At 37.8% G+C, this 72,089-nt stretch overlaps 2 protein-coding genes across 5 annotated transcripts; one reads left to right on the top strand and one right to left on the bottom strand.

The window, feature by feature from the left end:
* Positions 1 to 2,878: 2,878 nt before the first annotated feature.
* PNPLA8 (patatin like phospholipase domain containing 8) lies at positions 2,879 to 39,916 on the bottom strand. Of its 3 annotated transcripts, none has more exons than XM_071423633.1 (10): positions 39,777 to 39,916; positions 37,522 to 38,734; positions 36,473 to 36,622; positions 35,088 to 35,239; positions 34,262 to 34,356; positions 30,721 to 30,892; positions 25,990 to 26,047; positions 23,629 to 23,823; positions 5,580 to 5,775; positions 2,879 to 3,736 (listed from the first exon to the last, which is right to left on the bottom strand). In XM_071423633.1, exons 2-10 carry the CDS (start codon positions 38,641 to 38,643, stop codon positions 3,462 to 3,464), a joined length of 2,415 nt encoding a protein of 804 aa, XP_071279734.1. In that variant the 5' UTR covers positions 38,644 to 38,734; positions 39,777 to 39,916; the 3' UTR covers positions 2,879 to 3,461. The 3 variants fall into 3 exon arrangements, with proteins under 3 accessions (XP_071279734.1, XP_071279735.1, XP_071279736.1); XM_071423634.1 differs by lacking the exon at positions 39,777 to 39,916 and adding an exon at positions 39,424 to 39,559; XM_071423635.1 differs by lacking the exons at positions 2,879 to 3,736; positions 5,580 to 5,775 and adding an exon at positions 15,253 to 18,307.
* Positions 39,917 to 52,705: 12,789 nt separating this feature from the next.
* Positions 52,706 to 55,987, top strand: LOC139588368 (arg8-vasotocin receptor-like). Of its 2 annotated transcripts, XM_071423637.1 has the most exons (3): positions 52,706 to 53,405; positions 53,553 to 53,790; positions 54,851 to 55,987. In XM_071423637.1, the coding sequence occupies exons 1-3, from the start codon at positions 52,875 to 52,877 to the stop codon at positions 55,048 to 55,050; spliced, it is 969 nt and encodes a 322-aa protein (XP_071279738.1). In that variant the 5' UTR covers positions 52,706 to 52,874; the 3' UTR covers positions 55,051 to 55,987. The 2 variants fall into 2 exon arrangements, with proteins under 2 accessions (XP_071279738.1, XP_071279737.1); XM_071423636.1 differs by having other exon boundaries at positions 52,706 to 53,790.
* The last annotated feature ends 16,102 nt before the right edge of the window (positions 55,988 to 72,089 follow it).

Genomic DNA, 72,089 nt, shown 5'->3' on the forward strand with positions numbered 1-72,089 from the left:
CAATTAACATCTCCTTCTGCATAGATAATTAGAAACTAAGAGTTGACCTAAGAAGGCATCTAAGAAAAGCTAAGAGGCTTTTCTCTTTCTGACTTTGCAGAAAGGGAGATTATTTTATGCCTATTCCTTTTCATTTCCTAGTCTGGACTCTTTCTTTCTGCCTTTCAAAATCAGAGCAAAGACATTTTGTCAATTTTGCAAATATGATATTTTCACTTTCTCAACTAAAGCTTAAACTCATCACAGAACCATAGAAAGGCTTGGGTCAGAAGAGACCTTAAGGATCATCTTTAAGATCATCCCCATTGCTGTGGGCAGAGACACCAATAAAGTTCCTAATTTTATTTCCAGGATACAGGCACATTTTTAAATGGTAACACTCATCTGGTCAGACAAAGCTTGTAGTCATCTCTGAATGCACAAGTTACCTAGAATGCTTATCTACTTACTGTCTTCTTGTGATTGCTTATTCTAGATTCAAAACTCACCTTATTTTTCCAGGTTTGCTCAAATTTTCCTGTCGGGGGAATTCTCTGGTGCAGTGATACAGTTATTTTAGCAGCTGTGACTGCTGAGTCAATTTCAGTTTTTTAACTGGATAGCCCCACAGCATTCCCAGGGGTACTTTTTCAAAGCAGGATTCCTTTAACATGATGTTCTGCAGTAGAGTATTCCTTTTCCCATTGTTAATATTTTTATTCTTCAGAGGCACTTTTTTCATTCTAGTCTATTCTCTTCTCAAATCCATGTTACACTGAAATCATATTGTTAAAAGTACTCATGATCCCTCCTAGATTCATCTGTGAAGAGAATTATCATGTTCTTCAGTCCATCACAACGATCAGTTAAAACCTGCTTGTATTTGACCCAGTGCTAATTCCTCTGCTCCCTATCAATAAACTCCTTCGATTTAAAATCCTGTTTCTTAATTTACTGAGACCTCATTCCACTACAGTTCTTATTCCATTTTCTGCTGTTGAAGTATCATGCAGTGTTCCACAGCCAATGCCTCAAACTTCCTGAAAATAATTTTACTTTATATAGAGTGCTGCAGGAACACATCCATAGTAGTTGGGAATTCTGACAAATTGCTGATTTTTTTTTTTTGAAGTAACTAAAACCTAATTACAGCTCAAGTAAAATACCTATTGCATCTCTGCATTTTAAAATGGTTTACAGAGGAGAAAAAACTCATTAGTGCCTGATGACAGTGCAGCACTTGCAACACTGAGGATCAAGTTAATTTGAAGGCATTCAATACAAGCATCTTGTGAATTAATGTACCATAGAGGCCTAAAACAGTCTGAATTAATTACTCTACAGCTCAACTCATTTCCATATGTACTTTTAAAAGCCACGCTTAAGAAAAATACTGTTATGGCAATAGGAGGGAAAAAGGGGTGAATGAAGATACGACAGCAGCTTCCAGCAAAAACAGTATCATCCCAAATCCAGATCTTACCCTACTTGAAATAAAACCCTCAGAACATGAGGTTTTATTTATATAAAGAAATTAAATGGAAATGTTATCATTCTGTTAACTAAAGGTACATGTTTTCCTTAGATAATACTTGCCCCAAAAAACCATGACTGGAAACTTATGAATTCAGAATAATGCCTTTGATATCTCATGGATGATGCTGTGACTTTGCTCTCTGCTAGAGAAGTGCACAATGTGTGTTATTACATGAGACTACTGATAGTCTGTTTTGACTTATGGTGCAACAAGGTTTAGCTCTGTACAACATACCTCTATCAGAATAATGTTGACCTTTCTTTTTTATATGCTTAAATCATCTCAGGCCTATGGGAAAGGTTTGATCTCATTATTCTTCTATTTAGTTCTTAGTAATTGGAATGCAAAAGGGAGGCTGTATAAATGAAAGCTGGATTATGATCATAAATCTCTGCCTTGTGTGGCAAACTTAAAGAGAGAACTCAGGATGAAAAGGATGAACATCTGAATAAAATGACACAGGTAAAAATTAAAAATATATCAAATTAAAGAAAAAAAAGAACACCTCAATCAAATGTTTTCTTGCACAGTAAAGAATATGATGTAGCACCTCCAAGGATCTCTGCTGTCTGCCTCAGAGTTCCTTTCCAAACTGCAGCCTAATAACATTTTCAATGTTTTAAAACAAGTACAGAAGGTGACTATCATAATAAATGTTATTTTTAGTAGATAATGGCAGGTGATTAGTTCCAAACAGCAAAGTGACAAATGCGCTGATTTTGGTGAAACTGGATGCTTTAGCTACTGCATAGAACTTACATTTTATCCAGTCAATATTCTCATGCACTGTAGCTGTCTACTACAAGACAAACATTCCCCCAGGCACCTGGAAAACAATCTTATTAACAGGTACATGCCAACATGTGACAGCAGCTGTGTCTACCTCAAATTTCACTGCACTGTTTTGAAGAACTCCCATGTACCTTCCTGTTGTTGAAAATGCTGTTTGAGACACTGGGTTGTCAGAGCTCACAGCATTCCTCATGGCATATGCAGGAAGTATGCCCAAAGGAACGGGCAATAGGCCTGGACTAAGTTCTAAATGTTAACTTCACAGCCCTGGCATAATTTCAGGAGAATGCACATATGAAAGCTGGAAGACAAAAAGAAATTTATATAATTTGATGCTGCAACTTCTAATTTTCTTCTTGACTAGAGCTACACCTCAAGTCTGGACCCAAAACTTAAGTTTCCCTAAGAAACTTTCTCATTCATATGAACTATTTCAATATTTTATTTCCTTTATCCTGTAACTGGAATAGCTGCTTAAGTGAAGTTTTGGGGCTTGGGATTACTTTCAAATAAAGAGTTAATCAATCTGAAGTTATTCCCATAAAAACAATAAGCAGAAAGTTCTAAAAATACCAGTTAATGTTATAATTTAATAGGCCATTTATAGTCATCCAAACATTTTACTCAATACTGTTATGTACAAAATCCACTAAAATAAAAAAACAAATTTAAATGTTATCTTTCAGATGTAAAAGTGCAATTAACACAGGCAGAGTTTTTGCAAGAATATTACATTTCTATTAAATTCACTGCCTACATAAGAGCCTAACAGGTATATTGCCTACACTAAAGTGAATGAGGATTTTTTTAAAATTAACTTTGAATAAGCCTGGTAGTTGTTAAATAAAGGTTTTCTGCCACAATCATAGCACATACACCCAAAAATGCATTGCACAATTGTTTCCATAATTTTCAGTTTTACTGACTTTAGAAATTAAAGTAGAGCAACAGAAAGATTCATTAAGTTCCAAGAGTAATTGACACCTTAAAACCTTGTAATGAGTGTGCACAAAACAGCCATCCTGAATGGCTTTCCCTGGAATCCTGATAGCTTTCCAAAGATGTTATTTACCCCGAATCAACGTTCTGCCTTTACAGTACCAAATGGATTTACTGGAACAAGATTTACATTTATCTTTCATGCATTACTTATTCATAATTTGGAAAGAAACGGCAAGCCTTCATACATGTCAGCCTTTAATTTTAACCAGTCCTGAAACCTCTGCAAAGCTGATTTTTCTTGTGTTAATATTCTTGCAGCTTTTCTCAGTTTTTCTTCATTTCGTTCTAAATAACGAATTCCATCTGTCTGCAGCTGATTGAGTTTCTCTTTACGGCTTTCATCCAGAGGAATGTCTTCATTCATAAGAGGGTTAAATCTGAAATAACTATCTGGAGGTAACAGTGCATCCAGCATGGTGTGGACTTCTGTATGGAAAACAAATGAAGAAAAGAGTTCAATTCACATGAGAGAGTCAAACAGTCCTGCAAGTGATCTGAACAAAAACTGCTCTGGAATGACACAGTAAGAGTAAATATGTGCTGCTTTGCTGAGTAAACATTTTTCTACCACTGCCTCATCGAAACCCCTTTCTCATTAGAAGACTTGTAAATGACCTTGTAGCTCTGTTTACTCTGGAAAAGATTCATCGTTTATTCCAAGACAACTTCACTGGTATGACAACTAAGTAAGCTTTGTAGCTATCTAGATTTTTAATTACATTCCATTCCTTAACAAGTAAGAGCCTATCGTGAAGAGCAGGAATGTAACTTCCATATTCCCATTTCAGGATACCTGTGATTTGTTACACTTAGTACTAACAGAAGTAGGTATTATGAAAACAACAGGTATGTTCTTCTGCAATCTCAAAGTAAAAATATGTAGGACTAAAGCTTTATTTTGTTTACAACTATTAACAACTTTTTTAATATATTACTACATATTCAAGGCTTGAATTTAACATGCATTTAATTTAAAATATTCAAGTTAAATTATACTACTTCAGTTAAAAAGTAAAATAAAAAACTATGTAATGCATTTATATATTCTTTTTTTATAACCTGTTTCTTTCTCCCTTTAGATCTTTTTGTTGGCTCACTTAAAATTCCATTTCTATCACTTCCTTCAGCATTCATTCTATCTTCTTTGTATTCTTAACGTGTTCCTCCATTCTTTTAAACATTTATTGTCATATAAAAAGTTTGAAGTGAAAAAAATATCAGGTATACGATAAAAGCAAAAGATTCTTGTAAATCTGAAATAATCTTGTCTTGGCCTCTCCTCCTGCAAATTACTCAGCTATGTCTGTTCTTGTCTCACCACATCCAGTCTTTCTTGCCCTATTTAACTCTCCCTTTTTTCCTTTGTAATACAAGTTCCCATTTGCTCAAATCTACTCCCTTCTCTTTCAATTCCTTTTCCTTTGGTCTCCGCAATGAACTTTCCTTTCTTCCTTTTCCCTTCAAATTTCTTGCCTCATTTTTCAGCTGCAATGAAACTTCCTGATACAAAGTGGACAGCACATACTGCTTCCCACAATTCCCACTGCCTTTCCACAGCTCTGCAAAAGCGAAAAGGCAATCCAAGATCTAGTTTTCTCCTACTAGTGACGGTCAGCTGACAGAGACTATACAGCAAGGGATCTAGACCATAAGACCACTTCTTCTTCCCTGGCTTTTTGCAGTATCACTTTCCTTTGTAATGGGAGGGGGAAATTATCTGTGTATCAATATTTCCTGTTTACAAAAATAAAACAGATGTAAACTGCTAGAGACAGAGTTCCAGTGTACTTCTATTTAGGAACAGAATTTATTTTAGAAAACAGATGCTTGGCTCTTCCTGACAGCAATGGAAGTCATCAGCACTGGAAGATACAGTATAGTCCTTGGAAAAGTACAGGTATAAAAGCATATTTTCTGAAGGTGTTGAAAATAAATGCTCTATATTAACAACTAAGCATGTCTACATTATGGGAAAAACAAATAAAATATAAGAAATATTATTTTAAAATTAATTCCTGAATATGCCTTTTATCCTAAAGCTCAAGTAAAAATATTTATCCTAACAGTAATACTGGTACTAAATAGTAATACTGGTACTAAAACCATACATAGTAAGTTACAAAGAGACATGCTTCAATTCAGTTTCATGGGGCTGGTAGAGAAGAAGGACAAAAGTTTGCAGATTGTTCTCTGAATTGGAGCTATACTTCTAAGAACCATAAATAAAATTGAAGACAGTCACAGTACAAGTATATCTTAGGACACCAACCTTCTGTATCAGTTGCACTGTTGATAACATTTGTCAGTTTGGCTTTCAGACTGGTGTGTGTGACATTGGTCTTTACCTCACTTTCATACCGACCAGTGCCCAACGAAATCAGACACTGCAATGGAACATTGGGCCAGAGACACTTGCACTCATGAACTGCCAGCGCAGAAGGATTGTTTAGGAGCAGACCTCCATCCTGTAAATTAACAAGAAATACAAATATTGATACTATACATAACATATGGTCACAAAAGAAACTGCAACTGTAAATTAAACTAGCATAGCCCTAATATACAAAACCAATGAAAACCCGTAAGCATTAATTTCCAAGTTTTGTGAAATTGAACTGAAGCTGTTTGTATGATAAAGCAGCTTCCTAGCTTGGCCTCCCAGGTACTGTCAGAGCAGCTGTTGGGGCTGTGCTCGGTTCTGCTGCATTATATACAAGTGGTATACTGAAACAGCACTGTTCACTGGAATATCTAGAGAAGTTATGACTTCATTTTTGAAGACCTTTTCAGTAAGACAGATACACATATTAACAATTTCTTAATCAAAAATCTGCCTCGTGAAATGCTTATTAGTGATATGACATGGAAATTTTCTGTAACAAAACCCAAATCACTACCTGAAGATTCCAAAACAAATTAAAAAAGAAAAATCACAAGAGCTAAGCTTGGCCAAACCTTACTTTATAAACATAGTCATTACACAGGATGCTACAGCTTTGATTTAAGAGTTGCAAAGTCATTTAGGTTGGAAAGAACTTATTGAGCTCATCTGATCCAACCGCCCTTGCTCGCACAGGGTCAGGTACAGCATGCTGCCCAAGGCCATGTCCAGTTGGGCTTTAACTATCTCCACAAATGGAGACTCCAAAATCCCTATGGGTAACCTGTTCCAGTGTTTGACCACCCTCACAGTAAAATACTTTTCCTGTGTTCAGATGAAATTTCCTGTTTGCATTTACACCATTGTCTCTTCTCCTACCTGTGGGCACTACTGGGAAGACCACAGCTTCCTCATCTTCTTTCCCTCCCACTCTTGATTGGTATACATTTCCTGCCTGGAGTCTTCTCTTCTCTTGGCTGAATAGTCTCAGCTGACTCAGTCTCTCCTCACAGGAGAGTCCCTTAATCATCTCTGTGGCCCTGAACTGGACTACCTCCAATAGACTCATGTCTCTATTGTACTGGGAAACCAGAGACAGGACTGCAGATGTGGCCTCAGCAGTGCAGAGAGGAAGGGCTATCCCCCATGATCACTGGCAGCACTGTTGCTGATGCAGCCCAGGATGCTGTTGGCCCTTTTTATTGCAAGTGGGCATCACTCATGTTGAGCTTGCTGTCCACCAGCACCCCAAGGTCCTTCTCTGCCAAGCTGTTTTACAACTCAGTGTAATGAGGCTATTCCTCTGTATATGCAGGGCTCTGCCTTTCACATTTTTCAACTTCATGAGAATTCTTCAGCCTGTTGAGGTCCCTTTGAGTGGTGGCCCAACCATTCATGTAACAGTCATTCCTCCCATGTTTGTATCATCCACAGAATTCCTGCAGGTATACTCTGTCCAATCATCCAGATCATTAATGAAGACATTAAATAGAATTTGCCCCAGTATGGGTACACCTCTAGTGTCTTGTTTCTAACTTGACTTTGTGACACTGATCCCAGCTTGGGCCTAGTCATTCAGCTAGTTTGTATCCACTTCACTGTCTCTACCTAACCCAACTTTGTCAACTTGTCTCTGGTATTATGGGAGGTAAGTGTCAAAGGCTTCACGAAGTTGAAGCATCCAATGCCTTCTACTTGTCTACCAATTGCAGATGGCTGCCAGGGTTGCTCAATCACGAGTAAACTACTTTATAAATCCATGCTGAGTACTCATGAGCACCTTTTTGTTCATGACTTTAGAAGTCCTTTTCTGGAGGATTTCCTGGAGGATTTCCTCTATCATCTCCCAAGGGATTGGGACTGAAGTCAACAAGCCTGAAGTTCTCCAGAGCTTTCTTCTTACTATTCCTGAAGATATGAATGGTATCTGCTTTCCCAGTAGCCACTACCATTTCAAAATAATCACTTCACAATGGCATCAGCCAGCTCCATCAGCACTCACAGGTGCAGCACATCACACCTTATGAATTTACATATGACCAGGTCATTTAACTGCTCCCTAACATGGCTCTCCTCCCCCCAGTACAAGTCCTCCTTGCACCAGACTTTTACTCTAGCTGCAGGGGCCTGGTATTCCTGAAAGCCATTTTTACTGGTATAGACTGACACAAAGGCAGCATTAAGCATCTTGGACTTTTCCAAATCATTTCTCACAAGCTCTCTTGTCCCAGTCAGTAGCAGGCCCACTTTTTCCCTAGTCTTTTTGCTGTTCACGTACTTTTAGAATCCTTTGTTGTTGCCCTTTATATCCCTCTCCACGCCAGCTTTTGTTTTCCTAGGCCCACCTCTGCAAGACTGGACAGGACATCTATACTTCTGGGTCACTTGTCCCTCCTACACCTTTTGTACACTTCCTTTTTATGTTGAAGTTCAGTTAGGATATCCTTGCTCATCCCTGCCTGCCATCTTTGCTTGATTTCCTGCTTATTGGGGTGGTGGTCCTTTGCTGAATTTGAAGGGAGTGATTGCAGACTACCAGCCAGCTCTCCTAGCTCATCCCCTCTTCTCTTCAAGGTCATAGTCCATGTGATTCTTCCAAGCAGAGCTCTAAAGAGGATGAGGTCTACTTTCCTGAAATGCAGTGCACTAGTCCTGCTTTTTCCCCCTGCTTCCTCCCCTTACGATCCTGACCTCCATCATCTCACAGTCACTATAGCCAAGGCTTTCTTAAACTTTCATAGCCCTGACCAGTTCTTTACTCTTCATAATCACCAGGTCCAGCAAAGCACTTTTCCTTGTTGTCCACCATCAACTAGGACAGCTGCTGTCACCAATGCACTTGAAAGATCTCCTTGGTGGCTTGAGCTCTGCTGTACTGTCCTTTCATCAGGAATCAGGATGATTCAAGGTCCTCTGAGGACCAGCCCTGAGGATATGAGGCTTTTTTAAGTTATCTGAAGATCAGACTTCAGCCAGTACTGCTAGGAACAAATGCTACTCTGGAATTGAGGAGAGACATCTTTCGCTAGCAACATTTCAAAAGTGTAGGTGATGAGGCTGGGATAAAATACTTCAGGAGTAATAAGAATCAGTGTGAATGACAGTAAGCCTGAGAAGCATTCAGATAAAGAGATTTTGATCCACTGAGCCTCAAGAAGTACATTCAGCACTTCCTGGAAGTAAAATGATATTCACTCCAACCAAGAAGTAGATTAATTTGGAATTTGAATTAAACAGAAGTTTGGTTTTTTTTTGGTGGGAGTGCCTTAAAACCAGCAGTTACAAAGGCAAAACTTAAGCTTGAGAACATTACCAATAGCAGAGATGAGGATAGCTGTTTCCATTCAGAATCCATACAAATAAGTAAATATAAAAGAAAGAGAGTATTTACTATAATAGGTATAATGCAAGCACTCCCTATATTCTAAAATTCCCTTTTCTGACACCATATCTGACCATCACATTACTAAAACAATAAGGAAAAGCAACTCTACCCAGGAATAGCTTAGAATAAAAAAGGTTTTAGAGATGAAAAACATTTTATAGAAACTCCTTGTAACTACAGCTGTGCTAGATAAGTAAAACCAGGATTACTGAGCTTAGTTTTTTGAGTTTGCTTTCTTTTAATTAACCTTTCATTTCAACCTACAAAAAGCTCTTTGAACCCTCTCTGGATACCATCCGCCTTGCAGAAACACTAAATACACTGCTAATATGAATGATCTCTTCAGTGCCTATTATCCTTTGCTCATGTTTAGTCTAGAGAACTAAATACAAGGATGTTTTTGTCCTTTATATAATTCCCCATGAATCTTTATCTAAAATCTTAATTATTATTATAGTGCTGCTTAATTATTTCTTTAAATCCTAGATTTAAAACATGCTTACAAAATAATTTCCACTGATACTGTCAATATAATTAAACATGACTGCTACACCATGGGAAAATTAGTGTTATCAGAAGTTTGAGGGTATATTATACTAGAATACTACAATATTTTTGTAATACTGACAAATAAAAGATCAAAGGAACATAAAATATACGTACCAAATGTGTTTGTGATGATAACTAATGACTCTGTGTGATGATTTCCATATTAAAACATTCTCCAATTTAGGTTTATTGTAATGACAGTAAATTCCTAATGATTTGCAGTTTAGACACAACTTCTAGCATTTATACAGATAATAGACACATGTCCGTTTTTGAAAGTTAGAAGCAGCACTAAGAAAGGCAACTGACTTGTTTCTTCTCCTCCAAAGAGATTATGGGTGATAGTAACCACATCCTAATCAATACTTCAAATAATATTACTCTGTTAAAAAAGCAATCTTCATCATACTACTTTTGCTTACAATGATCAACTACTAAAGGAGCAAATAATGCTGTTAGTTAAACTGTACTATTAAGGACTTGGTGAAGGAAATATTGCAGTAATTTATTTACATCTGCAGCTCCAGAAACAATAGAGCTAATTATGCAAAAAAAGCCGAAATTCTTGTGAAAAAGTATTTTCACCATTTTAAAAATTAGTTACGATTTCATTTATGTGCAAAGAAAATATAAACAAGAAAGAATTTTCCATTCTGAAAAGTAAAGAACAGAAACTAATTCTTCTGTTTCTGAATAATTCCTCTAACTTCATAAAACTGGAAAAAAGCCCATCCCAAGATGTCTACTGAACTAGAAATACAGAAATATGAAAGTCAGATCTAAATATTTAAAAATTAATTTTAAGAAATCATGACATATCCTTCTCCATGCTTGCCCTTGAGACACACGAACAGAATTCCCAAATGATTGACTCCACAGTGTTGTACAAAAGATACTGAGATCACAAGAAACTTCACTGATCCTCGTTTTGGAGAACTGCTAAATCTGCTGTCTTAATTTTTTTCTCATTCTGTTGAACTTATTCTATACCTATAAAATACTATATAAATGCATCTAAATTATTTATAACTTACTAATTACAATATTTTATTGTAAGCATTGGGCTTCTAAAATATATTTATAAAAAAACATTAACCAAAATGCAACAAACATAAATACTGAGAGATGGCCAGTAGTATGGAATGTCTCGGTAACTAACAAAAGCTTCCTCATCCATGCTAGATTCCATGAGCTTTCTTGCCACTCTGAACTTCCATGCAATTAAACAACTGGAAGTAAACAAGGCAACTTTATCTGATCTATGGCTACAGAGATGCAACATCAATCCCTGTTTGTCTCAAAACAAAATAAGGATCTTTATACCACATATGATGGTGCAAAAAATCTTGTTGACATAAAGTGATATTTTCACTCATAGTATAAGCTTCAAGCTACAATTCAAATTCTACAAAGCATTGCTAACTTTATGCACAGCCCTAAACCTTTTTGGTTCCTATTAAGTTCAGCAGTTCCTCTTGGACAGATGGAATGTCTTCAACGCATCACTCCTTTCCTCTATACTGTTAGCTATGTCCCTATGGAATGGTACTGCCTGTGTGCACACAGAGTCCATACAAACAGAATATTCAATAAATTACACATTATTGACATGCACTGGGTCTAAAAGCAAAACCAATAGATCAAGGGAAGTGCTTATCCCCTTTTATTCAGTATGCACAAGGCCAGACTAGGGATAGATACTTTGGACACCCAGTTAAAAAACACTGAAGAACTGGAACACATACAGTTAATAAACACTAAGATGGTTTGGGGCCTGAAGCACATAACATACGAGACGAGATGCAGGGAAGTAGGTTTGCTTACCCCGTTGCAAAGAGAAAGCCAAGGAGGAAGCTAATCACAGTGTTCCATTATCTAAAGTAGAAATACCCAGATTCTTTCAAAAAGTACAGAATAAGAGCTGGAGCATCTGTGGAATCTCCATCCTTTGATATTTTCAAAACTAAGCTGAGCAAAGTCCTGAGCAACCCAACCCAGCTTTGAGGTTTAGCCTGTTTTGAACAGGAGGCTGGACAAGATAACCACCTGAGGTTCTCTCCTCCTCCTCTAGTTTTCCTAAGGCTCTACTCTATTTAAAGAAATACTGCATGAATCACAGATGTATGTAATTTTAGCTGTTAAACAAAATTACATCTCAAAATCTATTCTTATTAGAATTTGAATTTTGTCAGTCCAGTCTCAGTCTTGTGGAAAATGCAAAATTTGTAGTGCAAGGAGAGATTCTGGTTGGCCATTTAAGAAAAATGTCTTCACCAGAAAACATAAGAACACACTGAAGAGGGAAGTGGTGGAGTTACCTTCCCTGGAGGTGTTTAGAAGACATTCAGATGTGGTACAAAGGGATGTGATTTAGTGGTGGACTGGGCAGTATTAGGTTAATGGCTGGACTTTGTAGGTTTTTTCTAACATAAATGAGTCTATGATTCACACCTTGCAATCTTTAACAGAAAAGGTAACTTACAGGAACTCTACAAATGACTGAGCTGTTGACCTATATCCACAACAGGTGGAATTGGCCCAAGCTTTGACTTAGAACTCAGTGTTGGGCAAACAGCCAGGGCAGATCCCTTTTTTCTTTCTGTTCTCCTGTTCTTGGATTAACTGGCCTTCCCTACATTTCACCCTCTCCTCTCATTTAGCTAGATCTCAAACCAATTGCAAACTCTCTTTTTCACTTCCCAAACACACATTTGTCATCCCTTCCTTTCTCTGCTGCTACACTCAGTGCAGTGGCAAGTGCCAGACACTGCTTCATCTGCTGAACTTTGCAAAACCATCCTACACTTGAGTTGACTTAATTTGCTGGCAGCACACCAAACACAAAGTGCTGGAGTAGGAATGCTAATGCAAGGAGATACTAGAAAAGGGGGCATAACTCTCCCAATGTCATCAGGCAGGCAAGCAGCAAAAAAAAAGGTTTCTTAAAAATTTCTAAATAAAAAAATAGGTATTTCCAAATAAAAAATAATGGAAGTAATCAAGTAAGTTAATATTAAAATGGAACATAATAATAATACAACTGCAAAATTGCTAGTGATAGCAAAGCAGTGAACTCAGGGACTGGGACATTGTTTCAGTCTTTTGTCAAATGCTTTTCAGGTGGTAAATATGCAGTCATTCTGTTTTATTTAATGTCTTATTCCCAGATGAAGCCAATGAAATTTTTTCACACGGATTTTTTCACAAAAATTCCTTAATATAACAGTATTATTATTAATATAACCATACAAATATGGTTATTAATATAACCATATTTTTAGAGCTTCTGGTAGGTAACAAGGAGTCTAAAGCTGTAGCTAGTATTTTCTATCAGTGTTCTGATAGTTGCAAAATGGTCAGGCAAGACTCCCCCCTGTTACTTGACTTATAGATCTTCAATTATTTAAAGCAGGAAAATAGACCTTTTGTAAACAAATGTTCCAATAAAAACTCTGATGGAGATACCCTGCTTGCACAGTTCTAGAGGTAAAGAAAGGCCTGGTTAAACACTGTGAAACAGATGAGTGCAAATTCTACAATCAGAAGGAAAAGAGACTGGGAAGTCTGCAAGAAAGTATTCCAGAGCACATGGGAGCCTGGTAAGCAAAGGACTTTCTGAAAATCTTGTCCTATTTAAATAATTATGGTGAATGGGCCTGAAGTCACCAGTAATATACTTAAGTCAATACTTTGAAAATAATTATTTGAAATTAAAATACTAAAATTCAAAAATTGTACTTTACTATGGGAGAGCAGTTGTTTCTCACAAGAACATTCTCCACATTCATAGGCTCTCATTGCACTTCCTAATTCTGTCAGACTAAAGTTGAGCCTTGTAACTGTTCTGTATAACACCTTGTGTGTTGCAGTTTCATTTAAATTATCCTAAACTTTGTGAATAAAATAATCTAGCACTGAATGAAGGATATATAGTGTATGAAAGCCAAGTCTGAGATTTGGAAGCTGAGCTTGTTGGCTCCATAGTAACCACTTCACCTCACTGCCTATGCAGACATGCTTTGCATTTTAGTTCACTCTTACAGACTTGCTCTGTTGTTTACTTTCACTGTATTTGTGAAAAAGCAGGGATAGAATTAGTACAAAGCTATCACAGGACAAGACAGGCTAAGACTCTGAGTGGACTTCTGAAAAGTATTTTTTAAATTCTATGCCAAAAGTCAATATAAATATCATAAATATGCAGTTTAAGGATAAATCAGTTGCTGCAAATGAGTTTGAGAAATTGCTGCATAGTAATAAGGGGTTACTTCTTAGAAAAACTAAAATGGCTACTTTAAAAACATTTACTTTATTTCCCAGAAGTAATGGGCAAAATCATTCTGTAAAATCATCTCAATACATTTATGCATGTAGCAGCGAACATCCTCAGAGTAGAAGACAGGAATGAGAAAGGGGAGAATTCTTTCACTACCTAAGGTAGTAAGGTCTATCAATCCAGGTAACGTCAAGATTCACATCCCAGCCTAGTCCTCTCACTGCCCTGGGCACCCAGTGTCATTATGAAAATGTCAGTAATTGTACCCTAAGTTTTAAGGCTTGCTCAGTAAAGCATCACTGGGCTAAAAAGTTATAGTTTTTGACAAGTGCTTTGTGAAAAAGAAATCTATACATTCAGATTTAACTGTACAATAAACTAGCTCCCTATAGCTTCAGCACAAACATAACCTTTTCAATACAAAGATTACATGATTATGTTGTTCTCTTATATATATACAAATATGTTTGAAATATACACAAATTATGGCTTTCCTCTTGGCAGTAATCAGTCAGACTGATCACAGTATTACTGAGGATGAAACTGGTGAAGAGAAGCTCCTAGTAAGACAGGCAATCTTTATTTTCCTTAACAAACTATTTGGCAAGATATAAAAAGTTTTATAAACATGAAACAGGACAGAAGCAGAACTGTTTTCATCTTGCTGACAAGCAATGCATGGTGGCGTCAATATTTCTAACAAATCTCTGTCTAAAACGTACAGTGACCAAGAACAATTAGATTTTGCTTCATTCTAACAGTATGTTCCACTTTGCTGTTTGAGTGAGAAACTTATTTAAATAACTTCAGTCATTTTTTATAAAGCACACAATGACCTACCAGTTGTCTCCTTATACAAATATTTAATCCAATTTATTCGGGAAGATTCACCCTTGCTTTATAATCATGCTAAGTAGCAGACTCCTGGGGTCAACTACATACAATTACAATATATTCTGCACTATGCTGATTCCCAGCAGATGCCCTAATTGGTGACAGATATAAATGCCATCCTCTTACACACCAAATTTCTAACAATTACAGAAAGAACCAATTCCCTTATTTAGGGAGAGCCAGAGTGCTCCTTTAGATTCCTTAAATAAGCACCTTGTGCTCATTATTTTGAAATGCTATCTCAAAATCATGATATATGTTTAAATAAAAAAAATAAAAACTTAAGTTACTAGAAAAATAAACACTTAAGTTACTTGTCATAAAGACTGCAGTGAAAAAGGGATTTCCCTTGAACTGGCATTGGGAAAAATTCTAGAGAAAACATTTACCCAGAATATGAAAATTAAATGCATTGACATTTATATTATTGAATGACACCAATATAAAATTTCCATTACTGCATTATTTTACATAATTTATTTTTTAAAGAAAATATGAAGGTGCATTAGCTGTATCTGTGCTCCTGCCACAGCAGTTACAGAGAGACATTATACTAAGATCACATGACAAAATATAAAAAATAAATTCAATAACATTTAAAAATTTACTGAAAAGCTTCTTTTTCAGTTCAACTGTTTTCCCATACAGTATTTATAACTTTTCCCCTTAAAAACTAGCAACACCACAATACAATTGGCATACACCCAAATGTCATGATCAATGCTTCTGAGAACTGTCAATACTATTGCTCTTAAATGCAAAATATTTGATAATGTATTTTACATTCACTAGAATGAATGCCTGGCTGAGGTCGACTTCTAGGTGATTATCTTGAATTATTAACTCATCCTAGTGAGTCATTAATTCACAGAAAATGACCTGCTGCTCTGAAGACACCACTGAATTTATGGGTTTATGTCAGATACAGAAAATGTATCCTTACAGGGTACTGAGGAAGTTTGCTAAATATTAGTAGACATCATGAAAGGAAGAATGTTTGGCAATAAAATATATTGTCAGATATTTCATTAAAAGCATAAGTTGTGCATGACAGATCTAATTACATTAATTCTGCAGCTAACAACAGCACACATCACAAAAATAGTATGTATTTTAACCATGTTTCCCAAATGATGAATTGGCTGTGATATTACAAGCAAAGATCAGAGTGTGTAACCTAATAAAAACTGGGCCCATGGCTGAACCTACACTGACCCCAGACACAGGCCCAAAACTCAGGGTCTCTTATGATACCTTTGAAGCACAGCTAAGTTAACAGTACAGTTAAAAACCCCAAAACCAAAACAACCAACAAGATCCCCCAACCCATGGGTCTGAATAAAATCCTTCTATATTCAGATAACTCCAGGATACTCAAGTCTAGAAGTTTTGCCCTTGCTGACAACATTCAACTTAGGAAGCATGTAAACACTCTATTTGCTATGGCAGAATATAGTGGACTAAGGAGAAAGCTGCACCAATTACATTAACATGAAACCTCTACAACTGAGCAAGGAATCCCAGATATGGAGATAGCCAAATCTTTGTGAAATGGGACCATGTTAAATTTGCAAAATTTCTAAATTCTTTAAATTTTATTTCCCAAGATAACAATGGAAATATTTAGACTCAATACATTTTTACATCAGTAACTTGATCAATGTATTTGCTATTACATATTGATATTAGTTTTCTTAATTAATTGGTCTACATTTTTAGCTGCTAGCTTATTAAACAACAGTAAAATGTCAGGAACTTCAAAATGCATTGAGAAAAATACAGAAATAGTAGCAGTGACCCACAGGGAATGTAGGTGGCTCATTATTGGATATATCAATTAAAAATGCTATTTAAAACATGTTGGTCATTCATCTGTTCAAAACCATATAACAATCAATGCTGAAAGCTAACTCTACAGTCAACTGTCAAATCTAAATGTATTACAGACTCCACTAATTTCACATTGCAATTTCAAACTGAAATTGGATTTCCAATTATAGCCCTTTATTTATAGAATTATGCAAGCTACCTAAATTTCTTAAGACAATTTTATTCTTTACATGTTGACTCAAACACTACATTTCATTTCACTGCAACTGAAATGTATGTTTGCAGCTAAAGGATTTGATCTTAAAATGGACAAAATGTATGAGATAAAGTGAATTCACTGAAGATAACTGCTATGAAGGATTCAGGATTTGGACATGAACTACCTAGTACCTGTATCCACAGTGGAGGCAGGTGGATGGGGAGTAAGGACTGAAGGAAAAGTTCTGCACTTTCTCAAGTCCCCTAAATTAAGAAGTACATGGCTAAATGACAAAATACAGTTGGTATCAGAATCATCATGAAAAAGCTCTGAGTAGGGAACTATCACACAATGATTTAAACCACCAACATATAAATTGCAAGGCAACATATAAAGGCAAGTGTAATTCTAATCTGTATCTTTCTCTGAAAAAGGAAACACATCATACTGTTAAGGCAACACGGGTTCCAGCCTGACCAAATTAACGCCTCTGAATTTTGTTTCTGATTTAGAAGTGCTAATTTTGACTCCAATATATCATTTAATGTTGTGAAACGTGTCTTGGGTCATGCAAAAACCACACTGAATAGTCCAGTTGCAAGAAAGATTACTCAAAATGCAGCAGGTGCAGCAGAAGACCATTAGGATAAACAAGAGAACAGAGTCTTTCTGAAAAACTGAGACAGACTCACATATTTAGACTAAGAAAATTTAAAAAAAGATGAGTGTCTTTATATAAGCATCAGACACACTAAGCACCAGACCACTATATATATCAAAATCAAGCTTTCCTTGAGGGAAGAGGCAAAAGTTTATCAATAACCACACCACATCCTTGGGCTTTTATTTGCAATGAACATCACAAGGCTATTTTCTTTGGAAATATGGCCCCATTTAAGTCAGTGTTGACAAATACACAACCTAAGAAAATAAAAACTATAAAGAATGGAAAAAATTTTTCTTTGTGATCTAAGAAATAGTGGCTGCAACATCAGAACATGAGTGTAGAACCTAGATTGCCTGTACAGAGCTTACTGAATGGACTCTGTTCACAATCCTCCACTCTATGCAGCCTCCTCTGACCTTACAAGATTTGTTTTATAGCAAATACTAGCTGGTCAGCAGTGTTGCTGAAGATGGACTCAAAAGTCTAAGCAAAAAAATAGTTAAATGATTACAGCTTATAAGAGCAAGGTTTTGTTTCTTCTTTTAAATAAGCCCTCTGAAGACTACATTAGGAAAACAACTCTGAAACAATTGAGATAAAAATTAGAATGCTTCCAAGTTAAATGCCTAAACAACAGACACTCTCAATTTCATTATACTAAACAAATCTGCCAATAATATGTCACTTAGCAAGCCCCTTCAGGGAATCTTACAAGCAGTCTGCTCTGCAAAATACCACTGGTACAGTAACCACAGCAATTTCACAAAGGCTGGTAAACTGCACAGTGCACGTCCACCTTCAGAGCTGTTATCCAAACCTATGGAATCCATAAGGGAGAAAGAAACACAGATACCCATGTAACTTACATGTGCCAGTAAATTCCCTCTTCCTTAAACAGTAAGCAACACTGCCTTGATTGCTGTGGGCAAACGTGCATGGCAAAAAGTAGACAGAGAAACAAAGAAAGAGCTGATTCTATCATTGTGAGAACAAGATACACCTATTAAACTGCAGCCTGCATAAGCTCTGGTGCATACTGATCACCGTGGCATATCCTAAGAATGAAAAGAACTTCAATGTGACCTATATTCTGTGTCTTCTCAGAGCCTGGGAAGCACCCTTGAATCTAATTTTAAAAGCTACCATGTAAAACCAATTAGGGTAGGGTGCACTAAGTAAATCACTTTTGAAGGCCTCTCCTGTAACAAGCTATAAAGATGAATTGGCTTTACAGATTTGTTACCTAAAAAAATAAAAGTTTGAAAAAAACGTAGAAACCATGAATTATCTTTTTCCAATGAAGGTGTGACTTCAAATTTTAGTTATAACTATTGTACTTCATATATTTTTTTATTTTTAGGTTGTATTCTCATCACACATCCTGTTACACCTGCTTTATTAAAACTCCACTAACAGACTAGGTGCCAATTTAACTGCTTTACTATCTGATCTTGTTCAAAGAAAACACAGTTATTGGAGCAATATTATATATCAACATCAGCACTATAATAAATGGAATTCTAATACAACAATGGATTCATGGGAAGCCATCAAGAAAAAGGTGATCAAGTCCTTTGTATTAAATTTGGTGTATTTTATTTGAGAAAAATCTGTGGCTTTGTTGAATTTACCACAATCACACACACAATCCATGCTACCTTTTGAATTAATCCTGTGGGATGAATTAAGTTTGTACGGTAAAAGCTATTAAATGAAGTGTGCATAATGATTTTCTTAAATTCTAAATTGCTCTTTTAATGAATTTAATTAATAATTTCCTCAGCATACTTTATTGTCCACTGAAGTGACATTATTGAGTACCTCAAATGTTTTTCACAGTACAAGAAAAAAAAGGGAAAAAAGGAAAAGAATAGATAAGAAATAACACCCCTCTGATGGAAGTAGAGGGGGAAAAAAGTCACTGGATGTAGCAGGACTGGGGAGAGGTTAAGAGCCTTCAGTACTTCAAAAATACATTTTAAAATAAAGGAACTAACATGTGGCAATACAGCTTCTATAATGTAACATCATGATTTGGTCTCTCTTAACTTGCAGGGTTCCTGGAGAAGCATGTTACAGGGATTAAATCCCTTTGAATGTTAATGTGTTCCTCTTTTGAACCACAGAGAATATTAATCCTACTCCCCTCATCTACCAACAGCTGCACTGTTTTTTCTTACTTGACAGAGCAGAACCAGATAGCATGGCATGATTGACCCGAATGTAATTATTGCTGTTTGCAATAACTGATGGCTTTTTGCAGAAATTTAACAAACTAAGTCATCAGCTCACCTGCAGCACAAAAAAGGTGTTCAGGCACCTAGAAACCTCTTTCTAAAGAATGACATCAGAAAAACTGTAAAACTGATTTATTACCTTATTAAAAAAATAACACACTTTACACTGAGAGTGCCCAGTGCAGGAAATCAAAGTGAAATGTTTCAGTGAAAGGGCATGTGTGTGTACACAAATACACACTCACATGTAACTCTACAATTATGGAAAAGCAAGTCAAAGCCAACAGTTCAGTTCAGCCATGACTCCACCACAGACATCTGGAGTCATATCTAAGAACTTTAAGAATTCATCTCAACCCTATACATAACTCTCATTCAGCTACTTCATCCAGTTTGTGAAAGGACTCTGATTCTAACAGAAGCTAGATAACATAAGACATGAATATGCAGGATGACTATAAAAAATCCACTAAATTTCCATTATCAAAATAAGTATTTTCACATATTTGAAGAGTCTTCAGCCAGATGAACTGCTAGAATGTTTCTGATCCTCATTTAAATGCACAACTGAAAGCTAATATGGAACACGGTCTCTATATAATGCTTAAAGAGTCACAAACTTGAAAGCTAGGAAACAAATATTGTACTTAGCATTCTGAATTTTCACATACATTTTGGATAACTCTGTTCTTGGAATTGTTTAGAAATATCAACACTTCAGAGGGAGGCTAGTAAGAAACTAGCACAGTTAATGTTCAGAAAACAGATTATGATGATTAATGGAAGTTCCCAATCAATGAAAAAATTCTTAAAACACCATCTTTCTGACACTATACTGCAATTTTGAAGCCTTTGGCATAAATTATTATTTACACTTAATGCACACTGTGCTGATGCCCTTTTCAAAAATCACAGTACTATCAAAAACATCTAACAACGTTATGCTTCATTTATTCATGTAGTTCAAAAGCAGTTCAATCTGTTAGGCAGTGTATATACAGAAAAGGGCAAGAATTTCCAAATACACTACATATATACTACTGGCCAAGGAACTTAAAATTACACTTGCAGTGCATTTTCAGAATAAAGAAGCTTAACAAGAATCTACTATTCCCATATTTATTATATGAACTATAAGAACAAAGAGTTACCAATATTAACATATTGGTGAGAAAGCTATTTTAAGAAGGAATAGGGACTGCATTTGGGATTCTATTTATTTTAAAGTATATTAATTTAAAATATATTTATATTTATTTATGTATTTCTTTCAATTCATGTTGACTATTTCAGCAGAGGTAAAACACTTGAATATCTTGCTTTTTCCTATGAGCTACCATTAACTCCCAGGAAAATGAAAGTAGCAGTCTGCTACATGCACAGAGGCTCTTACCCCAGGGTTAAAACAAGGCAATTCAAGGTTGTTTCAGAGTGTGCAGTGGATTTATAATCTCTGCTAGAAAGCTGCATGACGACAGTTATGGAGCATTTGCCATGTAGTAACTTGGTACCTGGACATCCAGCTACCCCCCCACACAAATCAGATAATTATGGAAAAAGAGATGCAGTAAGAAAAGTGCTAAGAAAAATGTAATCTAGGGAAAGAAAAGCATGTCAGACATGAAAGGTGGTTTCTATAAGAACTCAAATATATTTAAATATTCCTGGCTGGGGAGAAGAGATTTTTCAGATTATATGAAAAAGTTTGAATCCAAAAATTTAGCATCTTGTTCTAATACAATAAACTGCTTCAGTACTGAGAACATATTTAGTTCTTTATGGCTGACAAAGGTGAATTACATCCTAAGCAGCAGCTTTCAATAATTATAATACATAAAATAGAGAAGAATGGTGAACTTGGGAAACAGGGTTTTGTAAGATCAGATGGAAGGGCTTTGTCCAAAGACTCTGGAGCAAGGAAAAAAATAAGTAGACTTTATTCCAGTCCTGTGTGTCTGAAAATACTGAATCTGATCTCTATTGACACCAATTATACATTCCCTAGTCCAGTAAACTGGACTTAAAAGTGAAATAGATGAAATAAGTACCAGCCTTACTGCATTTCACACAAGTCTGGTAATTCAGAAACTATTAAGATGAAGAATTGTGTAAAGCACTGTGTAGAAGTTATAAAATCATGTTGTTTATTCAGCTATCCTTCATGTAAAAGCACAGATCAATTTCCAAGTACTTTCAATTCAAGGAAAGAATGGGTGGAAAGGTGAAAGAGAAAGAAAACTTCTTTACATAGATTAACACTGACCCATCCAATCAGTTACAGAGCAGCTTGGAACAGCTCCCAAGGCTAAAGCAGCTCCCTTCCCAGTTTTGCTTGTCCAGATGGAAGATGAACACACTTCAAGATTTCAAGCAGTGCTTTGGCTTGGAATCTGATGTGTTATTCCACTTTTAGTTCTAAAAACCTGTCAAAACTTATTTGCTTATTTCAGATAGTAGTTGATTAAAATGTTTTGAGGCTAACAAGATGCACTGTACCAGGAAGGTTGTGGGGGGCAGTCAAGAGAGGGAGGGAGGGAGGAAGAGTGTCCTAAATGAAAAAGGGAAACAATAAAATGAAAGAAACTTCAGAGTCTCCCTTCCTGAGCCTGAACCTGAGCCCTTCCCCTTCACCTCTTAATTTCTATGCAGCTTTTAGATGGCTGAATTATTTCATCACCTTATAGATGTTGAATCAAAATATGGAAATATGCTGTCTTTATTCAGATAAAATTCTAGCTGTTTGTTTGCTTGTACACATCGTGTTTTTTTACCGCCTCTTAATCTAATGAATTTTTCTCTATTTCATCTTACACTCATTTATCTGTTAGCCTTTAAATTTCAGTACTACTCAAGCCCATTACATTGCTAAGGATATTACACAGTGTTCTAATGGACACCATCAGAAATTCTGTATGTGATCCAGGTACATCTTATTACTCAAAATATGCTACTTGTTTTCCAGCATTTGAGGCTACTGCCATCATATGAATTAATACAACAGAAATGCAACAGATGCTTCCATTAAACTTAAGTGTCAATCCTGTGCTCTCTTTGTTGAAGGTCTCTGGTTCAGTCACCCTTTGTAGTCTTTTCTGCCACAGATCTGCATCAGGTATTTATTAAAATAAATACTAATAGTTTTTAATTAGTATGCATTGCAAGAAGTATTCTTTGAAAACCTGAAGAACTGCAGAATAATACAGGGGCACTGGAGGGCTAAAATCCCATGGTTAAAAAACTACTGAAGAAATTCATTTGCTTTGTTCTTTACTTATCAGGGTCACCAAGAGAGGCTGTAATGTAATAAAACAGCATGCAGTGATGATAGGAGACACTGCTTTATCCTCAAGAGAATTTCTTTTGCAGTTGTCCTCTCGGTTTAATCTTACTTCTGTGGCATCTCTTACTCTTCTTACTAGCCCAGAACTAGGGTAAAGCTGAATAAGCTATCAATGGAAAGAATTAAAAAGTAGACCATAAACTGAATTAGTGCACTAATAAAAACAATGCTGAAGTGTATAATCTGTTTTTTTCACATTTTAGAATACTGTTATATTTTTAAGTTACACCACCTATTTAGTGAAATAATGCTCTGCAACATACCAGTTGCAAGCAGGAAGTCAGAGGCAATTTACAACTCATATAAGGTTTCCTCCTAGGCAGAGAAGAAAGCAATAGCAGAAGAGCTTAGGTTTGTATTGAGAAGACTAAGATTTTTAAGCCTTTCTAGTTCTGTAAGGGCTATAGAAGCTAAAAATATCTTTTCTTACCCCATCTGTCCTAGATTTCCTTTGTACTACCAACTTATTTGCTTAGTTTTCATTCAAAGATTCAGACCATGTTTTTTCTCAGGTGTTGGAAAATTGGAAAATATTTACTCAAGGAGAAGATTTCAACTTACCTGATGAAGATCACTGCCCAAAACATATTCCTGGAAGTAACCTGGTGCAGCAGATGATGCTCTAATTGCTTGCCACAGCTTATATTGACAGCCTCCCATATAATGGGACTTAATGCCAGGAAAATGGTTGTAGTTTCTAAACACAAATGCTTTCAGTGGTGTTCCTCTGTTTACAATGGTGCTTACTGCAGCTACCTAGTAAATGAGGAGGAAAAAATTAGTTATATATGATGATAATAACCATAATATGAGAATGAAAGCTTCCCACCATATGAAATTCAATGTATACATTAATGCACCTTTGGAATCTTACTAGGTTCATTATTTATTTACATTTTTTTAATATCTAGCTAAATTTTAAAAGGGAAAGTAAAACTCAAACAAGAGACCCAAATCCCTAAAGAAAATGCTATTTTAAACCGGCAATTAATTGTTTCCATGGCTATTCTGTTTCTATGAATATCTATGATATTTAAACAAAATGTGGGTGTCAACTATGTGATTTTTAAATACTTTTCCTTTTGAAATAGTGTTTCATTCTCAGAAGTCTGTAGCCAGCAATACAACACTGCCATTAAATATGAATGTCAGAACTGTCAATCAATTTCTTTCTCCAAGAAAATGATTACTTGATATTGCAACTGGAGTTAAAGAATTGTAGTAAGAATCTCTCCTGCACAAGAATCAAAGTCTTTCAAGACTTTTTTTGTAAGGATAATAAAATGTCAGTAACAAAAATCACATATGTTCATCTAAGTGAAAAGCCAAAATGGTATTTCCATCGAAAAAACCCCAACTATGACAACAAAAAGAATATATCTTACATATCTAATCACAAGGAGAAAGTACATGTAGTTATGGATGAGTGTTAGAATGTGCAAGACCTTTAGAGGTGATGCAGCCAGCCTGGCTGGCACTGTCAGAACAACACTCTTCAGCAGCCAAGTGGGTGCTCAATTCTATCTTGTTTACTGTATTACAGAGTAGGGTGTTTTCATGAAACGTTGCTCAACAGCACAGCTGATGCTGTGATATCACTGTATGCATTTTCACTCTTCAGCTACTTAATTTAAATAATTTTATTCACTGTAAATTCATCCTTATAGAAAACAAAAATGTAACTTCTACATTACAATGCAAAAGCAAAACTGCCTGATTCACCCCCCATCATTTGATGCAGGAAGTTTCCTGTTTTTCTCAAAAGGAGGGCTTAGTTCTAAGCACTACCAGAAGCAGTAAGAAAAAAACTTCAGAAAATATAATAGAAAACTTATTAAAAGGATGCTTTCATTTTTGGCAATACCCATATACACTCCATGATGCAGTCTATGTTGCAAAGTGCTCAGCACCTTCTGGAAAAACCCATCTTGTAATGAATTTAGCAGCAGCAGAGCACAGAACTGTGTTTTATTTTGATTTTGCTGTGCCTTGTAAAGAGTGCCGCCACTGACAGAACTATAAAGAGATTAGTGGGAACAGCTAGTTTCAGCTCTATTTATATTCACATTTTATTACTGAAGAACATGGAAGGAAGCCAAAGATCCCAGTTCAAAGATAACTTTCAAGTCAACACAGGATAGCTTCTCTCTCAGAAAGCAACATACCACACCAGCCTTTTCATGTCCTTGTTTTAGACACGGACTAGGAACGCAGTCAGTAAGGCACACGTTTCTATGTTTAGAAAAATGTGAATATCTTCCATTTAACAGTAAAGCATTGAATATAGTGCTATGACACCAAAACACCTGTTAATTACAGATTGTTCTGAAATATATCCTATTATATTTCGCTTCTTTCTTCACACCCTATCCTTCACCAAAAATAAAATACCCTTGCTTTCTCATCTTTCACTCTCATGCTGCTGTATGTAACACCCCTCCTATGACTTAGTGCCTTTTCCATCAGACAGGAAGAGAAGAGATCTTGGGGCCCAAGAATGTGAATGGAGAAAACCAGGTACTCCAAACAAAGTGAGAAGAAACCCTGCCCTCTTGCAACACAGTAACACAGATCACAGCTGACAGGACAGAATCTCCAGACATTAGAATTCTTACATGAAAAAAACAAACTTGGCACAACACCAAAATGCTGACCCAGTATTTCTACACTTACAAGTTTTTTAACACATCTGCAATATATTCCAACTAGAAGTAATAAAAATATCAGAAATTGCTGCCAAAATTTAAGAATCTAATTAATTTTTATCCTTTAAAAGCATGGGTTATCACATATAGAAGCCTGAGAGCACTTTAACATTCATGCTGTCTATCCAATGTTCTTCTAGGTATAGAATTTACTCAGAACTCTTAAGAGTATTTGTGAAATATACAATTAGTATTAACCTTAGAAAACTGTACTTACCTTTGGACATTTGGACTTTCTTGCAGTTTCAATCATAAGATTTGAGCCCATTTTTTCTCTAAAAAAAGTGTAAAAAATTGAAAATGCTCCATCAATTTAGCATGAACAAGACATACATTTTTATCATCCTTATTTCTGAGACCTTCGCATTTAAAAGAAGCAATGTTTGCATTTCAATTTAACAATCCCATTTATACAAGTGACTTCAGTGCACCAACACTTCAAAACCTTCTAGCCTGTTGGAAATAAGTCTGAAGAGCGACTGAAGAGGTCTTGATTCAAATATCTAACCATAAATCATTACAATTACTAAACTACATAGTTAGACCAAATTCTTTGCCACATTTAGGAATCAAAAAGTCAACATCCTTATTAAGTGGTTCTACAGTAATGAAGAATTACTCTTCTGTAGTTACAGAAACAAAAGCTACAGAGAGAAAGATGTGATTCCATATAATTTAGAAGAAAGTTAAAACATCTACACGTAGTCTTCCGTAACAGTAATCCAATATGCATTTACCATTCCTTTCTGAGGTAATATTTTCTCACATGAATACATTTTCATAAATCACACTAATGGTCAGCACTGTAATTTCTCATCAGGGTCAGTATTCCCATTGTCAACTAGAAGATAGTCCTTCTGCACAGCAGAGGAGATTGGAGCAAATTAGCATACTAGCCAGTGATATATCACCTCACCATCTACTTCAACTTTGATTTGCTTACAATAAAGGCATAAAGGTATAATAGAGACTGGGTGGTCACCAAAAATTATTCCAAACAGGCTTTCCTTTAAATCAGCAAGCTTTCTTCTTCCCCTAGCAGACAGGTGCATCAGTCTTGTTTTGCAATTTTGGTTTTCTATACTGCCACACTTTTAAAGTAAAGATATTCCATGTGCTGTTATTATGAAATCATCCATCTACAGCTTGCACCCATGACAGGAGGGAGTAGCACTTCCACTGTTAAAAACAACAACTTTATCTACCTACTCAGGTCAGAAGACAAAAGAATCTTTAAAGGCTACCATAGCAGCAGTCCTCCATGCAGACAGTAGACTGTATATGCAATTAGGACAATTTGCTCTTCTAGTGGATATTTGTGCTTGAAGGATGGCTGCACACATGTCCTTGACAGGGAGGAAGGAAGGCAGACAGGTTCCAGTCCTACAATGGAAAACTCCCGCTGACACAATTCTTGTACCTGTAGCACAGTTTTGTTTTTGCTTTGATTCTAGTCTCAGAATCACCAGCCAAAAGGGGAAGAGTGACATCTGCACTCATTAACTGATTACAGAAGGAGATGAAGGCATACAGAACCATGAAGTAGGAATAAAAGAAATGGGACTGACAGAGGTGAGATATCAAAGCCATCTACTGATTTGCATCACTTTCATCTATTTCTGCAATGTCTGTATTAGGTATTTTTCCCAAACCCCAAATGCAAAGATTAAAAAAATGCATAAGCAATATCCTCTGCTTAAGTATGGGAACCATCAAACTGAATAACTATCTCATCACATCCTGTTTTTTATCAAGGCCAGAAACTCCAGAGTAGATACAGAGTACCTACTCTGTAGAGTAAGTACAAGAAATCCTTTCAACTACTATGCAACTTCAGACATTACAGTCTAAGGAGAAAAGTTTAGTATCACCTCCACATTTAGTTTAGTTCTGTTGCTACCATTAATACTGTAATTGCAAATTAAACAAAAGCATTTGTCTCATTGTTTAATTTTCTTTTATGAAGTCACAACAGAAGCAATTCCACAGTTTATTCACATATTGTATTAAAAAATAAAGCCTTCTAATTTTATTGAATAGTCCCCTGTTATCAAAGAAAAGAAGAAACTGGTAATTCTCAAGATGCCTTACTATCTCAAATTACCATTTTAACACATTTGCCTTTGTTAATGATAAAGACTCTTAATGTGTGATGTCTTTAGGCCACTGGTTACTTTTTCCCCAATCTTGCAACAGAAATATTCTCTAAAATGGGGAAACCAGGACTGTAAATAATATTTTAAATGAAACTGTGTTGTAAATTAATATAATGGCATTATAGTATTTTATGTATTTTCAATCCCAACAGTCACACACTGAAACATCTTGTCTGACCACAAGCATACAGATGTTTCATTAAACTGTCCGTGACAACCCAAATCACTTTTGATATTAAAGTTACTTTAAATCCTGTAAGCATTTTACATTTTTCCACTCATCAGTTATTATGCCATCCTGTTTTTCCATTTATCTACTCTGTGTCTGTCTGTGACCTATGTCCTCTAGACATGACCTACTTAAACGACGAGTCTCTTTCACAAACATCGCTCTTTCATTGCTTCAAGTCACTAATATTGCAACACTTATTTCAATATTGCTATGAAGAACATATTGTCAACCATATGCTGGAAGAAACATTCTAATGGGCTACAGCAGTGATGTAAATATTCTGGAGAAAGAGCACTCAATGCAAAAGGCAAAATTGTAACTTTCACCCTCTTCCAACAGCAACAGTAGTACCAGAAAACATCTTTACCAAACCTACAGAAGAGACTTTTATACCATGTGCTGGTATGGAATGTGTTACCCAGCTAGTGACTAGAGAGCAGTGTCAATTTATATTTCACTCTGCAAAACAAATACTGAAGTATTATTACCTGTATTCCTAAACACATGCATTATCCATTTTCCTACCAAAAGAGAACACAATTTTTATCCTACACTTCATACAGTCACTGCTTCTCAAGACTATAAATTCCCAACATGAGATTTTAGCTAGCTTGTGAAAACTCCTAGCTGCTCACCAAATTTCTCCAGTAGTTTCTTAAGACAGCATGCAAGAAGAAAATTTTATATGTCAACAACAGTCAAAAGAAAAGAGAGAAGTTGGAACTAAAAGCCAGGTTCTTACAAATGCATTCAGTATAGCATTATATATACTGATATGTTGTAAGTAAAATCTTCTGCATAATGTAAATCATTAAAACCAGTCCTCAAATTGCTACTCAAGAAATACTTAAGAGTTAAAATAGACATACATAGAACATATGAAACCAATTACCTAAAGTACTCTGAACGAAATGTCAGTTAACCAAAATTAGTTGTCATTTTCTGAAATGCAAGTTATAATATACCCCATGAATGCATAGAATATTAGACCAATGAAATATCAACTTAATTATTTTCAGCAAGAATACCTTCTGACAGAAAATACCACCACTGATATTGTGGTAGGACTAAACACACATTACATGTCTGTACACTGTCAGTGGATTGTCTCTATTTCAAGCAAGGCTGATAAGTTACCATTTAAACTACAAAAACACACATAGCACAAGTAATGCTTTTAAATTCAGAACAAAGCATACAGCAGTTTCCCCATGCTGTAACAATGTTAGACCTGACCTTCAATATTGCTGTACAGAGATACCAGATAACCTTACAAATCCCTTCTCAGCTCCAGGCCCCCACACCACAGGGAAGCCTCTAGGAATCCCTTCAACAAAGGCATAGCATCTCCCTTCAACATTGCAGGTGACCAAGAAGTCATTTTTGATCAGCACATTTATTTTTTAATATATTATCCATAGAGTAAATTAATTGCCTGCTTTTGTCTATTGCACAGGAGTTCTTTACCTCCCTCATGTGCTACATGTAGCTGCAGAAAAACAACAGTATTTTAATTAAAGTCATGTAAAATACTTTCACATTAGGTTATTGTGACTTTCACGAGACTTCATTTAATTGGGTGGGCAATGAAATGAGGGAAGACAGAGAAAAATCCAATTTCTAAAAAAAAAAAACACCTTTAGATACCTGAGAAGAAAAGCTAATGATATTAGTTTGATAAATGCATTTATTTCTAAAAATATGCAAGCTTCTTTCTCCACTTCATCAAAGAAGTAAGAAGCTTAAAATTCACACACTACTGGTATTCCCACTATTATGTCATAAAAACTCTTTTAATCCCATAAAACACAGTAATTGCATTCCCAAAGGAACTTGTTATTACTTATCAAGAGGAATCTTTTACCATTTCACATTGTCTCTCAGAAAAGATTGTTCAGTTCTTTCAGTGGCAGGGTCAACTTATGCTGGTTGGGAAGCTATGATATTAGCTTGCTAAAAATGGTAAACAATTGAGCTATCAATACAAATACAGATTAATAAAACTAAGAAATAAAACCTGTAATATAATAATTCTTTCTAGTGGCTTTTCCTGAATAGCCATCAATGCAAGTGAATACACTTCACAGGCAACTCTGACACTGCAGATAATTTTCCATTGCAACCCTTACAGCTCATTTCCCTTTTAAAGAAAGTGGCAATGGACAAAGCCCTCCAATATAGCAGCAAATATTAAAAATCTCTACTACAGCATATTATTTCATTTCTCACCAATCTCCTTTACTAAAAAGGGCACAGCAGGTGGTTAGTACAATTTGTAGCAAATCTGTAACGAGTCAGATCTAGCAGAGCTGGCGAGCATACAGGAATATAATCAGAAATCAGTGCAGTAAAGCTTACTTTATTCCCCAGAAACATAAATCATTACATTAAAAGCTTCCAGCATCGTGGTAAATATGAAAACAGCTATTTCAAAAGAATGAGAGTATATGTTAATCCCTTCTAGTTGTTTTAAGAATCTGCACACCAGTGAAGCAATAACAAAACCAAATGCACTCAGTCATTGCACTAATTATTTTTCATCTGATTATCTTTTACTTACTTGAGCATTTTTTCCCATATATCACTGTCATAAAAGGCGTGGTTCCAGCCCATTTTGACTGTTCCAACAATGACATTCTGCTTAAAAACATCTGATCCTAACTTATGGTACAGTTCTTCACAATCATCCAGGGGGATATGGAACAACCCCAACATAAAAGCTAATATAGCTCCTGAAAAAAACAAATATTTTGCAATATTACAAAAACGTATTCTGGAGTAAGATTACAAAGATGGATTACCAGTTAATGTAGTTCATAGGTTAACAGAATATCTGTCTTGAAACAGCAAGACCAACTGACATTTATTTCACTAAATTCCTGCTCAGAGATCACAAACCATGTTTTAAAAGAACATACACAATACAGAAAAAGTCGATTTTCAAAAACAGAAATATGAGAAGTTCAAACATTGTATTATTTCATTTTGCAGATTACAACAAGCATATGGCAGAAAGCTAATGAAATCAACTACTTTACTTGGAAAGAGAAATGAGTAAGAGAAATCTGTGCTGTGGTACTAAAAATTTATTTGGAGCATTATTTGCTACCATGCAAACTCTTAAGTCAACAGAGAAATATTCTAAGAAAATTCTGCAAAAATAAAGGAGATTCCAGTAGTTTGGATTACATTTGGTTCCAACCATTTATAATTAGTTTCATACATGCTGCCATCTAGTGTGTCCCTAACAAAAATTATGACCTACCCTTGCAAGAACAAAATAACAGCACTCAAAAAGCATTGCTGCTAAACACCATTAAAAGAACTGTGGAAAAATACAATTAATACATTATTACAATTCTCAGATATATTAAATTTAAAAGGGACACACAAAACTTTAAATCTAGTTGTGCCATACTGTGAGAACATGTAATTAAGCATTAGAAATAATTAGGACACATGGTTTTTTCAATCTGGAAATAAATGCCATAGGCTTGAATAAAGTTAATTTTAAAAGGTGCCAATTTTTGAACGAGAGTAAAAATACAATGCATGTGCAGAAAAAAACTACATGCAGGAAGTTACAGAAGGCTTTAAAAGACACATGACTTCCAAGCCCTCTTTCACTCTCACAGTGCCCACCAGCTGCGAGAGCTGAGCATTAGGGGATTGATGGTCTCAGTTTCTTAAAAGGCAGCTCACATCCTTAAGGCAACCTGGGCCTACTTGACACAAAGTTTCATCATACTTGACACAAAGTTTCATCAAGAGAAACAATCTCAATTGCCAAATCACCAGATGTCTGTATTCAACGCAGACTTAACACCTAGCAGCAGAGAAACACCATTTTCCTGAGTCATGCAAATCCTCTACCACATTCTCTTTTCCTAAACTCTCCAGCACCAGTTCTAAAATATCACACATCTGCTATTTTGGTGAGCAGATTCAAAGTATGCAGAATCTATTAGATCATTGCAATGATTTTTCTCTGTGACTGCCTGCATTTATACCCTCTGACCCCCCAGTGAAGAGAAGCATGGGGAAGATAACCACAAAGACAGTGATGCTGAATTCACAGCAGGGGCATTTCCAAACTTCAAAGGCAAAACAGCTGAACAATAGTAAGAAATACAAAAACTGCAGCAGAAAAGAGAAGTACAGTGCACAAGAGGCATCCTTCCTACCATTTAATGCATCACTCTTGTAAAGCACAATTCATTCAACTGCAAGACTACTGGCATATGTACTGTCAATACAAACAGAGCTGCCAGACAGACATGCACAGCCTCACCCAGACATGTCTTTCCATTTATTATTGCAAACTGGACAACTGCAGACAAAAGCTTAATTGCATAAACAAAATTTAAAAGAATATGCTAAGTACTTACTAGCAGTCATTCATAAATTCCAAAATTTAAGGAAGAATTAAAAACCAAGTTAGTTCTAGTGACAATAGTGGGAGTAAATTAAGAACACAAGGCCTCTCTATCCAAGGTAAAACACCTTTATTCATTGAAGACAACACTGGAGAAGTGTTTTGTAGGGAAACCATTGTCCAAAGAAACCTCTTACTGCTACACTAACTAATGAAGGATTTATTTGGAAGAGTATTAAAAATGTAAAGCAGGGAACTATATTGTGGCTACAAACAAATTCTGTCTAGGAGACCTAAACACTCTCCTCTGCTATTTTTAGTCTATTAAGCAAATCTCTTGAAACATACTTCATCTACTCAGGGTGATCTGTGTTTAATATAGTTTCTGATCGAATAGAAGTATGACAAAAAAATTGAAGAATGTGGGTTTCTAAAGGAAACTGACCTAGTAAACTACAGCATACCTCCTATGTTAAAAAACATACTTGTGCTGCTACTGGTCTAACAATTTCTGAAGGAGACTACTGTCTTTAAAGGAGAAACTTATGCTTTGGAGTTTCCTGCTTTCTAGGGAGGAGTAACTTATCACTGAGTCACAAGTGTAAATAAGTCTGGGTGCGGCCTGTAGACATCATCTGGTCCAACCTCCTGTTCCAACAGGTATAATTAGAATAGGTTACTCAGGATTTGCTCAGCCATCTCCATGGACAGAGATTACAAAGTCTGAACGGGCAACTCTTTCCAGTGTCTGACCATCCCTGCAAGAAAAACATCATCCCATACCTAATTATAACTTCCCATACTCCAACTTGTCTGTTGGCTTTTCCCCTACCCCTGTACACCTTAAAAATTATTCTAGATCCATCTTCTCTTTATTTTCCTATTAGCTGAACCAGGATAAAGGCCCACCCCTAGCCTTCTCAAGGCCAAATTAACCTGGTTATTGCACTCTCTCCTTTACATGTCATGATCTCCAGCCCCCTGGCTCTCTGCCAGATGCACCCAGTAGAAAAACACACCCAAAAGATTAGGGGTTTATAGAGGAGCCCATAACAAGACCTTTGTGGCCAAACAGAGATACTTCAATTGTTGGGTACATTCTCATCCATGCAAGCCAATGTAGTCAGCTTTCTTTGCTCTAGAGTACAGTGATGATTCACATCCAACTTGTTCCAAACAAGACCAGGTCCTTTCCTGCAAAGCTGGTTTCTAGGCTGTCAGCCCACCTCAGGCTTTGTATTTGGATTTACTGAACCTGTCAAGCCATTTCTCCAGCCTGTACAGACCCATATGAAGGGAAGACACCACAACATTGACCACTTCCTCTATTAGATCATTCAAGATCTTGCTACAGGTACATTCTGTCCTTCTGGCAGATAATTAATAAAGATGAAACATTGCTGTTAAATTAATAAAGGAAACATGACTGACTCAGCACCAGTTCTTGAGGACTATTACCTCAGCAGTCTGTAAAGCTCCATAAATACCTAAGATAACTGTTTCTATGTGCAAATTGAAGATTTCACATAAATTGAAAAAATAACAAATCAGTTTAAAGCCAAAAGTTTGCCATGAACTGCCCAAAGTTCTTATTCAGAAGCAAAAAGAAAGACTCTAGAAATGACAAATGTACTTTCTCAGCTTACATTCTAAGTTAGAAACTGAAAAATCTCTATTTATTCTCAGATGTTGGTAGCAAAACTCCAACTTGTGACTTAATAATTACCTGTGCTTACGCCACAGATGTAGTCAAAAAGTTGATGAACCGGCTTTCCAGTTAATTCTTCTAGTTTCCGTAGAGTCTGAAGTGCAACTAAACCCCTGAAACACAAAATTCCCCTTCACATACAATGGCAGTCTTATCTTACATAGCTCCAATCATTTTTCAATCACCTTTGCTTCATTATAACTAGTTATAATTGAATAACTGCAACAGTAAGAATCCTGAGTATTTCAGTTAATAAAAGAGCAGCAGGACACAGTTGAAATAGAATGATGAATACTAAATATGAATAACATACTCAGGCATACCAAAAATAGTATTCAACAGCTACAGCCACGTTGTTTTACAGCAAAGGCTTGGGAGGTGATCACCTTCTGTGGATGTAGACTAAGGATAGATTTTAGTTGCATTCCCACTACACAGCACTTAAATTTTGGTCTTAACAGGGCTACATAATGCCCCTTGGGGGCATATTTTCCAGTATGGGGTTTGCTTGACCTCAATTCAATGTATCTGAGATAATGGGAGAGATGAATTAGAGACCATCAGATTCATGTTTCTCTATCACAAAACAGTATCTGGAGTGCAGCAGTGTGAACTCTGTTGGGATAGAGCAAGATAACTGTGTATGGCAAAATGAGCACCAAAACAAACACCATTGAAGGAGAATTGCATAGAAAAACAATACCCATCCCTTAGATAGTCAAATGGGACAGAAATGTAACTCATGTAACTCCTTGGGCATTTATCTATCAAAGAGAGACTGAAATTTTCCTTCTAGTTACAGTATGAAAAAGGTTACAAGTACGTAAAACCCCAGAAGTTTTACCTTGTTCCTCCTCCATCAATGGTGAGGACTCGAATTCCCCAGCCTTTCACAGGGTCTGTATAGCCAATCAGAGCTAAAGTTTCTCTAACAGCAGCCTGAAGACTTTCATCATTAGCCTGTCTCAGTCGCAACAGGCATGGGATTAATTTTTCCTATTGATAAATACAAGGATATTTCATTCTAACCATATGTTTAAACCAAAAGAATCCATTCTTAAATTTACTAGCACAGCATTAAAGCACAGAAGTAATATACCAGTTAAAATTGGAAGAAAATGTCTTCAAATCTGTATTTACCAATGTTTTTCTCTAACAAAAGAAAGAAAGGATGTCAATATTATGCTGTACACACCTCATTGCTATAGTAACTACTATCATTGCTACAGTATCAGAATTAAACAAGCAAGATGTTATGTAAATATTGTTAATAGCTAGGAAAGCTACATTTACCAGTTTCATTTTATTGACTTAGTATCACATCAGCCAAGTGCAGACTCGAGTATGAGGCACACCAAGTGCAGGCAAAACTCCAGACTGCTTAGTAAGTACTGCACTGCTTCAAAACAAGAAATGCCTTCTAAGTACACTAATACCAAAACAAAATTTAAAATGCTTTCCCACATGGAGTATTTTTTAAATGGACATTACCACAAAGATACATAGCATTGCAATCAAAATGGGAGTAGTGAATACACTCTTTCATAATAAAGTAACTCACATATATTTATGTGAATGCCTGACCTATACCCTGCTCAGATAATTCATCTGAACTGCACTCCATTCCCAAAGGCTACTTCTTCCAGAAATTCTACAATCTTGGTTTTGTCAGGTTTGTCACATCTTGTGGGAAAAGGCACAAGGCTGAAAAAATGCTGTGATTTAGCTAGTACTTCTAGAATAGTCTACCACCCACCTCCTGCCCTCTCAATGCAGGGAAGAAAACAAATAGGACTAGATTGCATTAACTTGGTTAATGGTGGTTCTCCTGCCACCTCTCTTGGAAGAAAGCATGTAAACAAGCATAGAAAGTACTGTGCATTTACAGATCAACTGTACAGCACATTCCCATTTGGTCAACTGCCACAGGGGACACAGTGTACGACCTTTATCTACCACTGGAAAAAGCTATACTACCTATCCACATGACCATGCCGTATGCTTCTAAATTAAACATTGCAATCTCAAGAGCCTTTAGCTAAACTCACAGCAGCTTGCATATGAATCTGCTTCAAACAGCTAAAAAGTTATAAAAAGAGACACTCAAACTACAATCCTTGCAAAGAAGAAATATGACTAGTCCACAAAAGCACAGAAGGAGGCTTTATGTTGTTCTGTATCAATCATTTGTCAGATTGATTTTCATGTAAGCATAAAAACTATTGGCACCTTAATTGCAACTCCTCTGCTCTCTGGAAATTCTAGAAGATGATAGGTCAGTTCTTCAACCCTGTTGATGCAGACTTTTAGATTAGTGGATCTCCGCAGGGCTTGAACTAAAGCTCGAGTCCTGTTATCAATACTCACTCTTGCAATGATCTAAAGAAGACAAACAGACAACATAAAACTACTCTGAGAAATGTGTAAAATTTGTCAAGACTAATTTCCAAGTGTTATTTTAAGATTTCTCAGAAGCAATGAACAGCATGTTGCACTAGAGAGCTCCTATAGGTTCCAAGTAAGCACTGCTTAAATTGTCAACAAAAATCTTTTGATTCTTTATTTAGTAGAAAATGAAATCAAGTTTACAGCAAGAATACCCCAAACCAATAGGTCAATACGTATTCAGATGGACTTTCAGGGCAACTCTCTGTATTTAAACCATTAACAAACCATAAACTGTAAAATTACTATAACTACAAAAAATACCACAATTAGATCTATCTGTAATTATGGACTCTATGCATATATGAACTAAATATATGTACCTACAGCACACACACACAGAGGTGCATGTGTGTGTGTATATACATACTTAGACACTGTATATAAACTTGCATAAATAGATCTATACCTGCATAAAACATCTAATACTTAAACACAGATGTATCTATACCTACTTTTAAGTACATATATATTTGTAAGTTTACAAATAGTATGCATACATATAGATAAAATCTATATCATTTTATATATGTATTCATTTATAAAAGTGCACAGAATGAATCAGAGAACAGTTTGGGTTGGAAGAGGCCTTAAAGATCATCTAGTTCCAAGCTCCCTGCTGTGGGCAGGAACACCACATATATACTTATATATAAGTAAAAGTATGTGTACATATGTATGTAAGTATATACACAGGTATATACTGATTTACATATGTAAATGTGTGTGTGTCTATGCTTAAATATAGGTATATACACTGGTGTAGCACATATACACACTTGTATAAAATACACATAGAAATAATACATAATTAATACAGAACAAAGACTTGCCTTTTCTCTCTGAAGAGACAGATGTTTTTCCCTCTCTTCTGCAGTCTTGGCCTCTTTTGCTTTGTCCTCATCACTCTTCTCAGACACTTCTTGTTCCTGCTGTTTACTCTTTTCTGGTGAAACAACTTTTGTATCAGATCTTAACTTTGGAACCAACCCACCAATATAGCTGTCAACAAAAGCTTGTACGCTGTTACTGGGATATGAAAGAAAGTCGGTGATACTTTTTTTAGTGGAAACTGGGAGAGCAGTATTTGTCTTTTCAGTACCCAAGATCTCTGCTTCAGAAGCTAAAGTGCCTGCTGAATTCACTCTCTTTTCTTCACTTGTTACAGTATTTGCTGATGAATCAAGCTTATTCCTCTCTTCACTTTCAGAGTCCTGTAATAAAGCATTCTTTTTTCTTCCTTGTTCCATAACAGAATTGTTAAAGTAAGAGTTGATATGATCAGCTACGAAGTTGTAAGTCTCTCCAAAATTTGTAGAAAAGTAGCTTACATGAAAAAGGTGGCTTTTAGTAGATGCTGAAACTTCCGGGGTATCTTGACAAGTGCCGTTTGAACCTACTAACACAGATTCCAAGTTTTCACTTGCACAAGTGGATTTTTTTGCAGCTGGGCCTCTGTTGCAATCGTCCTGAGTTTTGACATCTGTAACTTGCTTATCATTTTCTAGATTTGTGCTGATGTTATTTGCATCTGCACTACTTTTATTTGCTTTACCCAAAGTACCTGAATGGGACTTTAATCGAGCTATCCGTGACACCAGCTCACTGTGAGTGCCAGACACTGCCTTCGAAACAGATTCTATGGTATTCTTAATTCGTGACATGCGAATGCTCACCCTTGTAAGTCCTTTAGAAGAAGAAGTTAAAAGTTTGGAAACTCTGTAGTATAAAAACTCATGGCTACAAATGTACTTGTTATACCAAAATGTTCTGCTTTTGGCCCACTTACACCAAGGCTCACTTGTATGAAAAACTCTCAGGTGTGCAGCATGATTTGTCCTCCAGCAGGCTTTAGGTCTACAGAAACACAGGTATTTGTTTCTCTGCTTCCACCAAAGACTTTTTGGGTTAATCAAAAAGAATAAATATGCATCCAAGGATAAATGAACTGTCATAACTTATAAATAATTGCACCTTTTCTATGTTGCTTTCTACTTCATTCCAAAAAATATATGTCAATAATTAAGTCCCGTAATGTAGTGTTGTCTGAAAAAGAAAAAACAAAACAAAAATTAAAACCAACAATGGAAACCCCAAATCAGAAACAAGATAAACTAAAATCACAGAGTTGTTTAAAACAGATGAAGCTTCTGTATCCTTCTGGTAAACACAGACAAACATTCAAATCAAATCAAATAATCTCATGGGAAAATCCACTGCTCAGGACATTTGGTAGGTAGCTCACCCCAACATTTCAACACGGTACTCCCTAAAGGACAGTTTAAGCCCATCTTGAGCAACATGTGACATATAGTACTTAATGACATCTAGAAAATTGATTGCTGTTTCTTCAGCAAATTATCTTGTGCAGACATAACGTCTCAAATGTCATTATATACCCCTTAGCAGAATTCCTCACAGGGGAGAAGTGACACCAAGTGCTGATGAAAGTTCAACAAAACGTGCCCATCCTAAGAGCCAAGGGCGGATATAATCGTTACTCTGCAAAGAAAGGTGCAACTAGTGGAGCGGCGTTTTACACAGCACACCAGAGTTGCGCTGATATCGCAGGAGCAAAACCATTATTTGCCGAAAAAGCAAGCCCAGGCTTCTCCAGCGCCCGTGACAAATGCCGAGAAGGGCTGCCAGGCAGGCACACAGGCCAACTCCTGAGCAGGCCGACTTCACAGTGTGAGCAGAGGTGAAGCCCCGCTGGCAGCACCATCGTTACTTACAGTCTCCTCTGCCTACGCCGTGCCTGTCCCGCCGGGTGACCGCCGCGCAGCCGGGCTGCGGGCCCCAGGCCGGCCCGGGCTATATAAGCACGGGGGCGCCTCCTGTCCCGGGGGCAGGCGCGGCCGCTGTTCCTGCCTTGCGCCATTTCCCCGAAACGCTGCCGAGAGCGGCGTTGTAAACAAGCACCGAGTCCAGGCCTCGCTGTCCCCGGCCCACCTCCCGTTACGCGAGCGAGCCCCGCGTGCCCGGCACGCGCTTATCGTGCTCCCCCCGTCCTCATTTGCCCCACGACCCGCTGGAGACGCGGCCCGACCCGGTGGCGGCGCGGCGCGGCCCGTCCTGGAGGCGGTACCTGCTGGACAGTGGCTCCCGCCTCCCCCCTCTCCCCAGGCCGCCGCCGAACGGCAGGCAGGGGCCGCGCCCTCGCGAGCGGTGCCGCCCCGGCGGAGCGGGCGGGAGGCGCCGGGGCCCGGCACCACAACACCCGCGGCGCGCGGCACTGCGCCTGCGCCCGCCCCGCGCGCCGGAAACAGCTGGGGCGCGCGGCAGCGCCCCACGGACCGCCGCCGGGGGGGTGGGGGGGCGGAGGGGGAGCTGATGGGGGTGACGCGCGTGACGCGAGACGGCTCGCGGGGCGGGGCGGGGCCGGGCAGCGCGCGGTCAGGGCCGGGGCGGGGCTGCTGCGCCTGCGCGCGCGCCGGGGCGGGTGGCGACGTGCGGCGCGGCACGCGGAGGGCGGGGCGGCGCCGGCGGTGGGCGCGCGCGGGGCTGCCGAGGGCGGGGCTGGATGGGACGGGGAGCGATATCCGGGCTCCGGGCCGCTGAGAGCCCCGTCCAGCCTCGCTCTGAGCACTGCCACGGCCAGGGCATCCACATCCCTGGGCAACCTGTTCTGTGCCTTTCCACCCTCACAGGGAAAAGTTTCTTCCTAATATCTAACCGCAATTTCCTGTCTTTCCGTTTGTGCCCATTACTCTCTGTCCTGTCACTATAGTTTCTGTCCTCTCTGGCTTCTATGTCCGTCCCTTTCAGGTATTTGAGGTCCCCACAGAACCAGAAAGCAGCCCACACTTTCTCGCCCTGTCCTTTCACGGGAGGCGCTCCGGTTCCCTTACCAGCTTCATGGCGCTCCTCTGGGCTTGCTCCAAGAGGTCCATGTCCTTCTTATGTTGAGGACTCCAGAGCTGGGTGCAGGTGGGGTCTCACCCAGGCCCAGTAGAGGGGCAGAATCCCGTCCCTTGGTGCTGCCGCCCACGCTGCTTTTGGTGCAGCCCAGGACACGTCTGCCTTTCAGGTCAGGCACAGCGGAGCAGGTTGTGCCCCACGCTGCTGCTAGTGCTGGGCTCTTGATGCCGCACCCTGTGGAGTCACTGGGAGCAAGGGGCTGAGAAGAGAAGGGTCCCTACCCAGCCTTTGTAGCTCCTCACTGCAGGTGCCTTGGTAATATGCTCCCTCCTATCTCCTGTTTAATGCTCAGGCCACAGTGACAGCATGTTTTTGACGGGTTGGACAGGATTAGGGGGCACCTTGGTCTTCCCCAGCCGGACTTCAGAGCAGCAGCTGGCCCTGAGATTCCTGTCTGCACGGCCTGCCTGAAACAGTTTTAATGAAGTTGCCAAAACTTCAGGTGGCAATGGTAAGAGAGGATGGATGCACTGCGTGCTCAGGTGGAACAATGGAGTCCTCACCATCAGGGTTAGGAGGGTCATGTTACACATTTTCAGATCCCAGTTGTCTGCTTCTGTTCTTCCTCACAAATAAAGAAGTAAATTAATTTTCTTGCCTTGAATTTTATTCTTCAAAAGAAAATTTATACTCCTTACATATTGTAATTTTTATCATGTATTTTTTTATAAATTGCACACGCTAAATTCTCCACAGCTCCCAGAGCAGGACATCCCTATCTGGATACCAGGTGCCCACCAAAGTCACTCTGTCGCTCCATTCCTCAACTGGTCAGGGGAGAGAAAACAGAACAACAGGTTTGTGAATTGAGATAAGGACAGAGAGAGATCACTCACCATTTACCATCATGGGCAGAACAGACTTAGTGTGGGGAAATTAGTTGGATTTATTACCAATGAAATCAGAGCAGGGTTATGAGAAAAAAAATCATGTCTTAAAACTTTCCTCCCATCCTTCCCCTCTACCAGGCTCAACTTCACTCCCAGGTTCTCTCCCTGCTCCCCATACAGCAGAGCAGGGGGATGAGGAATGGGTTCTGCAGTCAGTTCAACACATACTGTCTATGCCACCCTGTCTTCCTCAGTGGGAAGACTTCTCAACTCTTCCCCTGCTCCAACATGGTGTCCCCTCCCACAGGAGACAGTCTTCCACAAGTTTCTGCAGTGTTAGTCTTTCCCATGAGCTGCAATTTTCACAAACTGCTCCAGCAAGGGTCCCTTCCACAGGGTCCAGGGTCAGTCCTTCAGGAACAGGCTGCTCAGTGTGGGTCTCCTGCAGGTTCTGACAGCAAACCTGCTCCTGTGTGGGCTCCTGTGTTCATGGGGCCACAGGTCCTGCCAAGAGCCTGCTTCAGTGCAGGTTTCCCATGGGGTCATAGGCCCCTGCCTGCTCTGGAGTAGGGTCTGCCAGGACCTGCAGGGGAATCTCTGCTCCAACACCTGGAGCACCTCCTTCCCCTCCTTCTTCACTGACCCAAATGCCCTCTCACATATTCTCGCCCCACTCTCCCAGCTGCTGTTGCTCAGAAGCTTTTACCCTGTCTTAATATGTTATCACAGGGGCACTACCACCATTGCTGATGAGCCCAGCTTTGGCCAGTGACAGGTTTACCTTGGAGCCTGCTGGAATGGACACCTGCTAACACAGGGGCACCTTCTGATGTTTTTTGCAGAAGCCACCCCTGTAGTCCCACTCCCCATTCTTCCCCACCAAAACCTTGTCACATTAATCCAATGCAATGACAATTTTACACTCAAGGCATGTCACTTCCTTGGTGAAGTACTCAGTGGCCACAAATTACTCACAAGCCACATATTATCAGGATCCTTTTCATACCCAGGTGCTCATCTGTTCCCTATTAAATGTTTCCAGAGTTGCTGCCTTCTGTCCTGTTCTGCTGGTATGGTCTGCCTGCCTTGTTTGTAGATTACTGCATATCCGGTTGTATTATCCAGTGGGGGTGTACTTATGTTTACAAGATTTATCTACTCTTCTTTAATTTTTCACAGGATTTCATTATAAATGCTTAAGCTTATTTTTAAACCAAATACTTCAAACAGGAGTGGGGTCTGCCCTAGGTGCTAGATGCAGCTAAGCAGGGAGGTTTCACTGCCTCTTGATGTATGAGTTACTTCATGTAAAAGCCTGAATGCTGTTATGAGAGCAACACAGTACAGATACTTTTAGAATGTGTAGCAGTGTCAGCTTAAGCAGCTTCCCTGGGTGTGTTTGCTCTCCTGTAAGGCCCAGGGCTCTAGTGTGTTTGCCAGTGTGCTGAACCAAGTTGCATCTCACCAGATGACTTAAGAAGCAGTCACCCATCTGAAGCCACAGTCTGAGCTGGCTTTAAGCAGGGTGGCTTGCTTCCTTACAGCAACAAAAGCTAAGGCAAAACAAGACCTACAACTTCAGTAAGAAGGAAGTTTGGGCATGATAAGCTTCATCCTGCCAGGGCACATCCTGCCTCTCTTTGACGGGCAAATAAGGTATTCGAGGCAGGAGGCACCTGATCCCTTTTAGCTGCACATGTCCTTCCTACACAATCACACTTTATCCCATAATCTCATTTTAAAATTCTCTCCTGTGCCTGCTCAGACATTTGTCTCACCACTGGGATATGTACAATGAATGGTGTGTTGCAAAGGAAAAGATTCAAGGATTTCACATTTCTGGTCCAATCACAAACCCAAGTGTTCTTGCCATATTTCTCTCCCCAAGGATGGGCAGACCTGTCTGATCTGGCATGTTCAGAGGTGTGTGATCCATCAGCTTCTCAAAACGACCATGAAATGATACAAAAGAACTGAAAAACACTGGACAGGAAAAGATAAATTTATGTATTCCCAGGAACAAATTTTGCACCGTCTCAAATGTTTTGCCAATTTAGAATTCTCTTTACTGTAGTGATGACATTAAGAAGAAATTATCTCAAATTTATTTAAAGGATTGACTACTAAGAGAGCTTATAAAATCAGTCTAAGATGAGTTCATTGTGTTTGACTAAATACCTACTTTTTAGATAAGAGAGATAAATCCACATATGGTATTCAGACAGAGGCTACCTCTGTAGTTGTTTTCACATAATATAATCTCATTTAAATGATTTGGAAATATATTTAAATTTTAATAGGATCTATATAGACTATTTGAAAAATACTTCCATTTCAGTACTTTCCCTGGAAATATCAAGGGAGAAATCTGTTCTTGTTATTATTGATGGGTTTTTGTTGATCTCTATTAGGTTGCATACCCAGCACTCAAGCTCTTTCAGAGTGGTCCCATGAAACATGATTGTTTTCCGTTTAGGACAACACTGAGAGTGGTTTGATTTTAATGCAGTCTTTCTCTGCTACTAAATTAAAAAAAAAAAAAAATCAAAGGCCTTCAAAACATTTGCTCATTATACCTGTTACTACATGATTTTGTGGGTAGGATGAAAACTTGTAAATCAAGTTACACATCAGTTGTGGTGAATCTTCCTGTTTTAAAGAGAGTTCTTAGGTGTACGTGATTTTTGTCATGTTATAGCCAAAGTATTGTGGTGTCAATAATTCTGGTGAGTTACCTGTGTTCATTTATAAGCATGCTATACTTTTTTATTCAATGCCATTAATTATTTGTCACATTCATATTTGTATATGTGTCTTGGACTGCTGCTTGGAGGGAAAGTCATAAAGGATTATGAGGAAGTTTGATAAAAATTGGATTTTTACCAGAAAAAATGGTTCCAAAATTTGTCAGTCTAGGATTCTCACTCTTGATCTATGAAATGAGGAAATTTTTATTTTGAGAAAACAGCTTTGCACATACTCTCACTGTATGTTTGATAAAAAGCTATTACATGAATAGCATTTTTATATATAGCATTATTTTCTTTTTACTTGTCTTATTGATTATGGATGGTATTCTGAAAATACAGAACTATCACCTGAGAGACTCAAACAAATTTGAAAAAAAACCCAAGTATTTCAAGGCACTGTGACAAGTTAACATATATTAGTAGAGCAGTATTCTACTAAAAATGGTGTAGAGAAAACACTGTTTTGTATTTTTATCAGCATAAGATGACATGGACAGCAGCTAGGAAACGTAGTGCTAGCAAATATTTTAGGCTTTGCAAACACAAGTATTCTGTCTCTTAACACTAGATGGCAGACAAAAATGGGAAAACATTTCATTGTTTTCAGGGATAGAATATTGAATACATAACTGCCAACTTGAATAAACATTCACTGAAAACTCTCAAAGTAATCAGAATTCAGATGATTGAACATGTGCTTGTGACAGCATGGATCTTTCTGCAACCTTTCATTTGGATGTGATTTTTGGCACAAACACTGAAAATAATCAAGTGGAACTTCTCCACATTATTTTCATATTGCTTTTTTATCTGTTACTTCACTTCAATATTTTGCTCTTTTCAAAGAGCTGAAAATTCTAGAAGCCTTAGAAAGGGTTAAGCAACTCAAATAAAAGAGAAATTTTCAAAAAAACTGTCCTTGCCAGGTGGTCACATCATTGTGAAATTGTCTTTGGTAAATCCAAAGAGCAAATGATGTAAGACTTAGATTGCAGCTGCTTAGTATCTTTGCCTTGCTTCAGTTACCCATAGTAATCAGGCTGCTTTGCTCCTTATTGTCATTGAATCTTAGACAATAATGTGTAAGTAACATGTTTGCTAAGGGAGCAACTCTCTTCATAGAATATTATAGTGTGCCAAATATTATGTAATCAGTTCACCTAAAAGCCAGTGAATATTTTGTATCGTTATCCTCTTCCTCTCCCAGATACATCCTCCAAAAAAGAAGGGTCAGAATCCCCAAGATTCTGAATCTCACTCTAAAATGTCAGTTCTCTTAGCTAGTTGTGATGTGCATACACAGTACTAGAACTGTAACAAATCTCACCAAATCCCACCTTGTCTTTCTTCCTCAGTATTTGATTTCCTGTGTCTACACTGCTCATAGCTGATGGTCTCCACCCTTTTGTGCATTCTAGAAATCATCTGCCAAAACAAGAGTATGCCAATCAAATAATTATAAACTAGATATGAATAATGTAGTTGATTACTTAGAATTTAAAATTCAGACTTGTGTTAGAGGTCATATTATAAATTCCTCCTCAGCCCCCTGTGATTATCATAAGAGTCATTCTGTTACCTTTCATCACTCAAAAAGTGATAGATGTGAATCTTGCTACTGCAACATCTGGTTGAGTGCACGATTGTGCAAGTGTCACATTGCCATCTTATTGCAGAAGTTCCATACCTTCTTGGTGATTTCTCATGGGCATCTCCTTGCAGCACTGACTCCTTCTTCCTCACAGCACAACCAACAAACTCCACATCTCCCCTCACCCAGCTAACCCACTCTTTTGTAGCACTTATCTTCTTATTGGACACAGCTGTGCCCTGTTACGGGCAGGCCTGTTCCCAGTTTTTGGGGATTGGTACAGCCACAGCTCCTCAGGTGTGAGATTACCTTCTGCACTATCTTCTTACATTCTATCCCTCCACAGTGTCACCCAAGGTTTTTTTTGTGTAAATGGAAGTAGATCAAAATGCAGAGTCTACTTTAGGTCTGCTGGTGTTAATTCACTGTCCATAGTGTTTGCAACTGCTTACTGAATATTTCTGGAGACACTGACTGTCATTTTTATTTACATTGTCTTTTAATTAAATTATTGATGTGCTTGATCTTTGCTCTGGACCTCTCAGTATTGTACTAAGTACCATTTTAGCATTTTTTCCTTTAATAAAAAGATCTGGTTTTAACTCCTCATCTGTGGGAAAAGTGCATTGTTATTCTTGATCAAAACCAGTTCAACTTAGTTCCTTCTCCTAAAGCTACACATTATTTCTCCATTTTTCTTTGCTTTGACCAGCCTTGGTGAAGCTCCTCTTCTATCAGTTGCTTTCCACGACCCTGGTGGCAGGTGAGCTATCAGGCCATTTAACATCCTAATAGAGAACCCAGACTGTCTGGAATACTGCAAATGAAAAAGACAGTTTTTGGTAGAAGCCTATATAACTGATTTATAATGATTTATTTCTGTCTTAAAATAGCCTGATGGAAGTTGTACAAGAAAGAGTAAAAGCTCTGTACTCTGTGGGTAAACACTTCATTAAAGTTGCATGGCATTTTACAGCAGCAATAGGAAAGAAGCATTACTTAGTGAATGGCTTACAAATTGCGGAAGATAATTCTAGCACCATAATAAGAACATGAATTAGGCAAACTGGTTCCAGGCTTTGGACCCTGTAGCCCCCTCACTCACTGCTGTCACTAACAGCTGTAAAATCAGAAACTTACCTAAGAATGATGTTGGCAATAGCGAATAATAAAGTTCTTACTAAAACAGGTTTAAAAGTTATTGTTCCAGATGTAATCTCCCTAGGGATTAAAAAGAGGCACGTAGTACTCTGCGTAGTTAGTGGTGCTGTTTTGTGGTGAGTATCTGGGATGTGCCTAGTTACAAGTCACAGGGGGCCCATACACATTTTCTTTCCCTCTGGCTTTCATTCCTGTAGCTAATTCCTACTGGAGGATGCACTCAATTTAGAAAGGTCTTGTTCCAAACTATTGCCTAACAGTAAGTATAGTTGTTTGATGTGTTGCAGTCCTGCATTCTAAGGCTGGATAGACCTGCATCTAATTTGATGTAGCCTTTAATCTTACTACTTTGTAAGCCTTTGTAGCCTTTAATCTTACTCTTCCTTTAAATACACAGTTAATTTACTCATTTGGGAAATGAACAGAGTTTCTTATAAAGTGTGTGCAGGCGAGCAGTGTTTACATGCACATGACACATGTACACCAAACACAGATGTGCACAGTTCCCTTTTGGTGTATAAACAGGGCTAGCAGGACAAAATGTTGTCCTGTGTTCATTATGATATTGATTGGAAAAGTTAAGGGTGGTGTCTAGTTCATCTTGACTGGAAATGGATGAGATTTCGGGTTGTCCTGACATTTTCTAATAATCTTTTGGCTTCACTAAGAGCTCTCCTTCCTGACCAGAAATGGTTTTGTCTGAATCAAAGCTTAACTCTTTCTGAGGAATAAAGTTATTGATGCTATTTGTCATTTTGTGTCTCCTTGTGTGGTGACAATGGCATTGGTAGCTGCGTACATCGCATGACTCATTATATGCTGTCTGTAATAGTGTCTGTGATGTATTTGTCTCTGTCTTCTCTTGGCACATTGCCTTTAGATGTAACTTTTTAACTATATAAGGTTGAAGTGTACTGCTAAGTTGGGTCCAAAGAACCTTGTATATTAATATAACTACTGTACTAATGGTGGGATTTTTTTTTAAGAATCCAGAACTGTAGGAGATTGTACAGCATCATTGAGGTGTACATAATTTTAGTTCAGTAAAAAAAGACTTACAGTAGTTTATCCATCATGTTCGGGAAATAAGCAGAATTACATTAGTAAAAAATATGGACCTACCTTGCTGTAAATATATCTGTGCTACAGGCTAAGTATTGAACAGTATTCATGTGTAACTTTGACTAATTTTCTGTAGGAAAGAATCCATTTGCTATGTTTTGCACTACTTCCAGAAGCAGTTCTCATAAAATTTCATGCTACTGATATGTATTTACATTACTTAATACATCTCCTCAAAGGTTGTCTCTATCAATAGGGCAATTTCAATGCAATGCTATGGTGACTCCTTTTATCTACCCTAGAATATATTACTAAGTAAGTATTTTATGTAAAAAAGTATTAAGAAGTAAATGTTTCTCTCATATTCTTGGTAACTGAGTCTTTTACTGCACATTCTAGTCCTTTCCTTCCTATAAGGCCTATGGAAGCTGTTTGTACATTTTAACGTTTGAACATAAATAGAATCACATCAGCAGTAAGGAAATAATTTTTGATTTCTCTAAAATTCTCTAAATATGTAGCAAATCATGCAAAAGCTTGTTTTTCTTAATTAGTTGGTTTTCATGACTTGTCAAGTGCGCTAATGATAGTCTACTAGCTCTTCACATCTGCAGAATCTCACTGAGCAAAGAGGCAGACCTGGGTTTCTTACATCAAAAGCAGACAGCAATATTTCCCACTTGATCTTTTCTTAAATAGAAACATTTTAGAACTTGCTTATCCATTCCAGAGTAAAACTCTGCAGATCTCTTCCTTCACAAGTTGTGTTTAATAAGTAATGTCTGTCAAAAATTAAACAGTTTCTGAGTTTTAGAAACTGGTCGAAGGCATTTAACCCTAAAATGCATATATTCCTGCTTCCATGTATATTCCTCTCCTGGCTTGGCAAAAATAATCTGCAATGCACTGCAATTCATGCAGTTTTTGGAAGGCAAAGATTGTGATGGGGCTTGACACACACACAGATCACGTGGAATTCATAGGTCAGGGGAAGTGTTCCCCACCAGCTCAGCACACCCCACTCACCACATGTGGAATAGTTCCTCTGGAGCCCCTGCACAGGAGAGGTGTTGATGAGCATGAGTGAGCTCAGCATTGCACTGTGAAAATGATCAGAGGGCTGGACAATGTAGCCTAGTGAGGGAGGCTGAGTGAGCTGGGCTTGTACTCTGCACCAGGGGGTGCAACAATAAAGAGGATATTAAAATAGCTGTTTTCTTAAGGTAGGGTAAACCCCTGAAATATAGGTAGTGAGGAAATCTTAGGTTCCTTCCAATGCTGGGAACTCAGTTTTTGTGCAGTATCTGAGAGAAATTACATGGATCTTCCCCTGCACAGATGCCATCTGTGGAGGGGTTCCACCTTCTTCCCACAATGTGGAGCCTTTTCTTTTGCATGGCAAACAATCAGGCTGGGATGTCATCTAATTCAAAATATTCCCCACTGTCAGCACAGGCTTTAAGTACAAGGCTCAGTAGAACAGACATGTACTGTTCAAGATCACTAACTCCTTGAATACAACATTTTCCACAATGCTGTCAGTGTAGCTTGGTCTGCCTGGAGGAGACACAGCTTCAGAGGCACTAACAGTGCCCGTGCAGTGCCTAGGAGGATGCTGGCAAGAGGTCCAAGCCAGGTTTTTACTTAAGTCATGCCAGAAGAACGAGAGAAGGTGGCCTGAATAAGGGGAGGGTGTGGTGACACATAAGGAAAGCTTTTTCACAATGGAAATAAGCATTTGTAACCAGTTACCCAGGGAGGTTTGGGGTTCTAAGCTCTTGGTGGTCTTCAAGACCTGACTGGACAAACCCTGGGTAAAGTGGTCTGAATTCAGTGTTTTCCCTGCCTTGAGCAGCTGTGTGATTCTGAAATTCAGAGCAGCTAGCTAAATTGGAGTCTTAATCTATGAGCTGAATCTCTCCCTTTAGCTAACTAACAGACATTAGATGACAGTCCACCCTAATAAGTTCAGCAGAAGTTAATTAAAATAATTTAGGAAAAGAATTCAACTTGGACAGATAGAGTTTGCAATGAAGCAAAGCTGGGCAATGGGAGGACAATATTGGCATACAAGAACAGCTAAGACTGCTTAAACATTTTCACCGATTATCTTAATTTTCTTTTCTCAGCAAGTTATATTCCCAGAGTGGATTAAATTTCAATTTAACATTATCCTGACTATCTGCTTGCATGGATGAAAAAGATTGAAAGGGAACAATCATAAAGCTATGAAACCATTAACATATATTGAACTGATTATATGCAAGATGGAATAGAGTCTTACATCACTAGGACAATTTTTACAAGGAGGGTCACCACTCTTTTAATAAACATAGAGAAGGCTACTTATTTCACAGTGTGCTTGCCCTTTAGCCTGTGTCCACATCTGGATCCAACACCTGGGCTGTTGCCCAGACACTGTGTGCTGTGTGCATATCTAGACTGAGGAAGAGTGTGTTCCCAGGGATCTTGTTGGACCATTCTAGGCATAGCTTATAAAACACATTTGCCTGAAATATGTCTATCCATACCTTATGTGTTGTGAAAAATCATACAAATAACTATGATATTCTGGTTAGTCTTCCAACACTATCCCAGAATTGACTTCGGTTGCATATACTGGGCTTCTTGCATATAATTTCTTGATATTGAAATATAATAATGAAATATAAATTTATGTTTATCTTCCATGCCTGACCCCAAACTTTAAATTCTCTTTAACATGTTCCTGTCTCAACGCACTTAATCCTAGCTCTGCCGAGATGTATGTGTTTACATCATATCTTGCTGGAAGAATAAAGATCCCACTTGCCATTTTGTTAAGTTGCAGAGTGAAGATGGTCAAGGTAAATGATTTTGAAGCACACACCTGGAACTTAGTCTCCATCAAAAGACAGAACCTGAGATCAGCCCAGCTGCTCTCCAGCGCAGTTTGCTGTCAGCAGCATTTCCAGGGGTTTGTTGTCTGTGGTCAATTCAGTTACTCTTCTGAGAGTGAAGGGAGAGTGAGGGTTAAGGCAAACCCGTTTGTTCCCTTATGGTCTTGCTATGCCTATTTCCCTCTAATTGAGCAAGATTCCAAATTGAGGGGGAAAACTAAAAGGAAACAACCTCAGGAATCTAAGTCTCCTACAAATAGGCCTTAATTTAGGAAAAAAACCAAGGTATATTAGATTAAGTTGTTGTGATTCATACTCTTTGCAACACAGTCTTAGAGAAAAGCTTTTGTAGACTCAGGCAGCTGCAGCAGTGTTCAGCCAAGTCTAGATAATGGATACTTACAGCTGCTGTCACTGGAAAAGCTTCCTGAGATTGTTCAGCTTCTCTGTTGTCTGTTCTCACAGTCTTACCCTTTCATGAGCTATTAACATCCATTGCCTGCTGGCAGATAAGGGGGAAAGAGGGAGAGCAAAAAGGTCATGTAGGTTTTCCAAACTTTGGTAGTCTACCTCAGCATCCTCTTTATGAATTTTGCCCCCCACGTTTGTTGGTACATGAAAACCTTTAGTAGCATAGAAGTGGTGGTCTTCTGTGAGCTTCCTGAGCTGGTCTTATAATATAATTGTAATCACAGTGATTAATCAGCTTAGGTTTAGTATTATGTACTATATATGCAGCATGGATATTGCTTTTCACCTTACTGGTTTCCTGCTCAGAAAGACTTCAAACTACCAGTGTACTGACTGTAACCAGAAGGATATGGGTGCCCTATCTTCAAGTAAGGTTGCATACAAATATCTGTTATTTTTCATATTAAACTGATCAATTTTATTTAATCTCTCTCTTTTGTGATTAAGAGGGCAGGCTGAGAGATAAAAAAATAAAAAAGAAATCAGTTTAAATTTTCTATTCTTATCTGCCACAAACTTTGTGCAAAAGTTATATGGGAATGTTGAAGAACAATGAATTTCCTGTGTTCGTGATACAATTTACATTTACAAAAATGAAAAGGTTTAGATACTGAAAAATGATCTCACAGACTTTAGCACTGTAATAGAATCGAGACCTTTGTGTATTGTTTCATCATAGAGACCTTTTCCTCAGTTGGATTTGCCACTGAATTTTCATTTTTTTTTAATTAAATTCTCAGTAGCCTCCCAGTCCCAATAAAAGTAATTTATTTCACATGTGTTATTTTTTCATTTTGCTGAGAAAAAACCTCTAAATCTTGACCATGTTTTGAAATAAAAATATTATTTTTAGGGCAGTACAAATATTTTTCTTTTTATTTTAGAACCAGGTGACTCCAAAAGAGAGAAGAAGGAAATAAAGGGCTATGGAAAAATGCATTTCTTTCTCTGTGCTGCATTTAGGATGTGGTCATGCCCCAGGAGCCTGGAGATTGCTGTTATGATGTGCCTGAGCTCAGGGATCCAATTTTATCTACGTATAAACCTTCCTCCCACTTCTCCTAAAGTGTGCTCATCTGGTTTGCGTAGAAAAATTTTTGCAAGAACTCCCCCGAGTAAGGGCATTTGAGTACGAGTCTGGCCACAGCTATTTACAAGTTTGGGATTTTGACTGAAGTGAGTAATTGAATCACATTGAGCCTCTGAAGTTTGCCTTTTATTTATATCTTCCCCCAATTGTGTGGCTCGGTCTGCCATTGGCTGCTGTCCCTGCAGCCTACCCGAGGGCTCTGCAGTTACATAAGACTCTGTCTGCTGGAGCCTATATAAAGCCTTTTGCATGCCAGTAAGAGGCAGAATTTTACCACGATCCAAGTCCCACTGCTTTAGTTCGCATGAGCAGGAAGATTTGCTCGAGGATATCCTGAAACTGGACCCAGGCTGGTCTGTTTGCCAGCCTGTGCTTCACAGCTGTCAACCTCAGTCGCAAGTGGCAGCTACTGTGAGTAGCTTCTGTGCATCATGAAGAATTTTTCATTTCCTATGCAGGATAACACACATCAGACTGAGAGTCCTCCTCCTCACAGATTCCTGAGTTTGACAAATCAGTCAGATCCTATTGGAAGACCAGAAAGAGATGAGCAATTAGCTCAAGTAGAGATTGCTGTACTGGGGGTCATATTTCTGACAGCGTCTGTGGGCAATTTCATTCTCATACTGGTGCTGTGGCGAAGAAGAAAGAAGCTGTCTAGGATGTATGTGTTCATGCTTCACCTCAGCATTGCTGACTTAGTGGTAGCCTTTTTCCAAGTGCTGCCTCAACTCATTTGGGATATTACAGATGTTTTCATAGGGCCAGATTTCTTGTGCAGAATTATCAAGTATCTACAATTGCTGGGCATGTTTGCCTCTACTTATATGATAGTGGTCATGACAGTGGACAGATATCAAGCTGTTTGCTACCCTATGGTCACTTTCCAGAAGAAGAGAGCTCTCTGGAACATCCCCATTTGCAGCAGCTGGTCTATAGCACTGATTCTTAGCCTCCCACAGGTATTTATCTTTTCTAAGACTGAAATATCTCCAGGTGTCTTTGAATGTTGGGGTGAATTTATTCAGCCTTGGGGCCCAAGGGCATATGTGACTTGGATTTTTGTAGTTATATTCTTCATTCCCTCAGCAATCCTTATCACATGCCAGGTCAAGATTTGCAAAATAATCAGAAGAAATATAAATGTGAAAAAACAGAATGAATGTGGAGCAACAAATCAGAATCAAGTCCTGCCATCCCGAGCAAGCAGTGTGAACTGTATTTCAAAGGCTATGATCAAGACAGTAAAAATGACAGTGGTGACAGTTGTTGCCTATGTTCTCTGTTGGTCACCTTTCTTCATTGCCCAGCTGTGGTCTGTGTGGTTCCCCAGCATCCTGACTGAAGGTAAGATGCTCTCCCTCCTCAGCCACAGCTGCAGAGCAGGCTGGCACACTGCTGTCGAGTGCTTTGTGTTTGCATTTTGCTTTTGTGTAAAGGTTACGTGTGGTCATTTGAGGAGGATTAAAAAGAAATACTTGGATTGATTATCTCCTATATTTAATTAGGTACAGGGAGCTTCTTGTGTTATGTGATCAAAACATCATGTGTCTGTTTTGTGTGTGTGTCTTGAGTGATTAACAATTTAAAGATTCATGAACAGCATGGTGAAAAGTATCATATGCTTCAGCAAAGCCTCAGACTTTTAGAGGTTTGAGGTATAATAGCAGTATTTTGGGTTCTAGAGGTAAAAAGAAGCAATTGACTATTCAAAGTAATGAAATGATTTCTTATTTACTGGGTAGAACAGTGGAGTTATAAGACATCTGATTTTTTTTTACTATTGAAATCATCTTGATGAAATCTCTGCAGTAAACTATGAAACAACCAAAAGTTGTCAACCAGCTGTTTATAAAGCAAAAAAGCATGCCTGAGAGAGTTATCAAGCAGCATGTTGTAAACAAGAATGGGCTTGTCAAATTTATGCTATTGCCTCTTTGTGAAAGGCAGACTCTATATGTGACTTTAAAATCACCTATTCTAAATAAAGAGAAAAATAAAAGAGAGAAAAATATAATAGTCCTGCCTGATAAAAACAGTAGTTTCTGAACTTTAAGAATTCTTCCTGTCAGTGTGAATTTGAGTCTTATTCTACATACATTTATGTCAAAATATATACCAAATAGTATTTGTTTGTATCTGTTTAACAGCTTAGTAATTGCTTTTAAAATTAATGCAACTGCATCCAAAAAGAGCTGTATGAAGCTATTTAACTCTGAATGCATACAATAAAGTGTGCTTTATACCTTCAGCAATAGCAAATTGCATTGATATGGGAATTTCCTACTATTAGATTGGTTTTAACATATTAATAGATACAGCAGAAAGCAGCAGACTGTGAAAATGTGACTTATATTTATAGGAGTGCTTTATTTAGTCTCTCATTCCTTTAACTGTTTTGTTCTAGGTTCAGCATTCACCATTATAATGCTCCTTGGCAATCTAAATAGCTGTGCCAACCCATGGATTTACATGTATTTCTGTGGCCAGATTCCACATTGCAGAAGTAAGCAGCTGGAGAATACCTCGGCTCAAGAGGAATCCGTGTTCACGGGGAGCATTCATCTCGCAGACAGAGACCCTGAGGAGAACAGCACTTCTGCATAAATGCTGAGGGCTTGTTGTTGTGTTGTTACATTCCCTCTGTTCACAAGACATATTGATATTTTACCATCATCCCTTATTTTGTGGATAAGGAAGCTGAAAAAATTGGTTTTTGTTGTAAAAATATATTTCTCTGCAGTTCTGTAGCATATTCAGGAAGTTTCTGTGTTGTGCAAGCCTGACTCAGTGCTTCAATCACCACTGTCTTATAAGAATGCTTTCCTGTAAAGACTGACAAAGATACATAAAAGTATCTTAGATATTTTGTGTTCTAAAGTACTTCCCCATCTGTGATTCTGGATTTCTAAGAAGTAAAATTTTATTACTACCTGGTTCAACAAATTGAAACATAATTAAAAAGAAACCGGATCTAATTAAACTTGAATATGTTTTCAGAGTGAACCATCAATTGTTCATCATTCTGGCGTGATTGAGGGACAATCACAATCTTGAGAAGGCAGCACAAAGTCAGAAAAAGCTTTTGCCAGCTCTTACTAGCACCTGGTTTAAATTAACTCTTTATGTACATTTATAAAATGCCAAGCAGCTTAATATAATTTCAAAAAATAAAAAAAATTGGCGTGCTCGTGACATTGAACCCTTACTTCAGTTTCAAATTCCGTTGCGGATTGCAGGTATCAATCAGCAGCATAGCAGCAGTTCAGGTTTTTTGGCTTCAGACCATGGGATTTGATTTTCCATGCATTTCCTGATGTGTAAGCAGTTAACTGGACACCTACACACACCCCATACACACACATATACATACTCTAAATAAAAGTGGGTGCTAAGAGAGACACTTTCATTTGGCATTCAGACCCATTTGTTCTAGCATGAGATTTATTGACAGAAAACCAATTATTATTTTATTCCTTTGTATCCCTTTAGGTTCAAATTCAAATATTTCCCTTTGCTGTAAAAATAAATCTGCATATCTTTATTTCAAATGCCATTTGTTTGCTGGTTTGTGGGTGTTATATGCAGGTAGCTATTTATTTTCTTTCAATGTCTGATCAGAGGAATATGGAAGGAATATCAGCAAGGCTCTTTCAGGTGAGAATGGATCTGCAGGGACTCTGTGGCACTTACATCTGGTGACATGTAATCTGTCTACTGTGTTTCATCACATTTCAGTCTTCTGAGTGCTAGCAGTCTCAAATTTCAGTAGAAAAGCTATAAAATTGTGGGGTGTTAATAGTCTTTAAATTGTAGTGAAAGAAACATTGATTTTAACTAAATACTGATCACATTTAGTGAGTACTGAGAAATTCTGCTGTATGGTGGATAGTAACACTTCAGGTTAATTTATAATGAAATGACTGCATATTCAATGATTTCTATTCTCTGTATAATTAGATCAGGTAAGGGCAAGAACCAAATATTGCTGTTCTTTATAGTGGGAAAAGCTGGTGCCCCAGCCCAGTTGACAAGTACAGGTCTCCCAGCTGTTAGGAAGAGGAAGAAGGTGGGTGAAGGCAGAGCCAGGCAGGAATGGGGAGGGTTTGTATGAAGGTTTTACTACAATTACAGCTGGTAGATTTTTTTTGCTGTTTTTTCCCCTCTCCCTTCAATTAGTAGTTAATAATTCTACCCCACAAAAAATTCCCTGTTAGAGCAAATCTGTAACTCAAGTGAATGTTCTCAACTGGGGAAAGAATATCCAAGATACAATTCATTCTATTGATAGGATAATGATACAGCCACTCACTGACTTTCTAAGACTTTCAGTCAATTAGCTCTTACTCAAGTTTTCCTTTATGACTTAATCCAATGGTTAATGGTGGGATTTTTGGGGGTTTTTTCAGTTTCCTTTGATTGTAGTTAGTTACACAGCATAATATGCAGACTTGAAAGGAACTGAAAACAGAAATGCTTCAAGGAATCACCCATGTCACTGCACTACTGCAGCAAAACTCCTCAAAAGGCATTGATTTGCAAAGAAAACAGGCATTCAGATTGTGTGCAAAGAGTCATCCAGATCCAGAGCTGGTGGAAGTCACAGTTCTCTTGAGACACCACAGTGGAGTCATTGTGCCATTTGGCACCACCTGATCCCATCTCTTTTAGAAGTTTAAAGGTATAACTTCTACTACTTACATTTCTGCATTGCTGATACATTTGTTACCGGCTCCATAAATAATTTGGTAGAGTTGGATTTTGCAAATAACAGTACCTTGATGTGTTCATTAAAAGTCTGAGAGAAATGTTAACTGTCCCCATCTCAGATATTTTAATCATGACGTGAATAAAATATTAGAACTTCTTAAGTTCAGTGATGATTTTTCACCATCTGTAATGTTCAAAACACTTATGTTTTTGACTCTCAAGTGTTTTCTTTCTGATTTTTTCATTTTCCTTCCCCTCACATCAGTCCTGTGATTAAAAAGAAAACTAAAGGTTGCACTATAGTGCAAACTTCAGGCTATGGATACTTTTAGTTTCAGTCTCTCAGAAGGAATTTGAACACAGGTATTCCTGCTTTTTCTCTTAGGAAAATGAAGTGGGCTGCATTTTCCAGATGTACGTACTTATCCCATGCCCTGCCCTGCCTACCCCGTGGGTAGCACTGAATAACTGTCTCAGTGGGGAGTTTTGTTCAGGTCCACTGTTTTCCCATCAAAACTTATTTTCAAATGATGGGAAATTCATTTGGCTAAATTTTTTCCTTTCCATTTTTATTTTTAAAAATCCTTATAATGTGCCCCTTTCAGGACTTATCTTATTTGTTGAAAAAAAAAAAGACATCTAAAAATAAAATTTTTCTCTTTGTAAATTTATCCATCAGTGCTCTTGGAAGTTGTTTGGACATCTTGTGCCCTTGCATTACTTTATATTTTGAGTCTTCATCTGAACTATATATTTTTCAATTCACTGCACTTAGATTTCCAGCAGGTATTGCAGTACCTCATTAAGAGAGAGGGTTGACTTTGGCACAACACTGTAGTCTGGCCAAGGTTTTTAATCCATATGGGAGAGTCAGTAACTCAAACATATGAGTCCCTAGGAGCACTGTGGAAGCCCATAAAAATGGAAAAAATCCAATTATCAGATGAAAGCCTTTCTCATCAAAGCCTAGGTTCTGTTTTCTCACACAAATAAATTCTGAGTAAAAAAAACCCCTAGTGTTCCCAGTGCTGAAATGAATGACTATGTTGTTGATGCTGGCACTGTGACATGCTTTCTGGTTATCTGGGTGGGGATTTTTTTTTTATTTTCCATGGTTTTGTTACTATTTGGGAAAGGCACAGTTCACTAAAAGGAATTAGATTCTTGCTTAAAAATTAGTAGTTTATATTTTGTGGTACAGATAAGAAGAATGAAAGACAATGTAATCTATTGGTTCTGTATAGATTTATTATAGGAAAAAGAAACTACAAAAACAACCTAGTAGAATGAAAACAAAATTAGATTCTTGCTTAAAAATTAGTAGTTTATATTTTGTGGTACAGATAAGAAGAATGAAAGACAATGTAATCTATTGGTTCTGTATAGATTTATTATAGGAAAAAGAAACTACAAAAACAACCTAGTAGAATGAAAACAAAATGCCAACATGTTTTGCACTATTAACAGAATATTTTGATCATTCTTTTATTCTACAGAACTGCTTATGTATTTTCATAGCCAGTCCCAGTTCACATTCTTGCAAATGGTGAATACTGAAGATAGAAGTGGTGCATGATAATCTTTTTAATATTGCAATGAAATAATGCTGAGGAATTTTAAAGATGGTGCCAAAATAATGTCCTGACAATTTCACTTTGATCATTTATTTCTCACAAAAGAAACCAGTTATCAAGTGGAATAAACTGCTCCTGTGTCTGCATTGTTGGGGGAGGACTGGCAGAGTGCTTTGGAGACACAAATTGGAACTGGCAGGGTTTATTCTGTGAGCCAAACATGGCTGTAATGTCTAGTTGCCAAACACATGACCAAGACAAAAGTGTCCTCCAGAAATTGTGAATGTTGTTAGCTACTTTTGGCTTAAGGGTGTCATGAACTGGCAAAGGCAGAGCAGAATGACCCAGCTAATCAGTTCATTTAGGAAAATTAGGTTTGGGTTGGATTCCTTAGAGTAGGAAAAAGAAAGTTGTTTTCTGACTTCATAAGGTAGAGATTTGGGCCTGAATGCCCTGGCTATCTACAGGAAACATCCATGAATATGAAACAGATTGTTCATACAGCAGTGAAACAGTATTGCAAACAGTTCAAATAGGAATTGTGTTACTTGTAGTAATGCAGCCACAAATAATTTATTCTCTACTAAGGATCTATTTATGATGACCCATATCTGATCCATATAGATTTGAATTTAAAGGAAATCACGTTGTTAGAAAATCAGAAATAGAAACTGATGTCATCTATCCTACCAGATCAAAACTCTGACTGCCATTCCAAATCGTACCTCTTCAGCCCTATGTGTGCCCAGCAACAGTCCCTCTCTGCTCTCCTGGTCCCTGGTAGAACTTCATGATCTGCAAAATACTTCCCAAACTCTACCTGCCTTAATTTCTTGCTAAGGTAGCAAAGGTTATCTTCACTTTGCCTCTCTGAAACAAAAGGAAAGAAACTGTGTCTTTTCCCTGGGCTTATATGATGCTCCTGTGTTAACCACTTGAGGACTTTCTGAAGGTCATCTCATTAAGGGGGCAGATTCTGGGCATTTTTACAACCCCTCCAAAAATTGTTAATTATTTGCACTTCACTCCTTAGGAGCCAAAGAAAAAACAGACTTTGAGTGAAACTAGGTAGCCATACCCATTCCCTCGTGCCTCCTTTTTTACCAGCACAGCAGACCAAAGCATACGCTTTCTGACAGTGGGTTGTAGCAACTAATTTAACTGAGGTCTATCATCCATCTCCATAATGAACTTTGGGGCCAATGAAACTAAACAAAGACTTCTTGTCTTTCCATCCAGTGCAAACCTATTCAAGTATTCATCAGGAGCTTTTTTATATCATGGCTCCCACTTTGAACGATCTTTAGCATTTTGAATTTGTGTTTCTTGCATCCATTTCAGTATACCAAAATTGTTAAAATTGTATGTTACCCAGATTTTAGCAACAAATCTTCTGAATTCTGTGGTAATGCAGGAATCAGTAGGACTTTGTGGAGGAAACATTACATTGCCATCTGGGGAAGAAGTTTAAAAAATGCCAAACAAAAACATTTGAACTTGAAGAACTCTGGATATTATGGCTGGGGAGGTGGATATAAGTAGAAAGACATCTCCTTACATGCCAGTGACCACTTTTCAAGACAATAGATGTAGTAACAAATACTAAGACCCAAGAAAGACGTGATATTCTTGCTATCATTTCCATCATTGTGATCATCATCATGATTATCACCATCATCACTATTATTTAAATGAAATCATCATATATCCTGCAATAAGTTTTAAAAGAAAACAAATTTAGGACAGCATGACATATGTAGCCCAGTTATGAAGCTGAAATATGAGAACCATGATTTCAATCACAAGTGTACGTTTTATATATGATGCTGCTATTTTATCTAGCTAAAAGGATAAAAATAAAAATAAAAATTTTTTTAGTTCCAATATTATTGCTGTGCATTGAATTCCATGAAACTACCTTGAGATGAATTTCGGTACAAAATGTTAAAAATTTGTTTAATGTTTATACATTTACTTGGATATTAAACCAAAATTTTTGCTTTCAGATCCTGTTCTTGTATTCCTTACCTTATTCATGAGTTCAGTTATTGTCTCTATCACTACCTTTGAAGAGATACTAGGAGTAAATTATCTGCTAGCTATCACAGTGCATTGGAAATATTTGCCCATGTCTCTAAATGTGTTTAATAGATGTTTGACTTCAAATGATTTCATGCTGAGTAGCTCCAGCTTTTGACTTACTGATGGGAAAAATTGTACTTTTTCATGAAGAATACAAGCCTTCTGGCAAGCAGAGTAATGATTTGAATGTACTGCCTATTGATACATTTAATACAAATTACAGTCTGCTGGGAATATGATTCATGTTCCTGATCCTTTCTTGACAGACTCATGTTCTGAGATTATTTGTGTTTATCTTTAACTATCTCTTCCCCAAAAATATATAAGACAAATCTCAAAAAAGAAGTTATTTTTTAGCTCAGCAACTGTGAGTACCAAATCTTGGAGTTCAATGCATTTGCTGTGAAAGATGAGGTTAAAAGAATTATTGGAGTATTTGGGTTTGTTTTGTTTGCGTTCACACAAAGAATTAATGCTGGAATGTATGATCCTTCCCTGTGAGCTCTGGGCTCATAGACCCATAGAATCATTAAGGTTGGAAAAGCCACCACAATCATCAAGTTCAAACATTAATCCAGCGCCACCATGTTCACCAGTAAACCTTATTCTCAAGTGCCACATAGAAATGCCTTTTAAACTCTTCCAGGGGTGATGATTCCACCACTGCCATTCACAGCCTCTTCCAATGCCTCACGACTCTTCCAGTGAAGAAGCTTTTTTCTAATATCTAATCTAAGCTACCCCTGACACAACTTGAGGCCATTTAGTCTGGTCCTGTCACTTGTTACCTTGGAAAAGAGACTGATCTCTACCTCACTCCTGCTGGAATGTTAGCCTGTGCATAACACACTAGGTTCATGCCACGGATCTGCCACAGGACTGCTCTGCAGCTGCTCCTGTGCATCATGGATGAAACGTGCCCAGCATGTTCTGTACACAGTTTTTAGGAAATTTCCCTCCCAAATGCTCCCCGAAGAGGAGTGAGGTGGCACTAGGAGTGCTCATGAGCTAATGTTGCATACTGTAAGGGTGAAGCACTCTGTGTTTGTATTGTGAACAGTGGTGACAAAGAGATGACCAGAACTGGACCATTTGTACTATTAACAAGGCCATCTGCCCATGGAGATATGAACACAAACAGGCAAAGTGCTCAAGGAGCATCTCTGGTGCATGTCCATACTGAAGGCAGTAGCACAGGCATATCCATAGCTCCCTCCTGTGCTGTTTTTGTGTCATGAAACAATGCATTGAGTATCCAGCTGGGCATGAACACACCAAAACAAGCAATCAGTGTGTGAAAGCTGACATAATTGTGGACAAGTCCTGCTGGGGTGCCACTGCCTGTTTCAGGAGTTCAGAGGGCAGAGGTGCTTTGTGGCCAAACACCCTCCCCACCTTCACCTCTTATTTATTCCATGAGGATAAAAGGAAGACACAGCACATAGTTGCATCTCTGCAACTTAAAAACATATAGATGTGTAAATATCTTCATCTTTTGACTCCTTTTACTGCAATGTTAACTTAGTCTGATACTTCTGGCCTGCAATGTCACCTTAGTCTGAAACTTCTGGCATTGCTCCCAAATGATTCTGCAAGAGAAGGGAATTAAGCTGTGATAGAGGTTTTGCTCTGCTAAGAATGAGACAGTTGAACTCATCTTACTTGCAATTTAAGCAAGGACCATGAAGAGCTGAATTTTGTATTAATTACCTGAAGGACACTATAAAAATTAGATTTTCAGTCACTGAAATTAAGAAACCAGACTGAGTAGCTAACTTATTAATTCAGTAGCTTCAGATTTTCCTTTAATAAAGATTCTTTCCTGTAAATTAAAGCAGATGAGAGGAATATCATAAATGTAAAATTAGTCTATCCTATTGAATTTTTCGCTGTGCCAAGGCTGCAAGATAGAATTAAATCATTGATAGAAGACAAAGAATTAACTTGAGACTTTGATATTTAAAATAAATACAGTATTTTATGTGCACCATCTGTAAAATAACTGGAGGCACAAAAGGACTACCCATAGAAAGCTATAGAATACTGTTTTATAAATCAATTTCTAAGGTAACTCCATAATTTTACAATTAAAATATCCATTCCAGATATAGATATGTTTATATGTTAAAATTTAATCTTGTGATTTGATGCAAACTGCATCTTGTAATACTCTGATTTTTTTTTAAACTGTGCTCTGAAGATGAAATATTTTCTCTGCCTTCAGGTTAAGAAATCAATTACAAGTTTATGAATGCAGTTTTGTCCTGGAGGCAAATGTGGAGTTCATTCAGACAGAAGTCTCAGAACTGAATTGCATTCAAATTATTCATGAACATTTTGCATCTGTAAGGGAAAGGAATTGTGCAAGCAGTGCTGTTTTTGTAGAAGTTTCAACATTTCTCTAACACTGAACATCATGAAAATATATTGTTAGTATGTTAAGTGGCTAGAAAGTGTCATAATTTGGTAGTGTATAAATATCCCTTACCTTCCTAGTACATTTTTGGCACTGTATAATTTCACTTTTTTTTCAATTTTTATTCACCTTGTAATAATAAAATAGAAAAATGAAAAATAAATAATTCTGAAAATTCTTTTCTGAAAATTGTTTTGAGCTCTGTTTCTTTAAATTCAGCTCTTCACTAATTGCTCCAGAACTCTCAAAATTATAATGTTCATTTTATTAATTTTAAAGTGTCTCAGCTCTCTGGTGTCAAAGGTAATGTAAGTGTTTAGAAGAGTTTTCATTAGTGGCAAAAATATTTCGACTTCACTGTTTGGTTAACTCTGTCTGTTTATGCAGTGACCAAAGTCACTCTATCTCCTCCTCAGCTGGAAAAGGGAGGGAAAATAGAATAAAAGGCTTGTGGGTAGGGATAAAGACAAGGAGAGATCACTCGCCATTTGCTGTCATGGGGAAAACAGACTCAGCTTGGAGAATTAATTCAGTGCATTGCCAATCAAAATCAGAGAAGGGTAATGAGAAAAAACCCAAATCCTAAGCCCCACCTTTTCCCCTCTGTCCTTCCGTTCTTCCCAGGCTCAGCCTCACACCTGGATTGTCTCCCTCCTCCCTGCAAGTAGGACAGGGGGCAGGGAAATGGGGGTTGTGGTCAGTTCATCACACATTGTCTCTTCTGCTCTTTCCTCCTCATGGGGAGGACTCTTCACAAGTGTTTCCCTGCTGCAGGGTGGGGTCCCTGCCACAGGAGACAGTCCCTCATGAAGTTCTCCCATGTGAGTCCTTTCCTTGAGCTGCAGTTTTCACAAACTACTTCAGTGAGGATCCCTTCCAGAGTCAGTTCTCCAGGAACAGACTGGTGGAGTGTGGGCTCTCTGCAGAGCCACAGGTCCTGAGAGCAAACCTGGCCACTCCCACACATACTGCACACTCAGACTGTGAAAGATCATCCACATAGGAATGTGCTTAATGTATTTCATGTAATGAACATGATAAATCAGAAAAATGGTTTGATTTTTAAAAAAATTATCAAATCCAAGGATCGAAACCTAGTGCATATGCACATTTAGACATAGAAACAAACAAATCCTCCTCTTAGCAAAATTGCCATTCAGGAGAAATTGCCATTCAGGAGAAGGTACTTAAAAAGCTTTTTCATGTCTTAGGCTATTTAGGACTAGACCACTTACTACAAGAATAAAAATACAGTAGAGTGCAAACATGATGATTGCTCAATCATACAAAATCCCTATAAACAAAAGTTTGTCTCATTTGTCTGTATTAAAGCACATTTTGGCAAAAGGGTGCATTATGTGGAAATCTGTGGTTTCCTTTGTGGTCTCTGGGGAAAATAGGACTATTTGTCCTTGAGTAGGCTTTAAAACAATATTGTCAAATACTTTGATGTGTCACATGCAGAATGATGTTTAGGAGCCAGTTCCATGCCATGTGACATTAGCACAACCACATCCACGTGTGCTGGCATTTGTTGGGTTGCAGTGTAATTGAGTGGCACATTTGCAGCCTGCCTCAATACCAAGCAGATACATTTAAGGAAGCACAGATGGCAGACAGCAGCCAGCTACTAGCCAAGCTTTTGGGCAGCACATATGTTACAGAACAGCAAAGCTATAAGAGAGATGAAAATATAGGTTTGAGGGTCAGTGAACAATGCCAATTTGTATGACACAATTGCAAAAGCTTTTGTGCCAATTTTTTCCTATGCCCATGAGAACATCTACAAATTACATAATAACTATTAAAGTTTACAGCTTTCCCCTTGGCAGAAGAACAATTCAAAATTTAAGCTGTTTATATTACTTTTTTTTTAAATGTCTGTGGTTTGAAGTTGATTGCTGCTTGAACAACTGGTACCTTTTTTTTCCTAAGTCTTGGGAATTTTTTCTGAAGTTTCATAGTGTTCTGTTCAAAATTGAAGTTTCAATGACTAAATCATAATGTCAGAGCCAATGGGTATCTAGTGAGTGAAAACAGCCTGCCATCTTTTGGGTCTCCTAATCTTAGGTCTGGATGAAATCATTAGGATTCAATGTAATACAAAGGTCTGAAAAAACCCTTGTGAATTGTCCACAGGGGCTGCTTGGGTCCCTGGCATTCTCTACATAATATCTGGAGGAAGAGGTGATATGCATTTCATTCTTATTATATGTGGCCATATCCCTTGCAGAAGAATAAAATGTATATCCATATAAGTAGATTTCTGGTCCACACTAATGTGTTTTTCAGACAGGGAGAGACTATTATATAAACCAGTTATTCTTTTCATTGCCCCCTTATCATATACACTATGAAAAAAGAAGTTTAAAACAGTCCATGAAATATGATTATACTTAGTGCTTTACAAACAGATAAACTATTCCTTCCACATGGTATTCAAATTTTTAAGACTAAATATCACATTAGTAGGTGGCCAAATATAGAAATTATGGACTCTTTTCAGTCAGACAGTAATCTGAAAATGTGACTATTTTCTTAGCATAGTTTGTTTGCTTTTCACTCTCTGCATGAGCTATTGAACACAGAGGCTTCCAGCTGTTCTGTCCTTCAGCAGTTTCAACCCAGATACAAAACCACGACTCACAAATAACATTACCTAAAATTAATTCTAGCAAGTAAATGAGTGAAATCTTTTCTACCTTCATCAGCTACCCACAGCTCTGTATCTTCAAGTGACAATGCAATGCAATATAAAATATGTATTTTACATACCCATAGTGATGTAGTTAGAGGAAGAGGCCAAGATAGGTGTCTTTTTAGAAAAGGCAGCCTTTGAAGTGTAAGTCTTTAAAAGAACAACTTGTTTATTGAAGAACAGAGATTAATTCACAGATATAATTTTAAATACAAATCAGTTATAAAATATTCTTAGAGGTCCTTCTGTTTGTCTACCTGAATATGAAAACAGTGAGATTGAAATAGATAGGAAAAAACAAAATGAGACAGGGGAGAAAGAGTGAGAGCCTTTAAAATATTCTATAAAAATGTGAATACAATAATCATGGAGAATAAACAGAAAGAGGCCCAAGGATACCAGCGAATGCACTTGAAGTTCATCTAGCTTCATAGTTTCAAATGCAATCTTTCACGTAAATCTCATTATTTATTTATGTCTATTGTAAAAGAAGATTGGTGGGTTATTCTGAGAAACATAATATATCAAAAACATTAGTTCTTCTATAAATTGTTCTTAAATGGGAACTACTAAGTTTGAAGAGTATGGAGCTAGTAAGGTTGTCTCAGATGTAATTTTAATATCCTAACAAGCCAGCCTATATCAAAGGAACTGGGTGTTAAGTAAAAGTATTCATTAAGCATGCCATACTTGTCTTATGGAATGGCAATCAGACGAGCAGAGGCTTCTCAAAGCAGTAAGTATCCAATTAAAAGCCAATGAAGGCTTTTCTTTGATCTTTGTTTGAAGAAAGTGAACTGTGCAAAGTAGTTTTACCCCTAAATTTGTGAATGGGTTAGATTTTTTTAGTAGCAATGCAGTAGATGGCTAGTGATATTCATCCCAGTTCCACCACCAAGGAGAGATAAAGATGGAAAGAAATAGTGGTGGAAATCAGAAGTAAGCTCAGACACTAGCCAGTGTGGAGGCAGAGACCCTGAGGCTTGGCTGCAGATGGAGTCAGAACAACTGGTCCAAACAAGACCAGTAGCAGGACTGAATATTTGCTTTGGATTCGTGGTCAAGCATGTGATTACTTGAGGAAAATGGGCAGGTTTGAGTAGGCATCAGGGCAGCTGCCTTCCATCCTCCATACCTGGTTATTCCGCAGATTTGAGATATGGATTACCTTTAACTTTCCTTTAACATTCTCAGAGAAATGTGTGTGAAGTATTGACTTTTTCAAATATTTGTAGGTGTCATAATAAAGGAATTTAGAGGAGTCCCTGGAAATTCCTCATTTAACACTCTATGAGAAGTTTAATACAGATTTTGTTTGCTGGCTTTGTCTGAGACAATCAAATCAGTTGGGGAATTTCGTTCAAGTTGAGTGAAAAGTTGATTGAAAAGCTTCAGCCAAAGAAGCATAAGAAAAAAAAATGTACTATGACAAAATGGTCAGTTTTCATGGAAAGACTATCAATTTATGAAAAAATAAACAAGGATTCACCTAAAAAATTAAACATGATTAGTCAATTTAATTTTTCAATAAATTGGAAGAGTCGTTGTGTTTTGAATTGATCTCATTATTATTTTCAATGTCCTATTTAAAAAAAGTGCTTTAGTTACTCAATTCGGTATCTGAGAAAACAGTTGGCCCAATATGCTACCAAACACAAAAGAACTGGGTGTGCAAAGATTTCAAAATCATCTGAGATCACTGTCTGGGTAGTCACACCCCAAAACTTAGACCAGCTCTTGAGAAGACTAGAGCTGAGTGGGTATTCTGAAATATAGATAGCATTGTAACCTCTCTAGAACTATAGGTTTGTGTCAGTTTTTGTGCCTCCTTTATACTGTTACAGCCACTTCAGCTTCCAAAGGATATTCCTGCTAGATGTACTGTCCTTCTGAATAGCTATTAAAACCTGCATTGTGTGAAAAAGAATACTGAATTTAAACTTCTTGGACTTCAAATACAAATGAGCAAGAACTTAATAACCAGGCAATCACTGAATCATAAATCTCTTATGGAAGAATAATATAAAAAGGCCTCTGGGCATAAATAATGCCTTCATGTTTTGAAATTTGTTATACCAAGTGACTTGCTAACTGTATGAACTGAGGATCCTTGTAATTTTTAGCACACAGATAGTTCATATTATAATAAAGAAAATGGCCTGATATTCTTCCCACTGGAAAGGCATCCCCTGGGAGACATGATAGTTTGATGAACAGGCACATCACTGAGAGGTAAGTCCTGCATTGCAACATGCAATCATTTCCTCCAGAAATTTGTTCATCTTGCACTGGACACTGCTCCTTTATGAGGAACGTGCCCATGAAAGATCAAGGATTATACTGACTTTAAATGAGGAGGATATTGTGTCATGGAATCATACAATTATTTAGGTTGGAAAAATGGAGTCCAAACCCCTGCTCAGGATAAGTACAATTAGTTCACGTTGCTCAGGGATTTGTCCAGCAGAGTGAGCAGCAAAGATTATAAACTTTTTCCATTTTATTTTAAACACAAAGCCTTGTTTTTGTAACTAGGAAAGATCTACTTATGGAGAATTTAAGGAAGCTTATATTGTCTATTTTTCATTTATTAAAACCATAATATCTGCTTGTTATATCTCCCAAGCACACTCAAGTTATACCAATACACAAACTGTTGAGAAGCTTCCTGCTGTAATGGACTACATCATGGCTTATTCTTTACTTTTGCATTTGAACTAGAGTTACATGAATTATTTATTAGTATACTGCAAAGTTCTGACAATGTAGTGGAAAATCGTTTACAGATCCTTCAGCTTTATAAAGCCTTTTGTTTTGTTTTGTTCTCAGATTGCAATTTATGCTATTTCTATTTATTTCTGGGTTTTGTCAGCAAGGATTTTACAGGATGGAGTGATTGGTCTGGATGCATTCTCAGAGCTAGTTCATCACTACTGCTGGCCTGCTACTTCCATACTCCTAGGTTGGAAGTTTAGTGAATAAAGTGAAAACATTCAACTCTCTGTAGTTACTCTTTGTGCCTGATTGCCTGAATGCGGCCCAAAAAAAATTCATGCTTGGCATGTATTTTGGAAGCCAATATCTAATTTAGGCCACAGATCTGCTCTTGAATCTGGGGGTTCTGATTTTGGCTCCAGCCTTCAGTTTAGGTATGAACCCAGACACATCTAACTGAGGTGGGGGGATAAGGACTCTCCTCACCCTTCCTATCTCCACACTGGTGTACCTTGCATCCACAAATAAGACAAATGACCATGTCTGGATGGCTGGAGAATCAGGCTGGTGAGGCTGCACCAGCCCTGTGGAAGATGTGGCACAGGAGTCCTAGCTGGGAAGTTTTGTATGCAGTTAGGGCACAACAGAGGGAAGGAACAGGAGACAATCTTGAATCTTTGGAGATCATCTCCAGAGAAATCACCTTTCTGTTAACGATTCAGACAGAAAAGGTTAGCTGACTAATATAGTTATCTAAAGCTGCCCTGTATTACTTCTCTGCTACACACAGAGGGATATAATTCTTTTAAAAGGTGTCTCAAAATTGCCCAATATAACAGCAAGATGGGTAATGGATTGGTAAGCATGCTACCTTGAGGGATTCACATAAACCCTGAGTGAGAAAAGTTAATACTGTGAATGATGAAAGTGAGCTTTTTCTCTGGATAAGATTAAATGTTTGGTGAGAAAAGACAAGACAGGAGAGAGAGACAGAGAACATTTATTTTCTGTTATGGGGGCAGATAGCCTTAGAAGAGGACTCATTTATCACTGATTGACAAGTAGGCTAAATTTTTACAAATGGAGGAGTGATACTGACATGGCTATATCCTTTTGACAACCGAGTGACAGATCATTCCTTGCCCTTGACTTTGTTTCTTTGTGATAGAATTGTGAACAAAGGAGGTATGATAAGTATTTTAAATCTTTATTGCATTTAAACATAAAAAATAATGGCTTTGGTGATTTATACAGAATCATAGAATCCTTTTATGTGGCAAAGTACCTTCAAGATCATCCAGTCCAATGTCTAACCTAGTACTGCCAAGTCCACCCAGTCATATCCCTCCCACTCAGTCAGCCAAGGTTTGTTTAGGAAAATGAAGCTGCCTCTGCTACTTATTTTTCTTTGTTCCTTCCACCCACAGGTTCTTCAATTTACTAGCTTAAAATCAACCTAGTTACAATCAGATTCTTTTGTCTGTCTTTGTTTTTTGACTGCCTTTTACCATATTCTTGTCTTCATTGTAATTCTTAGTCTAAGCCTTAGATCATAAGCTCAAAACATCTCCAGAGAGACGTTCTAATTTTCAGATGTCTTTTCACAATCTACCTTTCATTTAATCTAAGCATACCCCATGAAGATGCTCACTTCATTTCACTGTCAGTGTTAGAAGAAATCTTCACTGGGGTTTTGGTGGAAACAGATGTGAGTCATACTCCTGGCAGTAATGCCTTGTGTGGATTGTAGGCTTGACTGAGAGGACAGAGTGAAGCTGGGAGATTGGATAACCAAAAAGGCAAACTTCCTTGTGATTTCAAGTCTATTTTGTCCATGTCTACTTGAAGTCTCCTTCTATGCACGGGTGAGTGAGGAAAAGTGGCTGAGTGGGTACAGCTTTGGCATTCAGTATTTCTGGGATTGCCCAGGGCTAATGGGTGACTGTGGAATCTGGAGCCTGCCTAGACCTCCAGTTTGGACAATAGCCATACCCAACAAGAGCGAATTCCCAGGGACCATTGGCCCTGAAATTGTGTGGAAATTTGGCCTGTGGTGTCCTATGAATCTAAAACAGCTGACAATGACATTTAGAAAATTAAGTCAATAGAGCATGCTGAATGGTTCACAGGGCTCATGTCTGGAAAAGTATATAAGGATAAACTGTTCAGCCTGTATATTACCCAAAACATTTACACACTGTTCTGCAAATGGATTATGTGATATTCTACAGAGCAGTACAAATAAATCCAACTCAGGGAAAATATGATGTGCAGGCTGCTTGAGGAAAGCCAGAGAGTGCACAGACAGATATGGCACAGGCACATATGTAAATGCTACTTCAAATGCTTATAAAAAATAGATACATTGAATTTCAAGGAGGCTTTTTGGAATCCCATCAGGGGAGGGTTTACAGAGCTTTTTCTCATGCTTTTAAACCCAGCTTCTATTTAAATTGATGGGAACTAAACATCCACAACCCTTAACGAGTTAGTCACTTGGTGCCTCAGTTTCCAGGGAATAATAATTTACCTTTCTTTCACCTCTCAGCTCTCATAGCTAATTTGAGACTATCTCATGTAAAATGACTTCCATGCCAATCTACTCTAGAATCATCCTGGGGTTATGAATAGGTTGACCAGCATATTCTCTTTCTTGCTTGAGGTTTTTTTGAAGGTATGTGTGGCATTTGCCTCTTTCTGGTCATCAGTCTGGTAATTATTTATCTCAATTAGGAATTTAGGCTAGCTGGTTTCCTACTCTGTCTACCTATTTTCTTGCAAACCAGGATTAATTGCTCTACCACATCATGGAAATTGTTCTTGACATCAACCAGATCCCCTGGGCATTTTTGCCTGTGAGAACAGCCTCCCAGGACAACCATTTTAACACTTCCCTGAACAAGCATAACTCCACTAATCCTGAAGTCCAGGGTCACAGTTTTTTAGAGTAATTTAGTCTGGAATCAACTCCTGGAAATCATCTGGTCTCGTCCCACTCCCAGGGTGGGTCCAACCTATCGTGGGCTGCTCAGGACCACGGACAGAGGTTCCACAAAATACCTGGCCCATCTGTTCCAGTGTTCGACTGCCTTCAGAGTTAAAAATATTTCTGTCTATCTACTCAGAATTCGACTTATTTTAACTTGTGGCCCATGCCTCCCATCCTATCACTGAATACCTTCTGGAAGAGTCTGGCTTCATCTTTCCTATACTCTTGCACTTGTTACTCTGTTAGCATTCTCACTTGCTCCAGGGTCCACATTGTGGTCAGTGCAGCCCTCAATTGCCATATCTCCAAACAATTGTTCTTTGGTTTTGAGTAGAATATCCATAGGAGTACCTCCCATGTGTGAAAAAAATCTTCCTTAAAACAATCCATAAACACCTCTGTTGCATGGGCGATGAATAGCAGAAAAAGTTAATTTCTTATGTTTAACTAGAAACTGAATGA

This window comes from Agelaius tricolor, unplaced genomic scaffold (assembly GCF_023055355.1).
Source record: "Agelaius tricolor isolate 1412-34295 unplaced genomic scaffold, bAgeTri1.0.p SCAF_3, whole genome shotgun sequence".
Taxonomy (NCBI): Eukaryota; Metazoa; Chordata; class Aves; order Passeriformes; family Icteridae; genus Agelaius; species Agelaius tricolor.

Coding starts and splice junctions, on each gene's coding strand:
- PNPLA8 (XM_071423633.1), bottom strand. CDS start 38,643: ATGACAGTTCATTTATCCTTGGATGCATATTTATTCTTTTTGATTAAC. Junction 35,240..36,472: donor GCAGAGGAGTTGCAATTAAG/GTGCCAATAGTT, acceptor ATTTATCAATAG/GAAAAATTAATCCCATGCCT. Junction 23,824..25,989: donor GAAAGTCCAAATGTCCAAAG/GTAAGTACAGTT, acceptor CTCATTTACTAG/GTAGCTGCAGTAAGCACCAT.
- LOC139588368 (XM_071423636.1), top strand. CDS start 52,875: ATGAAGAATTTTTCATTTCCTATGCAGGATAACACACATCAGACTGAG. Junction 53,791..54,850: donor CCCCAGCATCCTGACTGAAG/GTAAGATGCTCT, acceptor GTTTTGTTCTAG/GTTCAGCATTCACCATTATA.